The sequence below is a fragment of the Pituophis catenifer genome, unplaced genomic scaffold (assembly GCF_029215685.1).
Source record: "Pituophis catenifer annectens isolate HBS135680 unplaced genomic scaffold, rPitCat1.0.hap2 SCAF_2, whole genome shotgun sequence".
NCBI lineage: Eukaryota > Metazoa > Chordata > Lepidosauria > Squamata > Colubridae > Pituophis > Pituophis catenifer.
The window spans coordinates 76,991,540-77,063,628 of NW_027256882.1; the positions used below are offsets into that span (position 1 = coordinate 76,991,540).

Here is a 72,089-nt window from a genome sequence, read left to right on the forward strand (position 1 = left end):
TATTAAGGCTGATGTGTCTCCCAATTCAATCTAAGCATATCATCCTGACCTTGTAGCGCATTAAATGGTTACATAGCCTCACCTCAAAGGCAACCCTGATAGAGAATTAACAATAGGGATACAAATGTGGAAACAAATGATAAATGACTTTTGGGTGTAGCTTTGGCTGGCTATCTTTGTTCAGGAGAAGATTATTGCTGCTAAATAAAGAGATGGAAAGTCAGTCTTGGAGAAGCCTCTGGTGACCATGCATATATGCAAGAAATGTCCCTGTCCTTGCAACATATCTCCTTTTTCATTTAAAAAAAAACCCTTACAAAATAAGCAAGTGAAGTTTGCTGCTAATACTGCTGATAGTACACTTTATTTCTTTCAAAGTTCTTGGAGAACTATCTTCTCATTATTAACTAGATTTTAAAATACTTGAACCTGCAAATGTTACACTGCAGTAAATAAGTACACTAAAGCCACAAAGGACTTCTAATAAATCCCAATGAGTTTAATAGTAAAACAAGTTTCTATGAGTAGCAGTGGGACTTAATATTACTTAGCTTTGGTAACACTCAGAGGGCTTTACCCAATTTGGTTATTGGTGGTTGCTGCTGGAGACTGTTTCCCACCCCACCCCCCATTATTTCCATTTATGAGTTCTAGATTATGATTTCAGACACACCCAACTCAGTATTCAATATTTTATTTATTTATTTATTGGTTTGATTTATATGCCGCCCTTTTCTGGAGACTCAGGGCTGCTTATAATGGGTTAAGCAATAGCCTTCATACTTTTGTATATACTTGCTTAGTAGGGCTTTCGGGCCCCCCAAGCAGTGCTCTTTTTTATACGAAGTCAGCTTATTGCCCCCACAATCCAGGTCCTCATTTTACCTACCTCTAAAGGATGGAAGGCTGAGTCAATCTTGAGCCTGCTGAGATTCGAACTTGCAGTAATTGCAGGCAGCTGGTGCTACTTAATAGCACTTTAATCTGTTGTGCCACCAAGGCGCTTTTAATATTAAGTCTTTGGGCAAGATCGACAGGCCATGTATCTAGTAAAAGTCCCCTTGAAATGAGCTTGTATTGTGAAGGGCTGAAGTTCAGTAGCGTAGCAAAGGCTGTGCAAAAGTGTCTGAACAATCCTTTTTTAATGGGTTTTTATGGTTTATGGTTTTTATGACACCTGAAGGCAAGACGAGAATAATGGATGGAAACTGGAGGAGAGATTCAACCTGGAAATAAGGAGGAATTTTCTGACAGAGCAATCAACCAATGGAACAGAAGTTACCTTCAGAAGTTGTGGGAGTTTCATCACTGGAAGCTTTCAAGAAAAGATTGGACTGCCATCTGTCAGAAATGGTGTAGGATCTGCTTGGGCAGGGCGGGGGGGGGTTGGACTAGATGACCTACGAGGTCCCTTCCAACTCTGTTAATTTGTATCTATATACTTGGAAAAAGTCCTCTCTGAAACTTTGCATGCCTTTTTTTAGTTATTCCAGGCAACACAGGCTTAGAGGCAACAAGCTGGTTGGTTTCTCAAGGCAGCTTCCAGCATAAAAGGATCAGAGGAGCACCTATGCTCATTTTTACTTATGAGACAAGCGTATTTGATTGGTTGATTGAATGATTATGGGCTGCCAAGTTGGCGTTAGTTCTTAACAATCACATAGATTTCCTTCGTCTGGCCTTCAATTTTAGGTTTTGCAATGATGCTCTCGTCCCTACTGTAACTGAATCCATTTATTCTGCTGTTAGTTCTCGTCGTCTTCTATTTCCTTCCACTTTTCCCATCCTGAGATTTTTTTCCCCCAGAGCTAAGTCTCTGCATAATGAGGAACAGATCTGGTTTCTTCCCAACTGTTCCTTGAGTAATTTCTGAAGTGTTGATACCATTTTAGGACTTTGACATCCAGAAGTGACTGCAGTATTAGTCTTGATGAAAGTGAAACTACCAGGCTTGTGCACTGTGAAAACAGACAGCTGAATTACATGGGTCAGGAGTCCCTTCCCAGCAGGGTACAGTTTATGTTCTTATATTAAAATATACAATTTCCCAGGTTTGGAAACAACACTTCAGACAATTTTAAAGTATTATTTTAATAGGTTTGCAACATCATGTTCATTGCAATTTTTTTCACCCACTCCTATATTTACCCACTTTGTCCTTGCATTATGAATATTTCTCTTATTCCAAATATTACTTTGGGGTGAGTGAAACTACAGTTTTAGTCTGGTCTCCTATTTGGGGGAAATACAAAATCAATCAGCACAAACCAAAGAAATAACCAGGTTTTTGTTAATTAATATTAACTGATAAAAGAACAACGTTGCACAGCATTCATTTTCCAACTGTTCAATCTGAATAAAGGGGTCTCATCAAATTTGCTTTTAATGCACCTTTATCAAAGGTCATCTCACCGATTCATCTTTAATTCCACTAGATGGCGTATTTACAAAAACAAAACGAAGAAATCACTTCTCCGAATCATCTGAACAAACTTTAGAGCGCATCTTATACTCTGAACATTTTTTTTGTTTATTTTAATTCCACGTGTGATGTTAAACAAAAAGTTTGATCGCTGATTTGAAGGCAAATAATTCCCTCCCTCCTCCGCACACTACCAAAATGTGATATCTTAGGTCTTAGCTTTATTCGAGATATAGACTGAAATAAACGTGGCAACAGGCAGGCAAGGACAGAATAAGTAAGTACTTGGCGAGCACTTTATACACTAGCGATTTACAGAGACTTAAAGCGTCAGTCAGTCACCGGCAAAGTTTCTGCAGCCAGGATGAACTCTCTATGTAGGATTCTAAATAGGAAAAGAGCCCCATTTTCCCGTCCCGCAGCCTTGATCGGCGGAGAAGACGGGAGCGGAGGACCTGCCGCTTATACACGCGTGTTTTGGGACGCGGACTTCTGCAGTTGTAACAGCTCGTCTTCGAAAGAAGAATGGAATTATAAGCCTTCGCCAAGTGCTGCTTTTGTCCTAACTCTTGTCGAAACCCGCCGAAACTTTCATTCTGGTTCACCTGATTAGTTCACCCGAGGCGTAGTTCTCGTGGACCGAGGCTATTTCTGTTCTGTTGCCCCCCCCTTTCAAAACCATTTACTTCACCGCACACACACACACCCCGTTGTTCCCATGTGGCAAATCCTCCCTTCTGCTTGTGTGATATAGAAATCGGCCTCCGAATGGAATCATCCCCGGAGCAGCGTCCCGCGGTTAGCATCATACAAAAGCCCGGCGCAACGACGCCGGTGGCCGCGCGGTCTCCCTGGAGCGCAGGGCGGGAAAGCGGAGCAAAAGGGGGAGGCGGCTCCGGCGCTTAAGACCAGAGGGCAGGTAGTTTAAAAAAAAAAAAAAGGCCAAGAGGGAAGGCCCCCAAAGTTCATCGGAATCAGGGACTGGCGGCCTCAGGGGGGCGCCAAGCTTAAAGGTGCGTCCGGAGGCATCTCAGGTCTTGCTCCCTTCCCCAAGCGTTTCTCCCGACTGGGAAAGGGAGACGCCGGAGGGGATTTCGATAAACTCCGGCAGCAGCGATACGATCCGCACCTGCGTGACACCCGGCCCAACGGCAGCTCTTTGGGCTGGGCCACAAAGAACCCTGCGGCGGGGTACCGGACTGGCTGCAGTTGTGAGCGCCTATAGGGAGAGGGATGGCGGGTAGGGGCAGAAATCTCTCCAAGGACAGTCGGTGGAAAAGCCGGCCGAGAGTTACACAGACCAAAACAGGGAGGCAGTGAAAGTTTTTTTCTTTGGGAGCTGCTGTCCGAGAGGTCTGGCAGCAGCGGCAGATAGGACTCAAAGGGTCCCCAGAGTCAGGCTTTCGGCAGCAGCGCTGAACAAAACTGACTTCAAACTTCCTAGCTTGCATTTCGCGGCGCTGCCGGTGATGCCACCTCCCCCCCCTCCTCCTCCCCGCCCTTTAGTTAGTTAGGTGATGCTATGCATATTGCGGGGTGTTCATGGGGTGAAGCCGAAGCAAAGCAAGATATAGGCGCTGCCAAGTCAGGCACAGGCTTCAGCCATCCAAGAGGAACCCCTGCAAACTTGCTTCCAGGTGCTTCGCGCGCAGAAGGCGGTGGGTTTTTTCCCCCTCTGCAGGGCGCGCGCGGGCTCCTAGGCAGGTAGAAGCCGCGCGTCCACCGCCAGGGAGAGGCGCGCTCCTCTCCTCTCCTCTCCCCCCCACCTCTCCCCAAAGGCGTGAGAAAATCGGTCAGCTTTTGGGACAGTTCAGAAACAGGAGAGAGAGGGATGGAGGGAGTAGGGAAAGACGCCAACCTGAACCGGCAGAAGAGAGTGGAACTGGATAAAGGGAAGCTCGCCATCAGAATCAGAAGCCAAGCAAAACTGGGTCTCGCTTAGAGGCTGGTCAATGACTGGCTCCCGTTGCGGGGCGAGGAAGCGAGAATCGATCAGAAACCGATTCGGCGTTTAGGAATTAGAGACTGCAGAAACTCAAGCGAGAGAGAGAGAAGGAAGCCACTTTCAAACAACTCCGGGATCGTTTATTATGATGGCTTTGGGGGCAAAGCGGGAGGAGAAGGCGAACAGGTGATCGGTGCGCGATTCTTTCTCCCGCTTCCACCCTTCGCCCCCACCCCAAACCATTTAACTTCTTTCCCTTCCCACCCCCACCCCACCCGGGCTGGACTACTCCCTCCTTTGGAGAACACGCCCCAGTATGCTGAAGGAGAGAGAAAAGCTTTCGAGACACCAACTCTGAACCTGCGGGGAAATTCGCTCGAGTTGCTGCTGCTGCTGCCGCCGCCGCCGCGAAAGGGAGAGGAGACGGGAGAGTCCTTTGCATCCTTCCCCGCGCGCGCGCGAGAGAGCTTTCCAGGGCTGCGTGTGACAGGCATACAAATCCGGAATCGAGAGGGAGCGAAGAGAGACCCAGTGGAGGGCGATGGTGATTGCCTCTTGGGATTTACAAACACACACCGCTCGCTCCGGGTGGCTCCGAGCGCAGGAGGGCTGGACTGTTTTGTCTGAGCTACTTTGACCTGGCGTTGCACTGTCTGAGACACCGAGAAACCCACCAGGGCGCAGAGAGCGTGCAGGGGGGCAGGCATTATTATCACTACCATTGTTATTTTAAATACACTTTAAAAAACAAAAAAGACAGAACTTTCGCATGTTGATCTGAAAGCCAACGACGATCGAGGAATATGAACAGGAAAACCAGGCGCTGGATATTCCACATCTTTATGAGCCTAGGGATTGTCTATATCAAAATAGGGTAAGTCTCTCATTTTCTCTCTTCTTCCCTCCCTCTCTCTTTCTCTCTCTCCCCCCTCTCTCTCCCTCTCTCTTTCTCTCTCCCTCTGTCTTTCTCTCTCCCTCCCTCCCTCTATCTCTCCCCCCACCTCATTTTTTAAAGGCAAACACGCTGCGGTGGCTCAACCTGTCCAGACCTGTGCTAGCATTTAACTCGGGGGAAGTCTGAAAGGATTCTCTCTCCGTCTCTCTCGCTCGCTCCAGGGTGAGGCGACTATTTTTGCTACTCTCGTCCCCAGCGGAATTCTAAATGTGCGTCAGTTCTGGGGAAAGGCGAAAGTCCTCGCCTGGCCAGGCGAGAGGCATGACCAGAATGGCAATGAGCGCCAGGCAGGGAAAACAGCGGTTTAGGGCAGGATCCGCGGACCTTGGTCCTTTTTACCCTTTCTCGGTGTCATCGCCTGGCCAATGAGGGGCCTGGACCGAGGCCTGCTTTTGGTACCCAGAAAAGGAACTGGGCAGCGGTGTGCGCCTGGCCACGGACTCCACGTTGTCCCACGTGCCACGACTAAGTTTCAGAACTGAACCCGCATCCCAGAGCCGAACCATTTCTGTGCGGAAGTCGCTCAGCTGAAACCTGCGCAGGTTCATTCAGCCCTTCCCTGGGGAGCTGACTTGTGCGGGATCTCGGGCCCCACTTTGATTCTTTTTCCCACCGCCGGCGGCAGCGGGCTGAGCACCTCAGCGCGCTTCCAACTGCCTGCACAAAAGTAACCTGGTTACCTGTAACCAGCTCCCAGGCATTTCAGAGGCTCTCGTTTCTAACTTCGCCGCGCCCAGGTTACTTGCGTTCTTCCCGTTCAAAGAACCCGCCTACGAAGTGCCGTGAAAAGAAAGCACCCCGCCCGAAGGAGTTCACGGCCAGGGTTAGGGTAGAGCTTCCCCGTCCTTTGGTAACGTCGGAACAAATCCTGTTGGGAGAGGAGAACCCGAGAAGGGGCGCCTACTCGCCCCGCTGGCCAAGCTTGGGATCATCCCTAGCGCCGACTTCGTGAGGTGGGACTGCCAGGTGCGTGGGAGGAGGCCTACAGCTCTCGGGGGATGGGGGTGGGTGTATTTTCGAGGCAAGGGAGAAGGCTGTGGAATTCCTACGCGCCGATGTTTGGAAGGGGGTTAGAAGTAGGATCCTGAGCACCTCCCACCCCCCACCCCCCCAGTCTATGCTTAGACGGGTTGCTAGTTGTCTTAAATTGAAAGAGAGGCCAGGAGGAGGATGGTCACGCATTGGCACCTCTCTCTTCCTCTCCCTTTCTCAATCCTGTAAGCCCCCTTCTTCCCACTAGTGTCTTTCAAATACTCTGGGCTACCATTTCCCCCAGTTCCCAGTCGCGCGATTCGTTGTATCTGGAGGGCCCCCGGTTGGGGAAGTCCGGAATAAGAGAGCAACCCCCCACACACACACCGCACGAGGAGATTGGGAGAGAGAAGGGAGGCGAGGCTCTCCTCGCTGTTAAATTGACCCAGCTCCTTTTTTCAGCGCCGTAGTCCGGAGGGACAGCGGACGCCGGCAGACGAAGCAGCCGAGCCGAGCAGCGCTGGGCTGGCGTTCTTGGCCGTGGGGGGCTCTTTGGTGGAGCAAAATGATGCTGCTGGCCCTGCTCGAGTATGTGCCCGATGGTTTTAGGGACACTTGTTACTGAGGATGCCGGAGAACAAAGGGGGGGGGGGGGAAAGGGCGGGCTGGCCGGTTCAGTGCCCCTTACCTATTTCTGCGAGGGAGGGTGGGAGTGGGGGTGGTTAGAAATCCCCCCCGCCCTTTCCCCCACCCTTGGGCTTGCTGAAAGCTCGCTCTCGTAGACAATCGGTGGAATAAGCGGCTGTCGAGCCTTGATGGGCAGATGAGCCGCTCGGAGGGCTTAAGCGGCATCCGGGCGGGCTTTGATGTTGAGAAACCTGCCACTTCCAGTTCGTACCGAGGGGCGCCTCAAAGAAGAGCCTTTTAGAGAATCGATTGATCCCGACTCGGATGAGATGATTCATTATCGCTCTTCTCCCTCTCCCTCTCCCTCTCCTTTTCTTCTTAGGGGTCTTTCTTCGGTCGTGGCTTTGGGAGCCAGTATCATCTGTAACAAAATCCCGGGATTGGCTCCAAGACAGAGGGCGATCTGTCAGAGCAGACCCGATGCCATCATCGTGATCGGGGAAGGCTCCCAAATGGGAATCAACGAGTGTCAATTTCAGTTTCGCAATGGTCGGTGGAACTGCTCTGCCTTGGGCGAGAGGACCGTCTTTGGAAAAGAGCTGAAAGTGGGTATGTTACCTCCTCCTTATAAGCTGTTCCAGGGGTGAGCCTGAAATCCACTCAGAGAAGAGTCGTTAGCTAGGGAAATAATGGAGCGGGTCCAACTGTTCAGGGAAATTACTTTCAGTGGTAGTTCTAAAACCTTGCTTAAAGCTTCCTTTTCTTTGCAAACATATATACAAGGCGTGGCCTTTAGAAAAGTTCCCAATGTGACTTCACTCCCAAGCTTACCTTTTAAAAAAGAGTTTTTTCCCCAACTTTAAAACTTAAAAAAAGTTTTAAAAGTCCATCCTACAGCAATTCCTCATTGGAATCAAGATACTGTAAGTTGTGTCCAAACTGTAAGGCTACAGCTGAAACTCTCAATGTGTGGCCCTCCAGATGCTGCTGAACTGCTGCTGATACTAAGTCTAGTATCTATCACTTTAACCATTTTGATTGGGGATGTCAGGAGTGATAATAGAGCAACATCTGGAGAACTGACTATAGGTTCCCCACTCTTAAGATAAGGGAATAGATCTCCCTGACCCCTGGTATCTCCAAATAAATATGATTAGGATTGAAATGATGCTATTAATCAGGTTGGCTCAGGTTTGCACTTTTTTTGTCAGTGTTGTGATCATGATGCACTTAGATAGAAAGTCATTAAAGTATCACAGACAAAATTCAAGCAGTGCATGCTTTACAATTACATCACCAACCAGTTTCTAATAATACTGAAAGATACAGAAGTTCTCTGTGTGAAAATGCCATGTAAACTTGGCACATTAAACATAACAGAACTTTTCATAGTCTTTGTGTGAGACATATAAACATCCTTCCAGCTAATGGACATTTCAAATTTGCATTCCAGGATCATAAAATGCAGGAAGGGAGTGGGAGTAGGGAATGGTGTAAATATCATGTGTGAAAATAATCTGAAACTCTTGGTCAGCCAAAGTAGATAGTTTTTTTTTTAAAAAAAAAAACACTAATTTGTGATAGTCAGAATCAGATTTTAATGAAATGGTAGATGACAGTATTGATCTTTAATTAAGTTGTCTATTATATAGTGGTTTAATTGTTGATACATATTTAAGAACAGTCCTATACATCTGAAAATGTCACTTTACTTTTTCTCTTTTCTAAAAGATTGCTTATTTATTCTTGTTGCTTGACTTGGAAGTCTTTGAAGTTGGTATCTGCCACTTGTGTCCAAGAAACTTTTCATTCAAAGAGGCTGATTCCTGAACCATGTCAGCAGCCTGGGTCCATCAGTAGGAATTAACTAGAGCTAGGGGTGTTCCATGCTGAATAAGGAATGGTTATGTTTGCAAATGTCAAATGTTTGTTTGATATCCAATTCAGCAAAATTCTGAAAGTTTCGCAATAGATTATATTTGAATAAACAGGAAGGTCCCAAATATAGGTGAAAATTGAAATTTGAGGACCTGTATGTGATTTGTCATCAATAAATACCAATAGTTATACTGTATAGTCTTCTATATGAAATAGTCAAGCTCTTTCAAAAACGAAGTGCACTTTTTTGTATATACATGTGAACTAGTTTGGGACACATGACAAATTTTCTTAAACGGATGTTCTTTGAATATATTTGATTATTAAGCTGCAATTCCCATGATTTCCATCTAGGTGGATCAAATATAGTGGCCATGCATAATGGGAAGGTATTTGAAAGGTGCCATATTAGGGAAGGGGCTATATGGTGCTCCTAACTAGGATTTATTTGGGTTTATTTTTTTTATTATTATACAACTGAAAGTTTAACTTTAGAAAATCAATGGATATATTTCAATACTAATGTGGCTATCTTTGTAGAAGTGCTGCTATCTGTATTGACTTGCAGCCAGTCAGTCTTGAATTCCACCGAAATGCATCTACAGGTAGTCCTTGACTTATGACCACAATAAGTCAGATTTTTTTGTTGCTAACTAAGGTGTTTGTTAAGTGAGTTGCACCCAATTTTATGACCTTCAGCGAATCACTATAGTTTTAAAGTGAATCACACATTAAGGCCATCAAGTTTTCCTTATTGACTTTGCTTGTTGGAAGCTGGCTGGGAAGGTCACAGATATGATCACATGACCCTGGAATGCTGCAGCCTTCATAAATACATGAACTTTTTTTGGGGATACCTTCGTGACTTCAAATAGTCACTAAATGAATGGTTATAAATTGAGGATTATGTGCACGTCATTAACTTATTTACTGAAAAGTGGTAATCTACTGAGTTATAGTCCTATATACAGTGCAGACCCACAAGAAATAATTCTATAATTTTATGCTTCTGAGTAGATAGCATGGATGTTACTTGTGCTAGTGCCACTTTTCAAGGAAGAATGTAGGTTTAAAAATCATAGCTGAAAAACATTGCAGATTTTCCTTAGTACTTCCAATGCAATTAATGACAACTATTGCTAATGATTATTTTTTGTGTAACAAAGCTCCCTGCTGAGTACATCTGAGGTAAGGAATTCCTTGAGAGCATCTGCATTCTTTTCTCTTTAGAGGTGAGGTGTATTTGTTTGCTGTTCATGATTTCAGCCACTTTCTTGCTCATGAATAATCAGGTGGATGCATTGACTTTCTTTATTTGATAATTTAGCCTCCTCCCATCAATTTAGCATATGAGAAACATAATTATACAATGACTTCATTTTAAATGTGATGAAGCTGCAATTCAACCATTCCATGGTTTGTAACACCAAAAGATTCCTTACATGTTCTTTTCAACTGACAACAAGACATGCTAAGGGCATGGTTCCAAACATGTAATCGTATGATGCTTTTAATCCTTATTCACAGCTGTTATTTCTAACAGAGATGACATGCTTACATCTATGTTCTCAGATTTAAGTATTCTTGGAAAGAAGCCAGTCAAAGTTCAAAGAGGATTTGGGAGAAAGAGCATTGACAGAGTCCTATAGTAGCCTAAGGGGCAGAATATAAAGGCAACACTAAGAGGAAGGTGTGTCTAAAATGCAAGTTGCTTTGATTTGCTGGAAGAACTGATCCAGACCCATTTAGTCTTAATTCACCAATACTTAGATGTGCATTGAAGTCAGTACAGTACTGTGAACGGTGTATGTTTCTTATATACTGAAACAAACTATTGTACTAAGGACAGCCTAAAAAAAAATGCTTTGGCAAGTTTATCTTAAATAGATGTATGAATGCTCCAAATTGCAACAGAAGTTTAAGATCTTCCTGAGTTCTGAAGTCATGCTTTATCTTTCAGGTAGATAGTTCTAGGTTCACCAAATGTAGCATTCCTGTTTTTTGTAGAGAAAACTTCAGAATAATTACACTCATTAAAATATTTTTAAAATATCTTCATGTATCTGTCTTGTGATTTAGAAGCTCAGATTGACTGCCTTCTTATACATATATGTTACAATTTTATTTTTTATGGTTAACATATATATTTGGGTCCTAGAAAATACTGCTAGAGTGAAAGGTGAAAGGCTTGGAGTTTGTTAAGAACTAGAAGCTATTGGGGATAGTGTGAAAATTATTTGTTAGGAACTAAAAGCTATTGGGGATAGTGTGAATATTATCTCCTACTTGACCAACTCTCTGCTATAAGTCAAGGGAGTTCCATGTCGCCCTTTGAAGAACTTGGAAATACAGAATAATGCAAATACTTTCCAAGTTATCAAGGTATAGCATAACCATGTGGATGCTATAACATCTCTGAAGATTTGGAGAAACATAATCTAATTCTGAAGCAACACCACCTCAAGACAAATAAACAGGCGTGTATTCTTTGTAGGAACAAATCTTCCATTCCTGTCAGATCGATTCCCAAGTTTTTATCCCTTTTACATCTTTCTTAAACATTCATACAGCTGAAAATTAGCCTAAGATCACTGTGATTCTGAGGATAAAATTTACCATCAGATTCTCTGCTGCCTTGTCGTGAGTTTGTCACAGGATTTTTTGGATGTACACCATAACCTTATTCCTAGCATAATGGTTTCTTCTCTTTAATTGCCAGATCTGTTCAGTTTTCACTAAATTTGAATTACCTTCTGCTTAGGGAGCATAAAATGGCTATTGGGGATCCATCTGGGACCCTAACCCTTAGGCTAGAATAGTATAATCTCTAATTAGCAGTTAATTAAAGATTTAAAAAAAACTTTTGTTGACAGCAAATTTTAAAAGAGCTTCCAATGATATCATTGGAAAGTGCCTAAAACATGAAGGGTTGTTGAAGGATGGATTGTTCATTCCTAATGCGGCAAATCTGCTCACCTGCACTATATTGTATTATTGAATATATATACACTATATTGTATTATCCAGTTTTGGTCACCACACTATAAAAAAAGATGTTGAGACTCTAGAAAAAGTGCAGAGGAGAGCAACCAGGATGATTAGGGGACTGGAGACTAAAACATATGAAGAACGGTTACATGAACTGGGCATGGCTAGTCTAGTGAAGAGAAGGACCAGGGGAGACATGATAGCTGTCTTCCAATACTTGAGGGGCTGCCACAGAAAGAAAGGGGTTAAGCTGTTTTACAAAGCACCTGAAGGCCAGACAAGGAATAATGGATGGAAACTGACCAAGGAGAGATTCAACCAAGAAATGAGGAGGAACTTTCTGACAGTGAGAACAATCAACTAACAGAACCACTTGCCTTCGGAAGTTGTGAGAGCTTCATTACTTGAGACTTTCAAGAAAAGATTGGACTGCCATTTGTCAGAAATGGTGTAGGATCTCCTGCTTGAGCTGTAGTTTGGACTAGATGACCTATAAGGTCCCTTCCAACTCTGTTAATCTGTTATCTGAGTAAAAAGAGCTACAGGTAGTCCATGATGAACAACCACAATTGAGATTGGAATCTCAGTTGCTAAGCAAGGTGGCTGTTACATATTAATTAGGCTGTGCCTAATTTTTTGCTATGGTTTTAAAGCAAATCACTGCAGCTAAGTGAATCAAATGGTCATGGAAATAAATCCAGCTTTCCACATTGCTTATAGGAAATCAGCTGGGGAGGTTGTAAATGGTTATCACATGACCCTGGGATGCTGTAACTGTCATAAATACATGCCAGTTGCTAAATGCCTGGATTTTGATCATGTGACCATGTGGAATGGATACTATGACAGTCATAAATGCAATACTGGGTGTAAGTCACTTTTTTCGGTGCCATTGTAACTTTGAATGCTCAGTAAATAAATAATAGTAAGTTGAGGACTACCTGTACAGTATTTGAATGTTGGCCCATGTGTGTGATTTAAATAATCACAGTAGAGAATCTTCAAATACATTTTCTGAATATTTCAAAGACAATGCTTTACATCTTGCTACATAATCCTTTTTCCTTGCCCTCAACTCAAAAATATGTTCTCCAAGTGGATTTACTTAAAAAAAAACCCAAAGGATACAAAACAGGAATTGGTACTCTTTCAAGCTTGGTCCATACTTTTGGATGGGTTTTCTGAGTTTCTGAACATTAAAAACATTCTCCTTGTCTCTGATGCGTGCAGATGAAACCCATTTTGGTTAGAAACAGGAGTATATGAGGCAGCTGGATCTTGCTTCAAGGAAGCTTCTTATGATGTGGAAGGGACCAAGTTGAGCGAGAAGTGTCACTTGAAAGTTTTTTCTAGTGTTTCCAGTGGTTGACATGTGCAGAAGCCTCTGTCAGCCACCAGAACCAGAGATGAGGCCTCACAGCGACACGAAAGGAATCAACATGGCTGCTAGTTTATAAGTATGTATCAGTATGTCTTGTCTGGCCAAACAGCTTCAAAGGGGCTCTTCATGCTTTGAAATGAAGCCTCCTTAAGAGCTTTACAAAACCCTAATACACAGACTGGAAAAAGTAGAACAATGGTAGGAACATTATGAGTTATGTAAATCCATCTCAATAATCCAAGGTTTTTATGTTCAATTTGTGAGTCAGGGTCAGAGGACAAGAGTGTACCTTGTAGAATTACCCAATGCTGTTAGTCAATCCTCTATTGGGCTGAGACTGGCGGATGGGGTAGAGCAAAGGGCTGAAGGTAATTGTAGGAGCAGTGCAATTACTGAGTAAAGAACTTTGTGATATACCTACAGTATTCTATGTGATACTGTATACCTATAATGCTACAAGGTATGCTTCTCCTGACCTCTTCCCCTGACCCTTCCTAAATAAGGGTCTCACTTTCTCAAGTTAGGCAATTTGGCATGCAACTGCTTAAAAGTTTGACTGAGCGGCTAGGGCACTCAAATCTAATAAGATATATAAATGTGGCCTTTGTAAACTCTTTTCCAAATGTGCCATTTATTTTTCAATGAATAAGTCTGGAATCTAGAGAGTACAGTTGAATGGGAATGACGGGCAGTTCAAAACAAATTAAGTTCCTAACCAATCAATATAGATTATGTTCTTGTTCCTTGATTTACCTTTTGACTGATCAGAAGTACCTCATGACTAATGTCAGACATTCTTGTGTAACTTGATCAGCATCTTAGAGAACAACCATTAACTGAAGATCTAATTAACTGACTTTATGACCAGATATTTTATTATTAAATGTACAATTCAGTATGTAATCTGCTATTCCATGAAGACATCTGGATTCAAGAGAATTTTTGAAGTTTAAAATTTAAATATTGTAGAAAATATTTTGTGTTAGCTGATGAAGAAAGTAGCTAATCAAAATTATGGAAATAAAGTGAGTTTTAAACTATAGCCAAATATATCCATTTTTCCTCCATCCATATGCAAAAGCTCATCTCCATAGAGTCTAGTATGATCTCTCAGAAGGCTCCTAAAGTTTTCAAAATGCTTGAAGGGTTGCAGATCAGTTGCAGAGACCCGTTTTGTTTGTTGGACAAATCTCAGGTTTAATTTCTATCCTAACTCATTGTGGTTGGAAAGGACTCCAGTCTTTAATTCTATGCACAGCAGACATAGACACTACTGATCTTAATAGACAAATGCTTTTTGATTCAGCGAAGGTACCTTTCAAGATTCTAGTCCTTTCTTTCTACAGTTACATACTTAACTGGATGTATATATAGTGCATTGTGGCTTTGCCCATCACTGAAAAATAGCTGATGTTTGTTGTTGTTAGTTGCGAACAGGGGTGGGTTCTAATTTTTTTTACTACCAGTTCTGTGGGCGTGGCTTATTTTGTGGGTGTGGCTTGGAGGTCATGTGACTAGGTGGGCATGGCTAGCTGGTCAGAGTCATTTCTGGAAGGTCCTCGCACTTACGATCAAGTCCTCGCACTTACGACCCAAGTCATTTGTTTGCTTTTAATCAGCTGTAGGACGGCCCTTTGAAGCCCCACCCCAAGAGTTTAAACAGTTTTTTTTCCCTCTAGTCATCAGCTGAGACTCAGGAGGCAGCAATAGATTGGGAGTGGGACCAAATAAAAGGTAAGAATAACGGGGGTGGGGGGGTGGGAGAGGTGGGAGGGCAGGGGGGGAGAACCGGTTCTGTGGGTCATATCGTCACCACTACCGGCTCGGCCGAACTGGACCGAACCAGAAGGAACCCACCATTGGTTGCGAAGTCATGTCCGACCCATCGCGACCCCATGGACAACGTTCCTCCAGGCCTTCCTGTCCTCTACCATCTTCTGGAGTCCATTTAAGCTCATGCCTACTGCTTCAGTGACTCCATCCAGCCACCTTGTTCTTTGTTGTCCCTTTCTTCTTTTGTCCTCAATCTTTCCCAGCATTAGGCTCTTCTCCAGTGAGTCCTTCCTTCTCATTAGGTGGCTAAGGTATTTGAGTTTCATCTTTAGGATCTGGCTTTCTAAAGAGCAGTCAGGGTTGATCTCCTCTAGGACTGACCGGTTTGATCGCCTTGCAGTCCAAGGGACTCACAAGAGTCTTCTCCGGCACCATAGTTCAAAGAACCTGATATTAGACTAATCCAAAAGCCTGTTTAATAAATTAAAAGAACCAGGCAAATCTAGCTAGCTTTACGCTTGAGGATTGATCATTATGTTACAAATAAAAAGATCCAAAGGGGGAAAAAAAGTCTGTGGAATTTTGATTCTACTCCTCATTGGGGATGATTGAGTTAGATTTATAAATGACTCCATGGTTTTCAGGGAACCCCAAACAATGGTCACTGGCTTCCCAATGGAAAGTGCAGCGGGAAGATTGAAACCCTGCCTCCTTTTACATGCATGTAGTGTGTTTGACACATGTTAAAAAGGGGTGAAGCTTCAATTGTCTGCTTGTGTTCTCCATTTTGAAGCCAGCGACCATTACTTTGGATGCCTCTGATGCCTTTAAAAACTCTTTTAAAGATAAAGGGAGATATTTCTTTAATGAAAGAAATGTAAGATAAAAATCTATTTCAATTAATTATAAATTACAGTGCTGAAATTCTAAATTAATTTATTTTATAATGAAATGCTTTCAGCAGAATATTATATGATAACCTATTAGCATTTGATGGATATGTTAACCAGTGTTATTAGAATAATTGACCTAGGATGAGGGTCATATACCTACAGTAACTTATTAAGTTACTTTAATTACCATTGTCATTTACGATACTGTTCACTATTTGGGGTCGATTTACAAAGTTGGATTGTAATTCCTGATTGATATGAAAATCACTACCTTATAGCTAGATGCAGTTAACACTGATTCACTGAGTGTCATGAATGAGTAAAATGGGTTATACTGTGGCCCAGTACTGATAATAACATACAGAATAAAATTTATCTTGCCCCATTGCACCAGATGAGAGTATTTATTTATGGAGTGTATGGCATACAATGTCAGGGAAATCTACAAATGCTAGATACAATGCAGTCCTGAATTGCCTAAATTGCTAGTTCATTCTGTTCAGCACTTGCATGCCTATCCTTGGTGCACCTCAGGAGGCAAACTAGCTTATACCAGCTGACTATAGGTACTCATGTTGGTGGCTGTTCCAGGCTCCTCCACCAATCTCATCTCACCTTGTTTTGTGTTACCTTATGTCCAGCCACATCCAGCACTGTCTTCTGCTCTCTGCACATATGAATGCAGTTATGTTTTCCCCACTGAAGTGGTACCCATTTATGTACTTGCAATATTGCATGCTTTCGGACTGCTGGGTGGGCAGGAGCCAGGGAGCAAACAGCTGTTCTGCCCCAGCTACAGACCCCAAAGAATGCAGCACACACAAAGTTTGTACAAACCTTAGTTTACTAAATTAAATCAGTCTTTTTCAAATAAAGGCTGTTAATTAACTTTCTTAACAGCCTACAAGAATTCAAAGAATAAATAATCGTAATCTTACTATGGTTGGCAGAAAGCCCAGAAGCAATTTGCAGGAAGCTGATAAGAGAACTAAGATCAAGACGAAGAAGAGTGAACGAAGTTGTTCGCTGCAAATTGCCTCAGTCGTCGTCCTTCCTTAAATAGGCTAAGGAAGTGGCCAATTAGCCCCAAGCCTTACTCTTGAGGAGACCTCCTCCTGAGGAGCCACTCCTGTCTTTTGGCAGCTCTGCGCGCCCATGCATCGAAAAGGCTCCTCCTTTTCTTCCTCTTCACTTATAGGAGCTTCTGGAGGTTCTCTGAAGGCCCTGGCTGAATCCCCGCCTCTGGCACCACATCTTCTCCAGCCTGCTCATTGTCTGACTCGAGTGCCAGCTGCACAGGCTGCTGGCGCAGCACCACACCAGCCTCCTCGCTGTCCGAATCAGCTACTAGCCGCACAGGTCACTGACGGGCCACAACAGCAGCGGGAGCTCACTCCATTTCAGAGAGCCAGACTCAAACTGCTGGAATGCAGACCATTTCTGGCCAGCAGTTCCAGCGTCATTAAACCACTGTGCCACCACATCCCCAGATGCAGAAGTAGCCTGCTGTATTACACTCTAACCACTGCACCACCGCGGCTCTTACATTCAAGATGATTAAATAATTCCAATAGTAGAGAATATATGGTTGAGTTACAGGCAGTCCTCAACTTACGACCACAATTGCGATTGGAACTTCTATTGCTAAACAAGGTATTTTAAAAAGTGAGTTGCGCCCAATTTTACAACCTTTTTTTTTTGCTGCAGTTGTTAGCAAAGTCAGAAATGATGATCATGTGACCCCGGTACATTGGAATAATCATAAATATATGCCAGCTGCCAAACCCAGTTGTAAGTCACTATTCTCATCTCTGTTTGTAACTTCGAAAGGTCACTAAACAAATGATTGCAATTCAAGGACTATCATATTGGATTATTGTGTTCACTTAATGATTTTAGTGCAGGCAGTTCAGTGCACTGCTGATGTTATATAGGCTGATAATGAAACATCTGCAGGAAACCAATGAAGCTCAGAGAATATGAAGAACCCGACAGGGAAATATTTGTAGAAAAAAATATTATTTTAGCAAGATTGCTTGCAAATCCTAAACAGATTAAGGAAAATTGCAAAGAAATACACATTTTAGTGGAATGTCTTTGTTTTTGAAAAAACGTCAACTTCAGTGAAAAACGATAGATTTACAAAAACAAGAAAAGAGGGGAAAAAAACAAACTTTACACATTTGCAAAACTGAAAACTAAAGCATTTAATACACATGTTACCCGACTGCTTTTCCTTTCTGACTTGTAACACCTGCACGGAGAATAATGAAGTAATGACTGTCAGGAAATAAATATAAGTTTACTTTGATTTCAACAAGAACAAGATAGGCATGTAAAATAATTTATATATATGACATGGGGGAAAAGGCATAAGATGGTGTTGGGGTTTTTGTTTTGTTTTTTCGCATCCCAAAAAGAAAAAAAAAAAAACAGCCACCAAAAAAACAGAAGCCAAGTTGGAAATTTGGCATGGAGTATCTAAAAATTAACATGATACTTTTTGCCAGAGTCAATCTTCTAGGCAGTGACTGTCATAGGCAGATAAAAACATTGCCCCAAGGTCACTTTTACAGGAATTTTCATTTCATACCTGCCTTCAAATGTATCTTGTGAGTACATGTTTTAGAGAAACAAAGGATTGCATTACCGCGTGTTAGAAGAGTTAGGTTCTCTAATGCTGATTAAAGTTCTGCTAAGAGTTTTCTCCAAAAGAAAACACAATTGCACAAAATGTATTCTGATGCTCTAATGGCACCGATAAGTTGAATAGTATCCTTGAGAAGCCACATATCAAGTCAGGATGATTTTGTAATTAAATAGTGACTTTTTTGTGAAAATACCTACGAGAAGACGTTAAAATGAAGTCAGTGAGCAGTAATATAGCACATTTGCACTACAATTTTTGCCCGTATTGTTCTTCTTCCTGCCGGTTATTTCAAAATGATGATGTTGGGTGAGTATTATGAGATTAATCCAACACTTTCTATGCAAAGTGCAGGTACTCCTCGATTTACGACCACAATTGAGCCCAAAATTACTGTTGCTAAGTGATGCTTTTGCTAAGTGAATTTTGTGCCATTTTATAACCTTTGTTGACACAGTCGTTAAGTGAATTGCTGTAGTTAAGTTAGTAACACTGTTGTTAAGTGAATCTGATTTTCCCCATTGAATTTGCTTGTCAGAAAGTTCCAAAAGGTGATCACATGATCCTAGAACTCTACATCCATTATAAATAGGAACCAGTTGCCAAGCATCCGAATTTTGATCACATGACTGCGAGGATGCTGCAACCGTCAGCTGAAAAATGGTTGCAAGTTCCTTTTTTCAGTGCTGTTGCACCTTGGAACAGTCATTAAATCAGTGGTTCTCAACCTTCCTAATGCCACGACCCTTTAATACAGTTCCTCAGGTTGTGGTGACCCCCAACCATAAAATACTCCGGGGTGTATGTGATGGGGTTAGCGCAATGATGTGTTTTCCGATGGTATTAAGCGACCCCTGTGAAAGGGTCGTTCGACCCCCAAAGGGGTCGCGACCCACAGGTTGAGAACCGCTGCACTAAATGAACTATTGTAAGTCGAGGGCTACTGTTCCTGTACTCAGCAGCTCTACTGAGTTCAATTGGGCCAATTCCCTTTTAAGTATGAATGAAATGAATGGATTTACTGTAAGCATATAGAACATTGTGCTAGGTTCTGCCAGACATTTATTTTACCCTCTTCTTCTTTTTGCCTCATGATGAAATGGGCAAAAATCTCATTCATGCATTCCAGTGTATAAAGCTGCATTGCTAACATATTTAAAAGGCAGTGGTCTTTCCCTTGGAGCTATTTTTCAACTTGATACCTTGAGCCTCAGAACAGCCCCCCCCACCCCCCCCGCAGTCCAGGGAGATCCAGGAAACGTGGGAGGCGTTCTGCACCTTGCAAGATTTGACTGTTTATCAAGAGAAATGGGCATTTGATATTACTTTTGAGGCCACCATTTTTCATTGCGCAGGTTTTGTTTAATGGTCGTATCTATGCCCGGTAATGGAATTGAAGGAGGTAGATTTAGATAGTTGGGGAAAAGATGGGTTCTCATCTTCAATTTGCTGTTTATGAATTACGACTTCTATAGAGATGTGAAATAATGTAGTTCATGGCACATAATTGGCAAGCTCTGCTGTACTTTCCATCTTTATATTTTCACAATCGTTGTATAATTCAGCACATGTCTCTTCAGATAACTCCCTCCCTGACCCTTGACCTTAAATAGCAGAAAATGTAACATATGTTTTACGGTGAGACAAATACAAATTTGTCTTTTTTTATTTTTCAGAATACCTAATTTATGACACAGCTAGTTTGATAGTATGAAGTATTTTCAAGTCTCCAAGTCTCTGTGCATATTTACCAAAGTACTATGATGGCTGCATTACTATTTATCCTTCTCCTCCTCCTCCTCCTCCTCCTCCTCCTCCTCCTCCTCCTCCTCCTCCTCCTCCTCCCATGTACACCAAGAGCTTCTGCACTTGGTCAAATAAATATTCAATTGTGCTACATTGCATCCTTCTCATTTTGTTTTCTTAAATAGTTTAAACTTCTATTACTTTCTGCAACTAGTTGAACATAGATTTATTAAAATGGTGATTCATTGAAAAAATGAAGACGTCCCTACCCCTATAGCTTCTATATTTTATCTCTTCTTAACTGATTTTAAACAGTCATGATCATCCTCATCAAAATTTTGCATATGTTCAGGTTCTATGGTACCACAAGTTATACTCCTATTTTGGATGCTTGCCTCACATCTCCAAATCCTCTAGAGTCCTTTATATTATCTCAGTAAGCTGATTTAGCAAAAAAGTAAAATTGGGTATGGACTATCAAATTGAATCTCAAGACAAACAGACAAGAAGAGCATTAGGCAAACAAACTGAGATTAGCTAAAGTTCCTGTTAAAGGTAAGGTAGCATTTCTCAGAAAATTGAAATCCTGGATTTTATTTGAAAACAGAAGACATACATTTTATTTAATGATAAAAACTGTTTAGGAGTGCATGGGTCAACTGTTAAATAATATCCCATTCAACAAATTAACTAGAGTTCCAAAAAGATAGTTTGAAAAATTATCCAGTGGTTTGAAAAAATAATCCAGAACTGTCAGAAATCTTTCTAGTAATCTCCATAAACCAGCCATTTTAATGTCCCTTGTTCCTGAAGAAGATAAAAGTTGCAGCAGTTCTAAATCACTATTTATCCATCTCAAAGTGTCTGTTGGGTCTTTCCAAATATAGTTTCAGTATTTGTGCTTTGACATATTTTAACATACATGTATGCGTGTCCATCATGATGATCTACAATTCCACTGAAATGTATATCCCATCAAATGAAGGAGTCTTTCTATTCTACATTTTGAATATGATATGAACTTGCCACATATTTCTATTGGTTCTGTGGCCTCTAGAATTAGTGAAATCTTTAATCAATCTGATTTAAGTTTCCAGTGAATGTTAAATTACATTCTTTGATTGATGTAGGCTTTTTATGCTCCCTGAAAAGTCTTCAGGTTTTGCAGGTAACCCTATAAACCTATGGAGACATTTTACTGTATCTCATCTCATACCTCAACAGGCGCAACCTCTTCTTTAAATGTTAATAATTTATTAGAGCATATTATTGTAAGTTAGCTTTTTGTGCTAAATTAAATACCTATGGAGATTCTCAGTCATCCATGCCATGGTTGTCCAAAGCTACTTTTTCAAAAAGCAACTGGACTTTTGTTTTTCCTTGAAGATGTTTCGCTTCTCATCCAAGAAGCTTCTTTAGTTCTTCTTCTTTGTGCTAAATTAGCTTCTTCTTCTTTTTTTTTAATTTGATTTATATGCCGCCCTTCTCCAGAGACTCAGGGCGGCTTACAATGCGTTAAACAATAGCCTTCATACTTTTGTATATTTTTACAAAGTCAGCTTATTGCCCCCACAACTGGGTCCTCAATTTACCTACCTTAGAAAGGATGGAAGGCTGAGTCAACCTTGAGCCTGGCAAGATTCGAACTTACTAATTGCAGACAGCTGGAGTTAAATTACAATGCATTAGTCTGCTGAGCTATCCAGGCTTCTTGTCTTCTTCCCTGCCTGCTTCCCCCTTTTCTCCACTTCTTTGATTGTGTTGATTCACAATCAAAACATATATTCCAAGGAAGATATATATGGAATTTGGATTTGTTGGATTACAGGTAGTCCTTAAATTATGACTATAATGCAGCCTGCTCATTATGGTGGTAAGTTGTGATGGGTCATGTGAGCAACCTGATTTTACAATCTTCTTTGCAGTGGTCGTTAAGCAAATGACACAGTTGTAAAGTGAATGTCATGGTTGTTGAATAAATGCTAATAGTTGTTATATGCACCCAGGATTTGCTATGGGCTGGTTTTGCCGAAAACTGGAAGTAAATCTGGTTTTCAGCAAAGCCATCATAAAACATGGTCATGTGACCACGGGACACTGTAAAATGCCATAAATGTAGCCTGGTTTCTGAGGACTTGAAGTGTAGTCACATGACTGCAGGGAAGGTGGGGCTACCAGACCTTCAAATCCAGATATCCCCCAGATAGGCCCTTTGTTGCTTATGGACTGATGGTAAGTCAAGGATTAACTGTTTCGTCTTTCAATACTAACAGTTTCATATTTAACATTTTTAAAAGCTTGATGCAGAGTTCAATGCTGAAGGGATTTGTATCCAAAGAGACGCTGATTATAGAAATTTAACAAATTGGTAGCTAGTTGCATTGCTCCCATTTCTGCTATTTCCCGAAAGCATCTTTTAGATTGCAGCTTTGGAACTCCTGCTGTGTGAATTATGTTGTTTCTCTTTAACATAAGCACAATGTTTAAATATTTTATCTGTGAACTGCTTTGCAGAGCGTTCAGAAAAAACGGAATATAAACTTTTTAATAACAGGTGAAACAGCTAGGGTGAAGAAAAGGAAGTTAACAGAAGAAATTCCTTAAAAGTGGTATTTGTTTGATTTGCAGTAGAATGCAGCAAATGCAGCAAATCATTCCACTGCAATCATTCTGAACATTACTTTGATTGATTATGTGCCATCACATTATCCCTTTTTTAACTATTCTTTAAAATAAATTAATCACACAAGTTTGAATAAATATGATAACTATAATTGACTGCAATTATATCCATGCTGTTTGAGACTAACTAACCAGCAGAGCAATTCTTCTGAATAAAAATGCCTAGAGGTATATATTTGAAAATAATATTGCATTGCAATATTATTTAAATATTGTTTCAAATAATGTTACAAAGATTTTGCATGATGCATAATTCTTCTCAGTGGTGAAACCCTCTTTTTTTTGGTATAATTTTAGTGGATTATACCCTCACAAATCACTTCACCCATCTGGAGAAAATAGGAAACATAATTACAAATGTAAATATCACAAATAAACCAAAGGCCCATGTGGGTTGGTTACATAAAGCTCTTGAGATGTTTTGAACTGCAGCTCTGACAATCCATAGCAATTGTCCTTGCTGGCTGAGAATTTTCAAACTAGAGACCCAGTGTGGAGGTCTCAGACCCAGTGTGGCTACCTTGAATAACTCACAAGCAGAGTCTAAAAGCAAGAATTGTCTCCTATTTTGTCCCTTAGCAATCATATTAGTGACCTGTAATCACAACTTCATGTGACAAGAAATTTCTACCTTTCCTCTTTGCAATATACATTATATAATATAATTGTAATTCTGTATGTAACACAAAGAATTGGATTTTTTTTTAAATAGTCCTGGATCTACTGCTACCCAATATGTTTGGGATGTTTCCTAGAAGCAACTAATATTAAAAATTGGAAAAACATTTTCCAGCTATTCCACCTTTGGAATAGATATTTTTCTTGAGAGAAAAAAAGACAGACTGGTGGGAAAGCACAGGGGGATACCAAAGGAAGATGTTATTAAGCTATCTAGACTCCCCATAAAATGTTGAGAAGGAGACAGGCAATGGCATGATAAAAACCTTGGCCAGGAGCATCTCTAGTCATCAGCAAGACTTGTAATTATTCTTGGAGCTGTTTCTTGAACAAGATTCTCCCCCCCCTCTAAAAACAGTATTATTTGATTTATGCTTCATACTGTCTAAAATAGCTTAGGGTGGGAATTTCTTATACATAATTTCCTTTGGCATATTTATCATTCTGAGTTCAATTGTTAACTGGATATAGCTTTTTAAGGGTGGTGGTTTTTGTTTATTTTTGCTAAGTCATTGGTATGGGCAATGTTTTCTTCAACACAATTTCTTACACTGGTGCCTCTTCCTTCCTATTCTCTCTTTTACCTGCAATGATGGATCTTTCTTATTTTCAGAGTTTAAAAAACTTTCTAAAAACAATAACCATACACTGTTGGATACAACAGCAACTTAAAATTAGAAACCCGGGTTTTAAGAAAGCTAGCCTATTTTCTACTTACTTTACATTTTAAGGAAGAAATGCTTTGATGTTATAGCTCATGTGTCATCAGTAAAAACCACAAGAGTTTTCAAATTTAATGAAGCATGGGTATGATTTCTAATCAATATCTTACCAAGCTTTTTATAACTCTGGGATAGCAAATTGCTTTGAATCCTTACCCAATATGTCCTTGTTTCTGTCCTTTAAAACTGGAGAGTTTTCATGAGCAAATCTAAATTTAAACAGAGGATAAGAAAGAAGATTCAAGAGCAGGAGAACTGTTTAACCTACTAAGGGGTAGGCAACTTACACTTTCTATATGTTTTAACAGTAACAAAGTTGGAAGGGACCTTGGAGGTCATGTAGTCCAACCCCCTGCTCACACAGAAGACCTGTACTAGGGATTTGAACCGCCAAACTGCCGACCTTTCTGATTGACAAGCTCAATGTCTTAGCCACTGAGCCACCTAGTCAGATAATGTTTGGACTAGAGTTTAATAAGCCCTTGTCATTGACTATGTTGTCCATGGCTGAAAGGTGTTGACATTGAAAGCTTTTAGAAAGGACCAGGCTGTCTTAGACTTAAACACTGCTCTACAGTGCTTTACAGTCCTCTCTAAGCAGTTTACAGAGTCAGCCTCTTGCCCCCAACAATCTGGGTCCTCATTTTACCAACCTCGGAAGGATGGAAGGCTGAGTCAACTTTCAGCCAGTGAGGATCGAACCCCTGGCAGTCAGCAGAATTAGCTTGCAATACTGCATTCTAACTACTGCGCCACCACAACATTGGTTTAAAGGCAATCTAATTACACATTCGTAAGTATTGTATGAATTTTAGAATGTTGTAAATAGTAGAGCACTGAGCCCATGAGAGTCAATTCCAAAAAGCTGTTTTAGAGCATACCAGAATGCAAACATTGCCCCAGTCAGTAATTCTTTAAAGCTGCTACATCCCCTCCTAGAGCTGAGACGCAACTTCAGAAAACTGCCTCGAGAGTAGCTTTCTATGAAGGGCAATTGCATGGTCTCAGGAAAAAGTGCAGTAAAGAATTTCAGGCATACAGTATGTTATATATGCTCTGAAGTACCTTTTTCCTAGCTGAATCTGAAAGAACATATAGGCTCCATTAGAGACCATATGTCAAAGAACGAATTTGAAATGAACAGTTGGACAAAACTGTTGGACAAAAGAGCCTTGGTAGTACAGTGGTCTAAGGCACCCTGTTATTAAGCTGGTTATTAAGACCAGCTGCCTGCAATTACTGCAGGTTCGAATCTCGCCAAGGCTCAAGGTTGACTCAGCCTTCCATCCTTTCTAAGGTAGGTAAATTGAGGACCCAGTTGTGGGGGCAATAAGCTGACTTTGTATAAATATACAAAAGGATGAAGGCTATTGCTTAGCACACTGTAAGCTGCCCTGAGTCTCCGGAGAAGGGCGGCATATAAATCAAATTAAAAAAAAACAACCCCCCCCCAGCATCCTATTATACTCCACTGTGGAATTCATGAATCTGAAATAGACATAGATTATGTCTATTTCATACAGTATGTGATAGTCATTGATATGCAAACAAATAAGGGCATGCAGCTTTCTTTTCTCATATCATTTTACACTAATTCTGTTAGAGAATACTTTGTTCTTCTTTTTTGGCCAGGCCTCGGTATCTTATGCCAGCGGTCCCCAATCTTTGAGGCTTGGTGGCCTGGCTGGGGAGGGGACAGGGGAATTGGGCTGCATGAGCGGTGGGTTGGTGGGCCGTTGTGTGTGTGCACATAGCCCTGTGTGAGTGGTAGGCCGGCGCACATGCACAGCTCGACTTGTGCAAGTGGTGGGCTGATGCGCACATGCATGAATGCTTGCCAGCCTGCTGCTTGTGCAAGTCAAGTGGTGCATGCATGTGCGCACTCCGTCCAGTTACTCGCACTGCTCAATTCCAAATAGGCCACGGCCTGGGGGTTGGGGACCCCTGTCTTATATTGTAATGTTATGACTAGAGACCAACCTTGAAAGTAATTTAAAATAAGGTAACCAGTACTAAGACAAACTAAGTCTAAATACAAAAATGTCCCAAGAAAAGGAAAAAACAAGCCTTTTCAATTTAGCAAATTGATTTGATTTCTTGATTCAGATTAGTGTTGAAAACTGCCTTGAACTGGATTCTCAAATCTATTCACTCAGTCAGTTTACTAAAAGCTGTCCCTACGCATGGACAGAAGTATCTGAATCATCCAGATCAATTGGGAACTTTGTGATTAGATCTGAGTTCCTCATCCGAGAAGATTTGACTTGACTTGTCTTCAAAGAGAATCTCTGAAAGGAGTTTTTTTTCCTCAGCCCTCATACTGTGCAATTAGAGAGATAAGAATCTTAAAGCAAGATACATTCATTGATACACTAGATGAAACAACTCTAGAGCAACTGGGGCATAGATCATAGGTCATAATTTCAAAGGACTGAATGGTAACATTGAAATTGGTCACGTGTTAATGGAAAGCCCTCGCAAATAAAGCTCTATTCATGTATTACAGAGATTTGCGAAAATAGCAACAAAACCACCACTCCTGTGCTGACACACATAATAGTTCATTACTATTCTTTAATTAACTCACAGCCCTCTCAACCTTAGGTCTCACTTCCTGCTATATTTGATAGGAGGTAGCCAGAAATACTTACTCACAATGGTGAGCAGCTTTCTCTTTCTTACTGCAGATATAAAACAAGGCTTTTCGGATTAAAAATTTTGGTAACCAAATTGGACTATATGAGGCAACAGAAGAACTGAAGTCATGACCTGAGACGGAAAACAAACAAACAAAAAAGAATATTTGGAAAGGTCAGATGAGGTTAATAGAGTAGTCATATCATCAGTGGATAATTGGGTAGAAGAATTAATTCTTAACCCATCCTATACGCTCAGAGGTAAATTTTATTGTGTTCAGTCAAGTACTTTCTAAGATAATTGAATGCACCATGGAATCAAATGTACTTTTTAAAATAGCAGAAAACATTATTAAAATCCATCTGAAATTAGCCCTTATCCGTTGGAATGGACCTCAGCCAGACATCAAGAAATATAAAAAGATTTTGGGGGAAATAAATTTGAACTTATTCTTTCCCTTGAAATTTGTCTACTGATCTGTCTGTCCATCTGTCCGCCTATTTATGCTGGCTACAATTTGTCCTATATATTTATTTGAGGATTGAACCAAAACTATAGTTATATTTGCATCACATGATATCTTTAAAAAGATTGTGAGTGATAACAACATACTCAATTTTGCACAAGTACTGGGAAAGTTGCCAAACTATAAATTCTTCAATACAATAGAACAGCAAAATGCAAGCCACGAAAAAGAAAGAAAGGAAGGAAGGAAGGAAGGAAGGAAGGAAGGAAGGAAGGAAGGAAGGAAGGAAAACCAAAGAAATCTGGGTTAATTCATATAGCATAGACACATTTTATGACATCAATGCTAAGGGAAAACTGTTTTCTGAATTTAGGAATTTGTTTTTAGCATCCGCACTGCACAATGCCCTCAGCTCTTCCACACAAACACCTTGGTAACTCAAGTATTTTTTTCAAATAATTTTATAATTAAGACAGGAGGGGAGCCATTTTCTGATCAACTGCAAATCTTTAAGAATTTAGTAACAGACTTTCCTTCTGCCTACCCTATCCTTGGCAATCTATCTATATTGTCATGATACAGGGAATTTGGTTGTGATGTGAAAAACCAGTCAGAATTACAATGGTTGTTAAAGAGGGATGGATAAGATTTCAGCACTGGCTGAAATTCTTTTGAAAGGAGATGCAAATTAGGGACTAGGAAAGAGGCACTGAAATTGGGCAGATATGGGGAACATGAAACAAGAAGGGTTGGAAAAGGAACATATCTTACATCAAGAGTTTAGACATATTCAGTACAGTTGTGTCTGATTCTTGAAGACTGCCATTTTCTTGGCAAAGTTTTTCAATAGTGGTTTGCCATTGTCTCCTTCCTAGGGGCGAAAGAAAGTTTGGTGGCCTGAGGTCACCAAGCTGGCAACTTTGAGATTAGAAGTCACAGCCTCCTGGTTTCTAGCCTAATGTCTTAACCATTACACCAAGCATTCTCTCCCTCCCTCCCTTCCTCCCTCTATCTCTCTACACACACACACACACACACACACACACACACACACACACACACACATGAAATAATGTTAAAAAATAAATGAAAAAGTGTATAAATATCGCATAGGGAAGAAAACTGGCACATATGGCCTTTCAGAGATGAAGTTCAGGACATTGGTGGGAAGATTCCTGATTTTTATTAAGTGCCATCAAGTTGTGTTGACCATAACAACCATAAAGATAGACCTTCTTCAAATTGTACACAGACAGGCAAGAAAAATTAAGGATTCCTAGTTTTATTTTTAAAGGATCAATCTCCTTCTGAGCATTATGTTTTCCCAAATAGCACAATATTGATATTTATCTTTGTTGTTATGAATGAGTTAACATAAAACCTCATGTAAATGGTAAGATGTTCACCTTCTCCTAAATCATGTGCAAAGTCTGTGAAACATCCTCCTGAGATGAAATATGCCAATAAAAAAAGCATACATACAGCTTGTTCTCTTAGTCTAATCTAAATCATACTTAAATTATGCTTATGTCAGAGATACTCCTTGGATAGTTTTATGTTTCTTAGGAATTTAAGAAGTCTAAAAGCACAACATTCTTCTATCTACACATGCAATAAAAATAAAAAGGAATATGATAAACCCACAAAGGTTTCTCTTAACAGATTTTATTGATGTCAAGCTTGAATCTATTACAGTTTATCTGTGGCAAATAATAAGGAAACAAATATTCTCAGCAACCAAACCTTTTAGAGGCCAGAATTAATACATAGATCACCCATGGAGAACAATTCTGCTGAGAATAAAGAACATGAGATTGCCTTTTCCAATATGATCCCTTCCAGAGGTATAGGGATTGAAAGACCCAGACGATTTCAGCAATAGAGTGGTCAATGCCTGGAATGCTCTACCTGACTCCGTTGTTATGGAGCTTCAACCTTAAAGTGACTACTGTGGACTTCACATCATTCCTAAGAAGTCTGTAAAGGGGACATGCATAAGCGCACCAGTGTGCCTACCATCCCTGTCCTACTGTCCCCATTTATTTGTACTCATTTCATGTGCTCATGTCCATGTTTATACTTATACCTGTTATCTCATACATGTTTGACAAACTAACTAACTAACCAGTGGTGGGATTCAGCCAGTTCGCACCACTTCGGGAGAACCAGTTGTTAACTTTCTGAACAGTTTGTTGAACTGGTTGTTGGAAGAAATCATTAGGGCAGAGAACCGGTTGTTAAATTATTTGAATCCCACCACTGTAACTAACTAAATAAAATAAAATAAATTCCCAGCCCCTATGGAAGACCAAATTAACTCCATGGGATTTAGTTTCTCTCTCTCTCCTTAATTGGGCAAGGACAGGCAATCGCCTCTGATAACTGGCCTTTTTGCAGCCTGTTGTCTAAAAACACAGAGGAATAAGTCACCCATTCATAGAATTTGCAGAAGACTCCTCAGATTCTAAAACTCATGTGGAATTTAATGCAGTCTAAAAAGCAACTACATGCCATGTGTTTCATCAATGAAGGGCACCAGCTACCTTATTTTTTGGAGTATAAGACGCACCTTTCCCCCCAAAAAAATAGGGTGAAAATTTGGGTGCATCCTATACACCGAATGTAGCCCTGCCCAGCCTGAAAAAACCCTCTGAAACTTCCATTTGAGAGGCTGGAAAAAAAAAACCCTCTGAAATCTCCATTTGAAAGGATGAAAAAAAAAGCCTCTGAAACTTCCATTTGAGAGGCTGAAAGGCTGAAAAAAAAGCAAGGTGCAGAGCTTACAATCAATGAACCTGTTGCTAAAGTTCACTTCTGGGAACAGCTGATTGGGGGTATTCTGGCAGGCCGATCCACCCACCAATCAGCTTTTTTCTTATTTTCCTCTCCCAAAACTAAGGTCCCAGTGCGTCCCAGCACTGACAGGTGCGTCTTATATTCTGGTGCGTCTTATAGTCTGAAAAATATGGTAATTATAGTTAGCAATGCTGTAAATTATTTTATGACATATGATAGATACTAGAGCTTGTGTAGTTCAACAACTATTCAGAAAAAGTCCTTTGACTATAAGTACAGGTAGTCCTTGACTTACAGCAGTTCCTTTAGTGACCGTTCAAAGTTACAACAGCACTGAAAAAAGTGACTTATGACCGTTTTTCAAAGTTACCACTTTTGTAGCATTCCCATGATCATGTGATCAAAATTCAGATGCTAGGCAACCGGCTCATACATACGACAGTTGTAGCTTCTCAGGGTCATGTGATTACTTTTTGCAAAGTAATTGACAAGCAAAATCAATGGGGAAGCCAGATTCACTTAACAACCAGGTTACTAACTTATCAGCTGCAGTGATTCACTTAACAACCGTGGCAAGAAATATCATAAAATGGGGCAAAACTCACTCAATAAATTCTCACTTAATAACATACATTTTGGTCTCAATTGTGGTCATAAATTGAGGGAGTATCTGTACAATATGTATGCCATGTACTTTGAAGATGTCATTTTCCAATCGCTGTGTTTGTATCAGTTACTGCAAGTAACTGGTAAGTGTAATAAAGTTTGTGCTCCTGCATTTCTATTCCTATTATTATGCTGAGTCTAAACCTCCCTGTACATTATTAAGTCACATGGTGCAACATTTCTCTGATCTAAAGTGTTCCAGCTGAGTATTTAAAAACCTCATTGAACTACGGGTTGCAATCTGAAAAAAAAGCAACCTTGTTTTGTATTATGAAGTATTTACCAACTTGACATTTTTGGGAAATGCTAAAAATATGCTGTCTCTACTAAAGCATGATTCTTTGGGGTGTGTCTGAGCATCAACAAAAGAAGAGTGCTCGGATATGACAAGAAATGCTTATGGCTGCAAATTTAAAGCATGTCTAATAATACCCTTGCAGCCTTTTTGTTGCATAGACTTGCACACTGTGTTTTTATTGTTATCGCTGTTTTGCTCTTCTTCTTCCAAATACAGCCTATCTTTTTTCTGAGACATGTAATCCTTATTTCAGGTAGTAGAGAAGCAGCGTTCACCTATGCCATCATTGCTGCTGGAGTAGCCCATGCCATCACTGCTGCCTGCACTCAGGGGAATCTGAGCAATTGTGGTTGTGATAAGGAAAAGCAAGGACAGTACCACAAAGACGAAGGATGGAAATGGGGAGGCTGCTCTGCAGACATCCGATATGGAATAGGATTCTCCAAAGTGTTTGTGGATGCAAGGGAGATTAAGCAAAATGCAAGGACTCTCATGAATTTGCACAACAATGAGGCTGGGCGGAAGGTAGGAACCTTTGCTAAACTCCTAATGTGGCCGAGCAAATTATTTTGTATTATGTATGTGCATGTGCTATGAAGGTAATGTCGCTTCCCATTTAACAAGGACGTGAATTTGCATATCAATGGAACTGACTTTCAGGAAATTATTTGCACCAGGGTTGATGTATCACAATAATAAAGCAGAAAGCAACAAGAAGAAAAACGTATTCATAATGAAATAATATTTTGGCATTAATCATGTATGTAGCTCAGTGATCAGATCTTTTTCTTTACTCATGGTTTACTTATTACTCATGAAGTAATGAGTGGGTCATATGTGTAAGACGGTAAGATAAAAAGTTAGTACCAACCTATTGCTTTTAAATAATAATTCTGTTTGGGACAACTCAATGCAGGGAATAAATCTCATGGTTAGAATATACTTTTCTCATTCTGTATAAATAACTGTAAAACTGGCAAGATGGGACTGAAAAAATGATTATTGTATATCAAAAATAGTTTCTGTTTACAAATTAAGAATCCCCAGAATAATTTCATAATTTGATGTTTGATCAGAATGGTTCTTCAGAAATCTTTCATTTCTGTCACATGACCTGTTAGCAATAGCAATAGCATTTAGACTTATATTCCCCTTCACAGTGCTTTACAGCCCTCTTTAACAGAGTCATCATATTGTCTTCATTTTACTGACCTTGGAAGGATGGAAGGCTGAGTCAACTTTGAGCCAGTGAGGACTGAACTCCTGGCAGCGGGCTGAGTTAGCCTGCAATTCTGCATTCTAACCACTGCGACATCATAGCTCCTATTTTTTGGAAGCATGGCAGCAATGTCTCCCCCTCCCCCCAAGATATAGCTATGGGAACATCCACCTGGTCTCTGTTACCACACACAAGGCTTAGGTTTTGTTAAACAGTGATTTTGATGATAACTATTTCTGCTTAACAGATTTTGAACATAGCACTTTGGGGACATCCTAGGAAACTGAAAGACCTTTATTTAGGTCTTTGTATCATCTTTACCATTTGATATTATTTCTGTGATGTTTTTCTTCCCTTATCTGGGAAAGATATCAAACTGAATGAAAATGGCCTGTGTACTTCTAAAGTGTAACATGGAATTAGGAGCTTCTTACACAACTTCAAAAATTAAAGCAAAGCACATAAACCAGGAAAAATACTGTTCACCTAATATGAATGCATTTCTTATACTATCAATAGCCACTGTTATGAGTGGGTATAATGGTTATTTTCATGGGCAGTAAGACTATCAATGACAATCAGTCATGATACCAATATATCACTTTTAGGAAATATGCTTCTCAATGTCAGTTGCTGAGAAAGTGAGGAATTACTGTAGATACAGTAGTGCTGTACAGAATAGAATAGAATAGAATAGAATAGAAGAATAGAATAGAATAGAATAGAATAGAATAGAATAGAATAGAATAGAATAGAATAGAATAGAATAGAATAGAATAGAACAGAACAGAACAGAACAGAATAGAATAGAATTTTTTATTGGCCAAGTGTGATTGGACACACAAGGAATTTGTCTTGGTGCATATGCTCTCAGTATCTACTTCCCACTGGCACCCCAGTAGGAAACTGGACATGTAGACAAGGCTTTTTTTTTTATCTACCTGCAATTTAAATGAAATGCAATTAGCAAAATTTATAATTTTTTGAATGCTATTTCCAACTGACCTTCCCATGTACATTTATTCTAAATGCATGTATATTGCATACCATGTAACATATGAGTTGCAATCTACTTTTGATCAAATAGAATGTAACCCATAAAATCTAATGTTATAAAATGCTTGGCCTTAAAATTCCATAGGACTTTTTCTTGTTATTTTTACTGCAACAGGCATAACAATATTTTCCCTTCAAAAACAATACAAAGGTTCCTCACAATAGAACAGAACTAATACTGTACTTAAATGTTAATGGGACAATGCTCCTATACAGTTATGTCTATGTAACAGCAGCCTAACCACAATGTGACTGAAATGACAAAATGTGCATTTTGACACCTCAGTACAAGCTCTGTCTTTCTATGCTTTTGTTATAACATAGTCAGCAAATATGTAAGGAATTTGTGTCACAATGTCACACTGCACATTTTGCCACCTTACTTCCCTTACAGACATCTTTTAGAGTGGCACAATTGTGTATGTGAGAACTGTTCATGCTGGGGAGCATATGTGTTTGAAACTGAATTCAAAGCATTGCGTAATCCTAATGTGTATAGTGAATCTTCACATGTTAAACATTTGTTGAATATCATGTGAACAGATGTAGCCTTTGCTGTATTAATGCAAATTTGAGTAGAGCATTGGAGTCCCAGATTGTTGGTAGAAAAATTCCAACGCCTTCTAATAATGGGATCAGATCATTGATAGAGAATACTCAAAGTTCTATTCACAGTATTGCATGGCCAATCCATTTTTATAGAATAGATTTTTTTATTGGCCAAGTGTGATTGGACACACAAGGAATTTGTCTTGGTGCATATGCTCTCAGTGTACATAAAAGAAAAGATATGTTCATAAAGAATCATAAGGTACAACACTTAATGGTAATCATAGGGTACAAATAAGCAATCAGGAAACAATATGAATATAAATTGTAAGGATACAAGCAACAAAATTACAGTCATACAGTCATAAGTGGAAGGAGATAGGTGGTGGGAACGATGAGAAGATTAATAGTAGTGCAGACTTAGTAAATAGTTTGACAGTGTTGAGGGAATTATTTGTTTAGCAGAGTGATGACATTCAAATATGTAGAGTGTAAAGCGAAAGTGGCTGGTAGATACTTTGCATTTAATACTAATAATGTGAGCATGACAACTTTCACTTTGTAGAAGGCATTATTAGGGAAAATTGCATGTGTACTGTCTTTGGCCCTATAATATTTCCTCCACAAATTTAAAGGCTGTTTAGTGGGCAGATACTTATATATTTGCCCAATGTGGAGCGATTGAATTGATTTTGGCGTTGTTAGCAATTTCTTGTTTCTATAATCCAGCACAAGACTGGTTAACATTATTAAGGAAATCCAGACAAGCTCATTTATGAAGATACTAATAACTTTGATGCTTATTTCTGCAATTTAAACGAAGGTTCACATAATATAAACATTGCTGAAATGGCATTTTTAAATGTAGAATTTACTTCATGGATAATAAAATATTTAGTATAAAAATCAGATCAAATTGCTATACCATTTGAGTCTTTTCAGAGTATTTGATTTGGAATATGATTTCATGCCAAATGACCATTTAGAGAGATCAAAAATAGTTACAGCATAGTAGCAGGTAAAAATATGGTGTAGTGAACACAACTAATCACAATAAAGCTCTCCTTAAATAGATTGGCTACAGAGCTTATCCAATCAGGATGCAGAATGACTCAGCAATATTCTTAAAACAACATAATACATTTACACAATACAAACATACAATGTTGGATTATATATTGCCTGGCCAACTAGTTAGGCAACGACCATTTCCTAACACTTTTGTTGTTGTTAAGGCATACCATAGTTATCACTGAGATTTGGAGAATTATTAGAATGCTCTACAATCAAATTCCATTAGTGCAGTTTTAATATAATTACATTAATCATTATTTGGTGGTGATTGTTAATTAGTGATTTCTGGTTCAGTACAATGCATAGTTTACTCATTTGAGGATGCTAGGATATCTTAACTCATTTGAGGATAATGATATCTTAACCAGCTCTTTCCTAATCCATTAGGAAAGAGCTGGTTAAGATAGTAAGGAGAAGAAAGTATTTGATGAGCAGAGAAAGCCCAAGCAATTTTATATGAAGGTCATCATATGATACAATTCATTAGACTGTCTTCTTTTTCATGTTGTGTTTTAATTAGTGCTGTTTGGAAAATTCTCTCTCTCTCTCTCTCTCTCTCTCTCTCCCCCCCGCCACCTTATTTCAATTGGATAGATAATCTAGTTTGAATATTTGATGAAATATCATCAGTTGATGTTAGGTTCATCTGATTATTTGATTACAAGCATAATAGTGGAAGGGAATATGTGAGGAATACTCTGTATTTCATGGTCAATGGTTTCTCAGGAAATATCCTTTCAGAGTTCTTTTCTTGTTACATTCCAGTAAGAGCAATATTAATAACTACAACATTTAATCAATGTCAATTATGCCATCTATTCCTTTATTGTGTATAGTAAAATAATCTAAGAAGAACTTTATCAGATCAGTTCAAAAAAGTTGTTGTGTTTAATCCTAGTTTAGTGCCCACTAGTTGTCATTATAAAACTTCAAGAGGGATACGAAGGCATACAGTATCTTGTTCTTTGCCAATTATTCAGAGCTATTCACTGATTTTTGTAGTATAATGAAGAACTATGGTTGATCATGATCTATCAATATTCAGCTTCATTGAAGGATGTTATACATTAGCCTCTTGGCTTCAACAATCTGAACCTCAACAGAATTAACTACTCACCTAAAAGCCAGAAATCAATTAAATTAAACATGAATCCAGCCAGGTAATGTTGATCCTGTACAAAAAAAGTATTATGGATAGGGCCCTTTTAAAGATCTATGATCATTATCACAATTAACTTTCTTTCCTGTATAACGATCCTGCATCTGGTATATAATGTGGTGTGTAATCTAAACACAACTCATTGTCAGTATTGATAAACAGAGAATCTGAGCAGGTGATACTGGAATTTTAAAAATACAATGTAATTTGTTAAACACACCTACCTTGCAATAAGTCCTATCTTTTTGTAGAAAAGAATAATATTTTTTTAAATATTAAAAAAATTAAACCATCTGTAGACATATTCCCGGCTAAAGTAACATGAGCTGCTATTGATTAGCTTGGCCATGGTAGCTTTGATACGGTCATCAGGTTTGGGTTTTATTGATGTTCCCATCCTCTGTATTCTCTTGGTTGCCAATATGGGTTAAACTGTGAATCTTAAATTTGAGCCATAGGACACACCCATAACTTTTCATCAAGTATAGTTTTGTGCAATTCAGTAAATATTTCCCATGTCCTTGCTGTCTTGTACATTTACTATATAATATGCTTAAATTGTTAAAACTGAAGTATTCACCAACATAACAGTTATCATTTTGAATATTTTTCTAGGTCTCAGAAGGAGATTTTTGAATAGTTCTGCATGTTGCCTCATTTTGGCCCCTGGCACCTTAGTTACTGTGGCAATAAAGCAGCAAGTTGTGAGCTAAATCAGTTCCAGTGCAGATCTCTGCCACAAGGTGGCTGCCTGAAAATCACTTTGTGGTTAAGAAAAGCCTTGGCTTTTATCAAAGTCAACTTCCTTTTTAATCAAGGTCTTGTGAGAATATAGCAGAAGAAGTGTATTATTTAATGGATGCACTAGACAAAACAGAAGAGTATTTTCAAGCAGGAATTTTACAGAATAAGAGCGCATGTAAGAAAGAACAACGCTTTTTCAAGGAAAAACATTTGATTACAACTCTAAAGAAAGTATACTCTTTCTCTCGCTTGTTTTCTCTCTTGTGACCTTGAAATTCAATGAATGGAATTTTGCATCAGCATTACATCATATTACACATAACGCCACATTATGAGTCATTGTGATAAATTACGACCCAGGCTGCATTAGAAGACTCCTGTAACCAAGGGCTTATCAAGGTGGCTTTTTATTTGATGTGCCTCTTCATTGCAGGACTTAGGTGAGCTGATTTAGTAATCCTATCATGTCGTGTGCTGGGAGCACTTTATATTTCCTTCAGCACTTGAATTGAAATCTGAGGCATCAAACAGTTGAAAGCGAATACAACAAAGAACAATGCAATGTGCAGTTATCAAAGATGAGGTCATAACTTACAATGGTACTACACGCAGAAGTACCAATTTATTCTAAAGGAGATAAAAAAGTTAAGAGCAATTGAACTACCCACATTTTTAAAAGTGTAATGTGGCAATGAACAATTCTGGATACTGGTAACTGAATTATAATGAGGTGGTTTCTCCATGTAGCTCAGGAGCATTCTTACTATTAGTGGCTTTCTAGGACTGAATTTGAATTCTTTACAGCCATGCCTAAAGGCCTGAGGGATTGAACCAGATACTCCTTCTGTGCACATGTTCTGCCCCAAAGCCACAGTTCTTCCCCTTGTATGTATATACATACAATCTGAGGGTGTTTTGTAAAATAGGTTATGTGAATCTAGACTCTAAAGAAATGGACCCAGGCTTTTATCATCTTTGACCACATAAACTTTAGTAGCAGAAGAATGAATTAATGAGGAAAGAAAAAGAAACCAGAAAATAAATTTAAAAGTTCAATACATGATCAAACTTTCAAGGAATCTCCTCACAGGCTGTTCAAATGATCAATGACTTATGCATTTACATGTTGCACTCCTAAATCTGAATAATGTTATTGGTTTCACAAATACCTAGCCTAGCTTTTTAAAAAATACCAATAAGCTTTTTCTTTCCTGTCATTGCAATATTGCAATACAACCAGGGTTCTCTGTGTGTGAACAACATCAAAATGGCAGATGCAACTGGACAATGGAATGCTCTGATCTTTTAATGGATGTATCATGCGTGTTAAACTGCATTTTAATATAATTGTCCTCCTCCATGGACACCCTGAATAGTATTGGTGATGTGAGTTTTTAATTGTCTTCTTACCCTTCTCTTTAGAGTCTTGCTTCTGATTTCTAACACAAATTGCTTGAGAGGGCTATAAGCTGCCATTTTAACCATGGAAAAAAGTAATTGTAAACAAGGAGTGGTTGAACAAAAGACATATGCTAACAAAGCATGGTCTCCATGCTAGCATAGGTTCATGGAGATAGTATCACAAAAGGAAACTTCCCTCCCCCACTCGTGATGTGCCAGTCTTAGTCTGGCCTTTAAGTCAGGTATCTTTGAAGAGAGAAAATCTGCTGTACTAGTATGGAAACCAAAAATATGTGCTGTAGCAGTCAGCTATCTCAAGTCATGCCAGCAGAAAAAGCTTTAAATGCCCTCATATGTTTGGAACGTTTGAAAATTGCCATAGACTCCAGGAAGTCTAGAAGAACATCCTCCTATTGAATAATTAAAAAAATGATGGAGGTTGCTCAGATACCTCTGGAATCAAGTGATATTATGGTATCAGCCACAAAGCCATCTAGGCCTTGAAGCTCAGGTGTTAATCATGCCATTTAAAAGCCATTTTCTGACTTTGCTGTTGTTTAACATTGCTGATCTTTGCTTTAAAGCCTTCAAGTGTTTGGCCATTATCCAACAGAGCGAGGTGTTTGTGTGTGGGAGAACTGCTTGTGCAGCTAGATGTTGATTTGAAATCTTCCATGCCGCCTTTTGTATTACTGAAGACACAAGCCTAAGGTTGAAGATGCTCTTGGGTGTAGTGTAGCTATTACTCTACTATGCATATACCTTTCGGACCTTTGGGATCTTAAAAGATGCTACACAAAGAAGGAATTCTAATGCTATGTTTTTTTTTTTTTATTGAAAAAGTTTTTCAAATACAAGTTTTTCCCCCTTTTCCTCCCTTCTTCCCTAACCCCCCCTCACCACCCATCCCCCCCTGTGACTTCTTCTTCACAACAATAAACTAATTCATAATTAATTACATAATATTTTACCATGACCTTACTCACTCCTCAAAATACTGACCCTTAGCATAGTATTCTTATAACTCCGCTTTTCTCCGCTTTTCACAATCTACCCTTTTTCTCCTCCCCCAAACTTATAAAATATTATTATTATTACAACAACATAACCTTTACTTTTATATATATTAATTTAACATTTCAAAGCAGCCTTCTCCAAATTTAACATTTATTCAGTTCTATCCAATTCTTCCTAATGCTATGTTTTTATTAAACAATCTAAAACTTACATGTATCCTTGCTTCCAATCAGTTTTATTTAAAAGCTAATCCCATTGATTACAGTAGAATTTGTTTCTAAGTGTGTATTGAGAAGGGATCTTTATGATGCAGAGATGGCAATCCAGGGTCCATAAGATAACTGTGGATCTATGATGCTCTTATAACGTATCTTCAGCTCCTATCATCGTGCTAATGACGCTTGATGGACTTGTTTGCTGCCAGAATTGGAACCAGGGTATATATATCAAGAGCTGGAACAGTTTTTCTTGGTTGTTTTAAATTCATTTTGAGAAATTTGAGGATAAAGAGTTATATAATCTTTTAATTTTTTTTTCATTTTCTTATATCACAACCTCTCCCATTATTGTGTCCTGCAGCTGGAAAGAGTATGAATTATAATACTTGTACATATTACAAAGGGCAGAAAAGTTTGCCATTTGTTTTTTCTGACTTTTAGCAATAGCAATAGCACTTAGACTTATATAGTGCTTCATAGTGCTTTTACAGTCCCCTCTAAGTGGTTTACAGAGTCAGCGTATTGCCCCCAAAACCTGGGTCCTCATTTATTTTTATTTTTTTTAATTTATTATTAAATTTATATACCGCCCTACTCCCGAAGGACTCAGGGCGGTGAACAGCCAAGAGATAAAATACATATAATACAAACGTTAAAAAACCATTTAAAAATACATTAAATACTTTGGCCCACAAACAAATTTAAAACACCCCAATTTATAAAACAAATTTAAAACAATTTAAAAGGGAGGTTAGGCCAGACCAGCCTGCTGGAATAAGAATGTTTTGAGGGCACAGCGGAAAGTGTGCAAATCCGGGATCCTCCGTATCTCCGGGGGGAGCTCGTTCCAGATGGCAGGTGCCCCCACAGAGAAGGATCTCCCCCTGGGGGCTGCCAGTCGACATTGTTTGGCCGACATTTTACCGACCTTGGAAGGATGGAAGCCTGAGTCAAGCTTAAACTGGTCAGGATTGAACTTCCTGGCAGTTGGCAGAATTAGCCTGCAATACTGCATGCTAACCACTGTGCCACCATTCACCGACTTTTACTACATCCTATTCTCTAATTAACTTCCATTAGAATTTTATTTCACTAGCTTGTCTATTTTGATCAAAAAAATGAATTTGAAACATTTGACTCTTCTTGACTCTTTTTTTCCTTTTGATAATAATGGTGAAATGACAGACAACAATTCTTCATGTCAAGTTTTATTCTTTTTTAGTCGTCAAAAGGATTAGCAATGAGGATTCAAAGGCAGCAAGACAGATTAGCATTGGTGGTGTTCAAAGATAAGGTTGGGAAAACATAGTTTTAATTGTAGAAAACAAGTTAAAGGCTAGTTTGAAGTTTGAAGATTAGTTAATAAAAGTGCTACATTTGAAAGCTTCCTAGAAAAGTTGCTATATAAGAATTGTATAGAGTTCTATATATTCATAGATACAAACATACATACTTAGAACCTGAATATTTATTTTGGAATGATATGAGACCAAATTCCTACTTAAAATATTTAACTTCCAGTTTCTACTTTATAGTTAAAAAAATAAAATATAATTTTATTTGTTCTATTTGATTTGGTTTGTCAAATTGATACTGATAAACAACTTAGAGGAATAGCGAACATTCTCACAATAAATTGTCAATTTATTCCCAGTGACATTTGTCTTCATCATCTCTTTGGAAAAGAGACTGTAGATGGAGCAGAGTCTAGTTTTTGGGATCCTTGTTGCTCTCTGAGGTTGGTTCCTTTCTTGCAGGACATTTCATTGCCCAACTACATGACATCATCAATTCTAGATGGAAGTTTGGTTTTCTCTCTGTTTATAGACAAGTGGCTTGCCCTGTCACTGTTGGTGTCAGTGTTTTTTTTTTTATTCTCTCAATTCAGCTATTTACTGTTTGTTTGTCTGAGTAGGTAATTCCTTGATTGGACTATTGTGGGTCCTTGAATCATAGAATCATAGCGTTAGCAGGGATCTTGGAAGTCTTCTAGTCCAACCCCTTGCTCAAGGCAGGAGTCCTTATATCATCCAGAACAAATGGTTGTCCAGTCTTTTCTTGAAAGCGTCCTACAGTAGAGCAGGGGTGAAATCCAGCAGGTTCTGGAGAATCAGTAGCGGAAATTTTGAGTAGTTCGGAGAACCGGCAAATACCACCTCTGGCTGGCTCCAGAGTGGGGATTTTGCAATATCCTTCCCCCAGGAGTGGGGAGGGAATGGTGATTTTGCAGTATCCTTCCCCTGCCACACCCTCTAAGCCATACCACGCCCACCATGCCACGCCCACAGAACCAGTAGTAAAAAAATTTGGATTTCATCACTGCAATGGAGTAACCAGAACTTTAGGAGGCAAGCTATTCCATTGATTAATTGTTCTCACTGTCAGCAAATTCTTCCTTATTTTGTGATTGGATCTCTCCCTCTGATGAGCTTTTGCTCATTGCATCTTGACCTACCCTCAGGTGGTATGGAAAATAAATTGATGCCTTCTTCCCTATGACAGCCCTTTAACTATTTTAAGATTCCTATCTTGTCTCCCCTAAGCTTTCCTTTTGTTAGGATAAACATACCTAGTTCTCTTAGCCATTCATTATACAATTTATATTCCAAATTTGTTACCATCTTTGTTGTTCTTCTTTGCACCTTGTTGGAAATCTGGGCAGCAGTAACCCAGAAAGCCTCTTAGAGTAGCTTGGAGCATGTAAGAAAGATATGACAGAGAAAGAAAAAAAATGGAAAAAGAAAGATGTTAATCTGAGTGTTTATCTGGTTAATCTAGATATTTATCTGGTATTTATCTGGGTATATGTTGCTGGACAGGATGTATTCTGTATTGTTTCCTTCTTAGCTTTTTTATTGTTTCTTTTGAATGGTGTGTAATTGTGTGTAAAGCAATAACACTAGACGAACAATTTAGCAGAAAACAATTCCCTAATCAAGGAACTACCAAGGAGAAAAACATCCCTTCACCAACACTGGCAAGGATAAACTAGTAAATATAAAGTATATAAACACTTAAACGGAGTGAACTTCACACTCACTAGTACTGTTTATGTTACCTAGTCAGATAAAAAAACATCTGCAAGCAAGCAACTAAGCCCAGAGTGTATTAAGAACTCCACTTTCTCAATTGTTATATTCTTTAATACAGTTTTGCCTCCAAATCTACACTAAATTGACTTGTTAGTGCTGGAGAAGACAAATAGGCAAACCCACTAATGGTCCAGATGCCTCATTTAATGCTCTCTTCCTTTCAGTAGGGATGGTGAATTCCTAGAATTTAAGGCAGGACTTCTGGATCAGCATAGAAAAGATAGAACTTGTGATGGGACTATTTTGAAGTGGTAACATATCCCAGGGATTTCTTTGCCTATACTACAAAAAAATCTAAGCAGGAGAAAAAAGTTAGAATACTGTTCACCAATACCTGCTTCTTCACCTGAGTAAACCACAACAGCCTACTTTAAAGATGCAAATGTCAAGCGACTAGGATTAAAACAGAGTGAAATAGCAGGGTAGACAGTGTATTGATCTCCTTCTCAGGTTCTTTTCCTCTCTTCTTCTCGAAGAGAAGACATGAAGCTGGGCAAATATTGGACTACAAGATATTAACACAAATCAGAAATTAAATGGATAAGAATTTGGTATTTGACATCCAGATGTTCATTCTGGTTGAATATTTGCACATTGGCATCTTATGGAACTCATATCCCCAAATAAGCTAACATCATACATTAATTTCTGCAGGACTTGGTACCTCCCACACCACTATAGTGTGGGGGTGAGCAAAAAGATTCATTATTGCTTTCTCCCACTCTGCAACAGATCAGTTTGGTGATGCTTAGTGTAAAAAGCCATACACATATTCTTCTGTAATTCTGCAGCTTTCTTACAAGTGGCATCTTTGTTTCTTGTCTTTTGCTTTCTGGTGCTTTGGAAAATAAGTTGACCTCTTTGTGGCAGTCCCTCAAATATGGGAGTACTGCTATCATGTCATTCCTAGTCCTTCTTTTCTCTAGACTAGCCATACTCAGTTCCTGTTCATATGTTTTAATTTCCAGGCTTTTAATCATCCTAGATGGAACCTTGTCATACTCAACTGCTTCCTTCCTTCCAGGTAGATGTAGTACCATTAAGAACATTGCACATGGTTTGTTAGCCAATTACAAATCCATCTGGTGGTGATGCTGTTTATAAGGAGAATTTAAACTTCACTCCAGTCATTTTCTGAATGAGGTCATTTCCCAGATGTTTTGTATTTGATCAACACCCTAAAAACATGTTGATCTGAAATAAAGTATTTTTCTGATATTTAGTTCAATCAATTAGTACAAGATTTTCTTCCAGTCTTCTCTAGTTCTTCCAGTCCAATCTTTTAAATACCCAATTAATGCAGCTTTTTCAGCAAAAATGAGTGTCCAGCCAGTAATAAATGTAGTTATTGGCCTTTTTCTAATCCAGCAAGTCAATTTTGTCAGTTCTGTTAATTTTGTCAGCTTTACCATCCATTCCTCCATTATAGATATTTCACAGTCTTTCCATTTTTATGCATATAATAATCTTGCAGCAGTCATTATATGTAAAAAAACCATATTCCATAACTCTTCTAGTTATCTATCCATTACTGTAGTCCCAACAAGAAGAGTTCTGGTTTCAATTGAATATTCAAAATATTTTAAAAATTCTTTGTATCTCTATATGAACCCAAAATTTTCTGACATTTTTGCAAGTTCACTAGGCAAAATAAAATGATCTTCTATGTTTTTTACATTTTCAATATAAATTTGAAGTACCTTTATCCATTCTAGATAATTTTTCTGGAGTTGTATAATAAAGGTCCATCATTTTACAAATATTCTCTTTTATATTATAATGTAAAATTCAGTCCGTTCAGTCAGACATTTTCCCATTTTATCATATTCTTTTACTTCATCTGTATGAAATTTCAACAAAAATGTATACATTTTAGCAATTATATGTTCTTTGTACGTAATTCAATTTCAAATTCTGTCTTGTGCTGTTATCTACCTTAAATCTTTCTCTTAACTGTGCCTACAAAAGCCACGAAAACGAAAGTCATTTGATCTCCTAATTGCATCTCATATTCTCCATGCTCTTGTTTAACAATTCTCAATAGATTAACTACCTCTCTTTGCTTGCTGTTTCTTTTCTATAAAATGCTTCTTGTGCTGAGACCCACGCAGGCTTTTTCAAATACAATCTGGGTTTGTATCTATTTCATATTCTCAATATGGTATTTCTAGTATAGCAATTTTTAAAAACTATTTAAACTTAACTTTATTATACCATAGAAAATCATGCCATCCAAACCTCAGGCTGTGCTCATCTAGTTCTTCAATTCTTTTATTTGTCAGCAGCACCCACACCTACATCCAAATCAAATAGCAAGCTGCAAAATACAATTTTAAGTCAGGCAGTTCCAATCCTCCTCATTCCTTTGCATCTTGGAGGATTTTATATTTGCCCTTTTGTATCTTCCCTTGCCATACAAAACTTAAATAAATCTTTTTGCCATTCAGTGATGTCTCAGTGCCAAAATAGCTATATTGTTCAAAGCAAAACTATGATTCTCCATAATACACTCATTTTTATCACAGATATTCTCCACACCAATGACGCTTGTAATTTCTCTCATCCTTCTTAATATCCTTCCTAATTTCATTCCACAACTTAACATAATTGTTCTGAAACAACACATAATTTATATTTGTCAGCAATACCCAAGTATTTCATTTTTTCCTCAATCCTAAAACCATTAACTTTTTTGCTTTTTCGTCTTCATGTTTTTTGTTAACATCTTCGTTTTCTCATTATTAATTTTAAATCCAGCTAATGCACCACAATTCTTTAATCTTTCCATTAATCGTTCTCTTTCTTTAAATTTTTTTCCATAATTATCAGCAAACCATCAGCAAAAATTCATAATTTATATTTCCCTTTTAATCCTCATTCAATGTCTTTCTAACAACATTTGACTACCTTTCAGGGACTCTGAATCATACTGGTCTGATAACAACACATAATTATAAAAAACTTGTGCATGTGCAAATACAGAATAGCCTGGATAGCTCAGCAGACTAATGCATTGTTATTTAACTCCAGCTGTCTGCAATTAGTAAGTTCGAATCTTGCCAGGCTCAAGGTTGACTCAGCCTTCCATCCTTCCTAAGGTAGGTAAATTGAGGACCCAGTTTGTGGGGGAAATAAGCTGACTTTGTAAAAATATACAAAAGTATGAAGGCTATTGCTTAACGCATTGTAAGCCGCCCTGAGTCTCAGGAGAAGGGCGGCATATAAATCAAATTAAAAAAAACAAAAAACAGAGTTGTAAGGAACCTTGGAGGTTTTCTACTCCCACCCTCTGCCCATGCAGGAGATCCTACACCCATTCCAGACAAATGACTGTCCAGTCTCTTTTTAAAGCTCCAGTGATGGAACACTCTCAACATCTGAAAGTAAGCCATTCCACTGGTTAATTGTTCTCACTGTCAGGAAACTTTTTCTTAGTTCTAGGCTATATCTCTCCTCTATAAGTTTCCATCTGTTATTTCTTGTCTTGCCCTCAGGTGCTTTGGAGAATAGGTTGATTCCCTCTTCTCTGTAATAGTGCCTCAATATTGGAAGAGTACTATCATGTTACCCCTAGACCTTTTCTTAGTTAGACTAGACATATCCAGTTCCTGCAACTATTCTTCATACTTTTTAGCTTCCAGCTAGGGGTGAAATGCTCCCGGTTTGGACCGGATCGCCCGATCCGGTAGTGATGGCGAGGGTGGTTCGGAGAACCAGTAGCAAAAATCCCTGTGCCCCGCCCCCAACATGCCCAGCTGAGCCGCACGATCATCAGAGGCTTTTTTTTTTTTAACTTTTAAAAGCATTTTATCTACAACTTCTTCCATGGAAAAAATGCTTTTAAAAGTAAAAAAAAAAAAGTCTCTGATGATCACGCGGCTCAGCTGGGATCGTCAGAGAGACTTTCAAAGCATTTTTTTCTGCAACCTCTTCCGGGGAAGAGGAGGTTAAAAAAAATGCTTTGAAAAGGCTCTGCTGATCAGGCAACACAGCTGGGATCGTCAGAGCCTTTTCAAAGCATTTTTTAAAACCACCTCTTCCCCGGAAACGGTTGCAGAAAAAAATGCTTTGAAAGTCTCTCTGACGATCCCAGCTGAGTTGCCTGATCATCAGAGAGTCTTTTCAAAGCATTTTTTAAAACAATCAGGTAACTCAGCTGGGATCATCAGAGAGACTTTTAAAGCATTTTTTCCTGCAACCTCTTCAGCGGAAGAGGTGGTTAAAAAAATGCTTTGAAAAGGCTCTGAGGATCCCAGCTGTGTTCCTGATCGGCAGAGGCTTTTCTAAGCATTTTTTTGCATTTGCAGAAAAAATGCTTTGAAAAGTTAAAATAAAAAAAAAAAAAGTTGGCCACGCCCACCCAGTCACATTACCCCCCCTCCCCCACTAACCCATCCCCACAGAACCGGTAGTAACAAATTTTACATTTCATCCCTGCTTCCAGCCCTCCTAATCATCTTTGTTACTCTTCTCTGCACTCTTTCTACAGTCTCAACATCTTTTTTGTATTGTGGTGATCAGAACTGGACACCGTATTTCAAGTGCGATCTTACTAAGGCAGTATATAGTGGCACTAATACTTCACACAACCTTGATACTATTCTTCAGTTGATGCAGCCTAGGACTGCGTTGGCCCTTTTTGGGGGGGCAGCTGGAGCACACTGCTGACTCCTGAGGAGGAGGCCTGAAATTTGGAGACTTTACATCTGGAGGCTTTGTCTGATTTCACATGCCAGTCCAATCTGACTTACAACTTTTTAAGTGTAATCACAATTGTTTGTCATTACACCTAAAAATCTTACAGAGATAGCAGTATTAAGATGGCTAAAAATCTGACAGAGGTCAGCACGTATTACGATGGTGATTTTGGCATTGGGTCAGGATGCAGTTTTGTATTCCAGGAGATGGAGTTAAAATATTATAGAAAAGATTAACAAAGTTAGGAAGCTGCCATTTCAGATACCTCAAACAATACATTTCTTACTAAGAACATGATTGCCCCTGCCCGGATGTTAGGCAGAATGGATGGGACTTGCTCCAGTTCCAAGTAAAAAGGGGAAGCTTTGATCTGGCTTTGAATGAACAGAATTGGGGCCACTGGAATACTCATTGTCTGAGCAGTGTGGAGAGGCAAATACTTCTACAGAATGTGCAGAGGGAAGAAAAGCAGATAGGAGAAGGAATAAAGCTGGGTAGAATATTTTAAGAACCACTTCTGAAGTTCAGAAGAAGTTCTCTAGGGAATATTAGTTGATTTAGGAATGAGCTTCAAATCAAAATACTTGTATACACAGTGAGAACTAGGAATTCACTTTTCTGAACCCATCAGAATCTTACACTATTAAGTAGTTCCCATATAGCAAATATTATATAATTATGGCCAAGTTTCAATGAAGTTAAAAGCACTTATTTTCCTTTTAGAAAAATCACGATTTAAACACTGAAATCTCTTAATCTACCTTAAATTAGGGAGGTCTCTTGACAGCAGGGCACATCTACAATAACTTCAATTTTCATAAAAATTGTTCACTAAGAAACAGAGACTAATTTATCGTGTTTAAACACATTTCAGAATCAACAGTTACAGGAACTTTCTGGTTTAATTACATGGAGCTTAGCTCCAAAACCACTGCTACTGCTTTTCAGAAACTGGGCAAAAGATTCCACTCAGAAGCATTTAAAATATCTGAACACTTAATTCCATTCTATAAAAAAGTTAAAAGGTTATGGTAACATGTGGAGTTTTAAAGGTATGCAATGGCTTTCATGAAGCTTTGAGCCAAGTATCTTTTTGAAATGCTTCAAGGAAGATGCTTCTTTTCACTTTACCTATGATACTGAGGCAACATACACATAGAGGTAGTCCTTGATTTATGGCCTTTCATATAGTGACCACTTGAAAGCACATTGGCACTATAAAAATTGACTTACAATCAGTGGTAGGATTCAAATAATTTAACAACCGGTTCTCTGCCCTAATGATTTCTTCCAACAACCAGTTCACCAAACTCTCAGAAAGTTAACAACCAGTTCTCCCGAAGCGGTGCAAACTGGCTGAATCCCACCACTGCTTACAATCAGTCCTCACATTTACAACCATTGTAGCATCACCCCGCTGAGATGATCAAAATTCAAGGACTTGGCAATTGGCACATGTTTACAACAATTGCAATGTCCTGGAGTCATGTGATCTCCATCTTCCCAACCAGCTTCTAACAAGCAAAGTCAATGGGGGAAGCCAGATTCTCTTAATGACTGTATGGTTCACTTACTGACGGCAGTAATTTGGTTAACAACTGTGGCAAAATAGGTCGTAAAACCAGGCGCAACTTACTTAACAACTGCCTTGCTTAGCAAGAAAAATTCTGGTTCCAATTGTAGTTGAAAGTCAACGTCTACCTGTAATCAGTAAACAAAGGGACACGGTGGCTCAGTGGCTGAGCTTGTCGATCAGAAGGTTGGCAGTACAGCAGTTCAAATCCCTAGAGCTGCGTGATGGAGTGAGCTCCCGTTACTTGTTCCAGCTTCTGCCAACCTAGCAGTTCAAAAGCACGTAAAAAATGCAAGTAGAAAAATAGGGACCACTTTTGGTGGAAAGGTAACAGCACTCCATGCACCTTTGGCGTTTAGTCATGCCAGCCACATGACCACAGAGACTTCTTCGGACAGCGCTGGCTCTTCAGTTTAGAAACGGAGATGAACACCACCCCTAGAGCCAGAAAATGACTAGCATGCATGTGTGGGGGAACCTTTACCTTTACCTTAATCAGTATAGCTCAACTCTGCCACAATGTTTTGGGAACACAGAGTACCATAATATACTGAGACTGAGAGGCTAGTTGAAGTAGAGCACCTCACAAAAGTAGTAAAAGCACTCTAAGTTCCATATTCATTAGAGACACTGGAAAAGGGGCAACTCACATTAGATTTGGATCTTGGATCAAATCAGGTAGTCTCTGATTTTTCCCAAGTTAAACTTCACTATTTCACAAGACAAGAAATTTGTGCCTGACCCAAATCTTATTGTCAGTGCATATCCCTATCAGCGATATACATTTACAGTATCTTTGTCTAAAATGTGTCTATCAAAACTCTCCAAAAAAAGGGAAAGGAACGTTTTCTTCAAAGTTGAAGTTGGGAGCTCGTGAAATTGGGAGGAAATATCAGAATGAATTAGACAGGACTTGTTCCAGCTGGCATCAATATACAATCCGGAGAACAACAAGCTCAACATATGTCACGAGACTTTTTAGCTATTGATCCTCTGCAGCAGCTTACTCAGCTCTTTCAAATGGAGCTGTTGATTCCCTCTGTAGTCATGTCTCTGTCTATCCACGGGCTGAATTGGAACTTGGACACTGTAAAAGTGTAGTCTACTTTCATCAAAGCTGCAAGCTTAATCACAGTACAGAACTATGAGATTTTAAAATGAATGCAGATTAGGTTATTGCCCTTGTCACCTTTTGAGTATGTACAAATGGAAAGGCGAAGGATGTAGCAAAGCCTGAAGCATAATTTATAACACTAGAATGTGATCAGAATAATATGCACTATGGTGTACATAAAGAAAATCATAATACTTAGAACAGCAGCATTAAATGGTTGCTCTCCCAATCTAAAATCCTTTTTATATTTCAAGGTATGTTTGGTGCTTCTGAGCATGCAACTTATTCAATGGAGGATAAACTGGAAATTTTATTTAAGTATCATTTAAATTGCCTATAGATACTAAGCTAGACTCTATGTGCAGGGTTTTCTAGTGATAGACCCTACTTTAGCTTTCCTACAATGCTCTGTTTTCAGGCTGTACATATTTAAAAAATGATTTGGAATGGCCTTAGTATTTTGAGTTTCTCTCTACTATTCTTGAAGGGAGCCAGGTTTTTTTTTTTTTTTTTACTTCCTAATGATAGGGCTGCATGAATGTGTAATACAGATACGTTTTTGTTTCTTGCCAAAACCTTGGAAACTGATTTATTTTGTTATAAATGATACATAAAATGATTGTGATAGGTAAGAAATTGGGCCAGATATGACACCATAGCAAATCAATCAGTAAATCAACATTAAAAGAATAGTGATGTTTAGCACAATATAAGTAATATTTTATTTTGGAACTTCATGCAGATTTAGAAAATGGAAAATAAAGGATGAAAATAAATGTAGAAACTGAAGATAAAATGGGTATAAAATGAGATTGATCAGGCAACAGTTAAAGATATATATTCCGACTTTGTTTCTATGGAACTTTCACTGTGTTCTGTTCAGTATGATGGAAGACAACAACTGGACATACTGTATAAGTATTGATTATTCTTAGGAAAGAGAAAAACTGACTAATTTGGGATTAGAATATTGTAAAAAAACCTCTGAAACATTCTATTCCAGGGGTGTCAATGAAACTTGATTTCATTGAGGGCCAATGAAATCAGGGTTGTAGTTGACCTCGGAGGGCCAGGGTGGGCGTGGCTAGCTCGATGTCACTCTAGTTGGGGGCGCCTGTGGTGGCCTGAGCGCTCTGCCAGCAAAAACAGGCTCCCGAGCTCTATTTTCAGCTGTGACGGTCTCCTGCAACCCTCTGCCAGCCAAAACGGAGCTTGGGAGGACTGCAGGCAGCCCTCCTGAACTCTGTTTTCACTGGCAGAGGCACCACTGACCAGTCCTTTGCTGTTTTCAGGGTGGCTCCATGGGCCAGATCTAAGTACCCCACAGGCCGGATCTGGCCCCCGGGTATTGAGTTTGACACCCCTGTTCTATTCCATCTCTGGAACATACTGAAACTCTTCTAGTCTATGTGTTTCAAAGTGCTTTGGTGGTTTCCAGGAAAATATCTTCTGGATTAGAAGCAGTTTGAGATGTCTTGAAGATAGGGACAAAGTAAGCCTGGAATACCTCAACTCACTTCCTCTTTAGGGGATTTACTTCAAAAATTGCTGAACCATTCTCAAAATCCCTTGATCTATAAGAGTTTGGGATGGTTTGGAGGAGGGCTGTGAATGGAATATTCTGAAGTTCTCCAGAACATTTGATTTCTAAATTGTGGAGCTTTTCACCACTCTATTTGCTTTTTAATAGTTTTTTTTTTTTTTTTGCAAAAATAAAGAATATTCCTTGGCATTTAGCCATTTGAACTGCATTGAGAGTCAGTGTTTTGAAATGGGTCACTTGGACTAGGAAGACTCAGATTCAAGTCCCCTAATATCTGACTTTGGACCAATCAGTTTCACTCAGCCCAAATTATCTCATAGTTGTTTTATATACATAAAACATTGTAGAAAGAGACTTTATGTCTATAAAAAGGAAACATGGCATATATTTAAATTTCTTCCCAAATTTCTAATATTTTTTTGTAAGAAAAGATATTGTTTGGTTGCTTCAAAATTTCCAGATTTTTTATATGTTTACCTGTACTTCACTTTTGACAATAGTGAGAGTTATGAAGATTTCAGCTAGCATAAAGTTTTCCTACTGCAAAATGGAATGTATATCTATCTGTAAGATCATTCACTATGGTTATGTTTGTCCAATATATTTTCATACTCAATTTATTTCCCATTTATTAGACTTGCTGAAAATAATATATTTTTAATGAATAAGCAGGCTAATTTTATATTTTAATATATGGAACAAATTCTATTAAAAAAAAAACATCAGAGTTGCAATACTTTTTTTGAACAGAACAATTTTCAAGGAGTTAAAATACAATTGAGCTAAATTTGCCATACCTGACAACCTGAGAACACAAATCATAACATGACTGCTAGTATAGTGTGCCTGTTCTGACTTTTTAAAACATGTTCATTTTCATCATTAAAAGCATCATGAAGATGGTGTAAAAACAAATCTGTAGATAATTATACTGGATTGTGAGTTCTTCAATAATTTAATTCTGCCTCCAAATCTTCCTTCCTCCTTTGTTTCAAACACCATGTCTTATTTTCTTTTCACTCCAGATCCTTGAAGATAACATGAAGTTGGAGTGCAAGTGCCATGGAGTATCAGGATCATGCACTACTAAAACATGCTGGACAACTCTTCCTAAATTCAGGGAGCTGGGCTATATCCTTAAGGAGAAATACAATGAAGCTGTTCAGGTTGAACCTGTGCGGGCAAGTCGTAATAAGCGTCCTACTTTTCTGAAGATAAAGAAACCGCTCTCCTATCGTAAACCGATGGATACAGACTTAGTCTACATAGAGAAATCACCCAACTACTGTGAAGAGGATCCTGTGACTGGCAGTGTGGGTACACAGGGCAGAATGTGCAACAAAACAGCCCAGCAGACCAATGGCTGTGACCTGATGTGTTGTGGACGAGGTTATAATACTCATCAATATTCCAGAGTCTGGCAGTGCAACTGCAAATTTCACTGGTGCTGTTACGTCAAATGTAACACATGCAGTGAACGAACAGAAGTCTACACCTGTAAATGAAAGCGTGGCTTTGGCAGGGGAACTTAAAGCCTTGGAGTACACACCTTTTTTTGCACATAAGCTCAGTGTATCTAAATAATACTGTAGCAAAGGCCCAAACGATTTCCAAAAGAAAATCCAGTAAAATAATCCCATTTCCCCTCCCCCCCTTTTAACAGTGTTTATGTGGATATTGGTCAAAGACTTTTGGGAATAGCCCAAACACTACACCCAGATTTTTTAAAAGGAATCCAGAAACAAACTATTTGCCTAACACAAAACTTTAGCTAACATAAACTATACAAAAATAAAATAAATTGGAGAAATATTCAATCTGGGCCATCCAAACATTATGGACTGCCTTAAAATTGTGGGAAAAATTGAATTTCCTTGGAGGAGGCATTCATGAGGCCAGATGAAAGTGAACAAAAGACCATGCAACGTGCCTAAAGTGTGATCTGAGAAAAAAAGTCATATTTTAAGAGGGGCTTTGTCCACAATCGGGCGACAATGCACCTGTGTGAATTTCCATTGAAAGAGTGTGAATTATGCAGTTGTAGGGATTTCTATATTTGTGAAAAACTTCTGTTGGCTGTTCCTTGTTGGTTGTTCCTTGTATTCCCATTCTTCAGCCTGTGCTAATGCAAGTAGACCAATGGGTGCTTCCCATATAAACACTGGTTTAGCTGCTTTTCTGCTCTGCTGCTGATTTTAGCACAGTGTGTTGGGAAATCTCGGCATAATAATTATAGCAATATTTAATCACTTTTGCAGATAAAACTAATATTAATTTATTTAATTAAAAACTCTCTACCACCATTTTTTTTTGGAAGCATTCTGCAATTAAAGTAGATAGCCTGCTTTTTTGTGGAATCATTTTTGTAGATTCAGTAGAGGGGAAAACCCTTGAGGTGTATATATTATTGTTTACTTAGGTATTTCTACTAGTTGCAAATGCAGGATAGTTTCTGCAGGTATTAAGTACAAAAGCAGGCATCTTTTATAATTTTGGGCTGTATGCTGCTAGTTGTCTGGAATCTCAAATTGCTATTCATTCCTCTATATATCACAGTACACAATTTTTCCAATTTTTTTTTTAAAAAGGATCATTTCAAAAATCCAGTTGGAAATAACACATGACCTATAAATGCAAAACGCCAGACAAGTTTCCACCTTTGGAAAATGAACCATGGGATAAAAGAATATATTTTGTAAGAGACTATTTTTATATGAATATTTTATTTATACTATATCTGCTTGTAAAATTCTGTAACCTGTAATTTTTCTCAAAACAGGCACACCATTTGTAATTCATAGGCTATTTAACAATTAAGGCCAGTTACTTCATTGACATAAAAAGTAACAAGCTGGTGTATATACAAAATACAAAATGAATTTTCTCTCCGGATGTATGTACAAAGTGGCTGGAGTTCCTGTAGTTCAATTTGCAGAATATGCAGAACAAGAACAGAGTATGTAGCATCAGTTTTGTCACAAAGCTTGAATTGATGGTTGGAATTAACTGGATGCTCCTTTATCCCATTCAAAAAGAGAGAGAGAGAGAAATCTGAATTAGCTTCCCAGATGCGTCAGTCATTAAACTGTGGCATTATGACTAGCAAATGTGCTGTGTGTGCTGTCAGTTAAACCTCTATATTGTGCTACTGTCAAATTTGATTTTATCAGGGTAAGACTGTGGGCGATGACTATAAAAACTAGCATGACACACATCATCTGATTCTCATAGATAAGGCAAAAAGCTTACGGGTTTTGTCCAACTGGTTTTTGGCATTTCCCTTGCTCTTCCCTTCCCCTGCCTCCCAAATATTCTCAAGTCACATTTAGAAAAGCTTTCAATTACCCATCCATTTCTCCCACCCACTTGCTTCTTTTGTACTGCTTGGTTTTTACACTTTGGCATTTCCTTTCTTATCCCTAAGATTTTCTAGTGCAATTATGCTCAATTAAATAGTTTACTTTTGTGGCATCATTGTGATCATTCTGCCAGGATCCATTAGCATTTGATCCCCAAGTTTATAATTTATTAGTATTTCTGTCTCTCTGGCAAACTGATACCAAAATAAAAGAAATGGGACCAACTTCCATGTTATCACCACACAGGAGACAAACTAGATGTTTTGGTTTTTTTCTTTTGGGTATTTAACAGCAGGATGCACAAGAAACATATCAAAGGAAATTTAAAAAAAAAAGAGAGAGAAAGAGAGAGAGAGAGAGAGAAAGAGAGAGAGGGAGAGAGAGAAGAGAATCTGTTTCATATATTTTGCAGAGTGATTTACATAGTGATATAAAGTCTTCTGCTAATGTAGTTTTGTGCAATCACAGAGGAAAAAACAAGAACATTGAGGAGCACCCTTCTGATTTTAGGGACCCAAAGAATAGAGTGCCTGAGTTGACATCTTTGTTGTACCTGGATGGAGTGTTCATTTCCCTTTCTCAAAAGAAAATTCCTTAATTTCTTAAACCTTGTAAAATGCCATTCTGCTAAACTCTAAACTTTTCCTGAACATTGCTTTCCAAAAACGGCCCAGGTAAGGTTCTTTATATCCCATTTTGACATATTGAAAAGACAAGATTTTGGAACTGAGGTAAAATTTTAATAGGAATTGCATACAGTTAATTGTATCCAACCTTTCTGCATTTAAAACAAGGCAAATAATACCTAAACCCATTATTCCAGTTACACAGGTAAGTTTAATTAAAATAAACTTCTAAATAATGGTCCAGGACTGAAATGTCTGCTTACCAAGTTGGGAGGTCAGTCTGTTCCATGAACTGTTAACAAATTATGAATCTAGTAGTTTATTTAGAGGCACTGATTAAAATAATGAACTTCAAAGTTAAGTGAAAATCAGCACAAAGCAAGTCATTTATGGGCCAATGTGAAAAAGGCCATTTTAGACATAGTTTTCTTGATATTTTAAAATCTGCTGAACCACAGAAATTGCATTTTATATGATATTATGTAATATCAAGGCAATAATATACTATGTAAATCAGGGCAGAAATCAGGGCAGAAATCATACAATTTAATTTTATTGCATGTAAGCTTGCTGGTCAAGTTAAACTTTGCTTGGTCAAGTTAAACTGCTCAAAGGAGCAGGGCCATTGACATTTAAAACTCTGTGGAACGTAAAATTTGCCAAATGCAGCTACTCTTATTAAGATGTTAGAGAGCAAAGATAAGAATCCCTCAGAGGCAGAAGGCCTAATCTTTTCAGAATATTATGATTATCACTGAGAAAAAAATAAAGCATAGAACCATCATAAAGAAAGGAGAAATGGAATTTCTCTCTTCTCCTTCCTCCTCCTCCTCCTCCTCCCCCTCCTCTTCCTCCATCTTCATCTTCCTGTAGTCTGGCTACTACTTTGTCTCTTGCATATAATCAGCACTAAACATTTACTTAAATTCTTTGAAGTTATGGTAGACAAGATTTTGGGGCTAAAGTATTCCAGAATTTAAGCACCACAGCTGAAAAATACTTTTAGTGGTGAGATGGGAGCACTGAGAAATGTTTTCAGTAAAGATTCTAATAGTTGCAATTTAGAAGGAGGTGTATCCCTAGTGTTTCAAGCATACTTAAGTCTTTAAATGAAACTCCAAGACCTTAACTGGAATTTGGCAACTGACCATTGCAGCCAGTGCACTGTTTTAAAATGATGAGTTATTCTCCACTAGCTTGATCCATTTTAAGATGCCACATTTTTGAATTAACTGTAATTTACAAAAGTGTACCTCAGACATACACAAAACACTACAAATGTAAATGGGTCATTAGCAAGATGCCTATTATTGTAGCCAAACATTCCCACCGAGAAAAAGGCTAAAATTAAAATCTAAGTGTGATTACTAAAGTCAGTTGAACACTCAAATCTGAACTGCTATGCTGGTCTATGAGCATAATAAATATTTTGATTTGAGTCTCCGAATTTTGACCTTTAAGAGGAAGTGAAACCCCATCCAAAAAGGCCACTTACTATTTAATCTTACAGGAGAGCAATGTATTTGCAATTGTATTTCTGATCTGAATTTAATCTCAACAAGCTCTAGTTTAATTTTTCCACAGTTTCATTAAAATCTGATAAAATACACTGATGGTGCCCTGTTCCATATCTGTAGTGGATGTATATTCCACCCACTGACTCTATATAGATTTAATGTTAAAATGACAGAATGAAAAAGTCTTAAAAAGTACCACAGAAATGTTCCACACCATCATTTTTGGGTATATTTGAACAGCCATCCCAATAGGAGTCGAGTACCTGGAGTACTATGACCCAATTGCCAATTCACACTTCACACTACTCCACAAGGATGTTAGGGATGGTTTTAATGACAACCACCATCACCATCTCTTCCACCCCCACATTTCCCCTGAGATGGTCACAGAGGCCCCATCATGCTTTAATGTTCCAAACTGAGCTGTAATGATATATAGAATTATCTAGTTTTCTTTAAATGGAATGGCAGTGCCACTGTTTCCAGAAATATCAGTGTAAGCCATTTTATAAACATAAGAATAATGTCACATCTTATTTCAGTTCATTGATAAAACCAACACAATATAGAAGAAGCTCAACACAGAAACTATTTTATTTCTGTAATTTTCTTACTGCTATTGCAAACTTCACTATACCTGGAAAAACAGCTTCAGCATAAAACGAACTACTGATGCTTGAGTAGGTTCTGCACAGCTTATTCTATGTCCTACAAGGGAAGTAGCAGTTTAAAATAAACATAATTAACAACAGTAATGCAAAAAATTATTGTTGTGAACCATAGAGTGTCCCTTCTTGTGTGATGTGTGGCAGAAAGGAAGAAAGGAAGGAAGGAAGGAAGGAAGGAAGGAAGGAAGGAAGGAAGGAAGGAAGGAAGGAAGGATGGATGATGGAAAAAAAGATATCAGAATACTTACTCAACACAATACCTAAATACCATTACCTGAAACAAAAAGAATAATAAACCCTATTTTTAATAAGTTAAAATTATTTATCCTAATGTTTATTAGCAGTATCCATATAATCTTTAATTAGAATGTCTATGCTCAAAATTATAAATTCATATCAAAACAAATAGGTAAGCTATTTTAATTTCAAGAGCTCATACTTGATTTAATGTGACATTGTGATTTTGCAAGAAAGGGCATCTAAAGAATGTGTGGACTCTCAAATGCAGCAATGAATATTCATGTAACAGTATTCTAAATTGGTTGCTCCTAGAAGCAAGCTAATTAGAAAAATATATAAACACATGAAGTTTAGGCAGATTCAACCCAGTGCTCTTCTTACAGGTTACAGTTTTGCCAACAAGCATTGATATGCAGCACATGCCAATAGGTAGCTCACAGTATTTAACACACTACTTGGGTTGTATCAAATGTCACGACCCACTTAGCTCAGAGCCAGTCTGAAGGATTTGATCTCTTTCTGTCTCCCAATCTCCTATTCTCAATTTTTGACACACAGAAATCCCCAATTGGTTACTAAGGGAGTAATCTGGAAGTTGTTTGTATTAAATGAAAATAGTATCAAAGCAAAAAGAATCAGAACATCCTAGAACAAACGTTAACGCTATGCAGAAAATTAGTGCCAGTGTAACTAAGGCATGGTTTGTTTACCTCAAAGAGAGTTGGGGGTGGGGAGGGGAGGGGTCTTGTGTGCTCTAGAAAAGTTGCCAAAGCCCTGCAGACAGCCAATTTTCTCACTCTTATCATTCCAGTGACACTACTTTTATTCTTAAAAAGTTTAGGCCTGGTGCTGAAACCTTTCATTTGGAGAAAAAAACCAGGAGTTTCTGTACACTGTGTGCTCCTGTAAGAAACATCAAAAAGAAACTTTTTTTTTAAAAAAAGTAAATCAGCCTGGATCTGATAAGAAATCCATATCATGGTTTTAGTTAATCACTGCATGTTAAGGTAGCAGTTCATAGCTTTATTTTTTTTTCTAGAAGAGATCCTGATACATTAGCCTCTTTTTTACTTTTTAGAGGATTCAACTCAGTAAGGGTTTTACTTTTGGGAAAAATATTGTCAGGGAAATCTATCTATCTATCTATCTATCTATCTATCTATCTATCTATCTATCTATCTATCATCTATCATCTATCATCTATCATCTATCATCTATCATCTATCCTCTCTCTCTCTCTCCTTCTTTGAAGGATTTGATTTGATTTGATTTATTAGATTTCTATACCGCCCTTCTCCCGAAGGACTCACGGCGGTGTACAGCCATATTAAAACACATATAAATATACAAAATTTAAAACAATTTAAAATTGACTATATAAAAATTTGGCTCATAAATTAAAACACACATTCTAAAATTCATATTAGGCCAGGCCGGATTGTTGGAACAGGAGGGTCTTCAAGGTGCTGCGAAAGGTACACAGGTCGGGGATGAGATGAATCTCAAGAGGCAGCTCATTCCAGAGGGCTTGTGCCCCCACAAGGCTCTCCCCCTGGGTGTCACCAGTCGGCATTGTCTGGCCGACGGCACCCTAAGGAGCCCCTCTCTGTGGGAGCGTATTGGCCGGTGGGAGATTGTTGATGGCAGTAGGCGGTCTCATATATACCCTGGTCCTAAGCCATGGAGCGCTTTAAACACCTTGAATTGCACTCAGAAGACCACTGGGAGCCAGTGCAGCTCGCGCAGGAGGGGTGTTACGTGGGTGCGCCGAGTCGTCCCCATAACCACCCGTGCGGCCGCATTCTGGACCAGTTGGAGCCTCCGAGCGCTCTTCAAGGGGAGCCCCAAGGAGATAATATGTATAATACATATAGAAATATTATTTATATTTATATTTTGTATTTCTAAACCTCCCATCTCCTTCAAAGAGAGATTCTAGGCAGTGGACAGCAGAATTCAGCACAAATTACAGTTTGGAAAAGAAAATGAGTGCTAATATATATACATATTGATGAATGAAAAACAAGAGAAAGGAAAAGAAGAACAGCCCAGGCTGAGAATTAGATCAGTACCTCATTCTTAGGCACTAGAACAATTGGCTTAAAACCTCATACAATTAATTTATTAAAGAGATTATTTTTCCATCAATGCGCCTATAGCTGAGAAATACTTCCTACACCTCTCCTCCAGAAACCCATCCCTTCTTTTTAAATGATGCCCGTTTATGTCCTATGGACAGAGGCAAAGATTCCCTCAGGCAGAGCTTGGCTCTTTCTGGCTACATAGATGGAGCAGTGTAGTTTTTGTAGTGAGAGTGCAGCGGGGACTTGCCACTGCCCATGTCGGCAATGGTTTTCAGCTTGCCAGTCAAGCCTACAGCCTGGAAACTCCTGGTGATCTTGCATCCAAGGTCTTAGCAGGTCCCAATTGCTTTAGATTTCTGAGATCAGCACAAATGGTGAAATGCTATTCTACAGATCACCTTTTACTGAGACTAAAGTGAGAGTTGAAGCCGGTCAGACTTCCTTCTCCCTAAGGTGTCTAGCATTATGATGGATCTAAAATCCCTCCTGTGTTGATGGAATGGATTTTTATCAATGAATGCAAAAGGATTTTCTTTTTCTATTCCCTCCCTTTCTGTTCTGGACTAACTCCCAAATCTTTTGGGTGAAAGATATGAGAAAATGCTGCTGTCCTTTTGATGGCAAGCTGACACAATGTTATACAACCCATAAATTAGGAATCTGGCTGGCTGGCCCACTCAGTGGATCCAACCTGAAGGAAGAAGAGACCAAGCTTTTTGGAATCCTCCAAGCTTGGCACTTTCTTGGCTTTCCTGCCTATACCCCACAACAAAAGCTAGGAAAAGGGGAAGAAGGATTCTGTGGGAAGAGCTAATTCCAAGCATCCTTAGGACTCTGAAGTATAAAATCCCTGGGAGTTTGATGAGACCCTGTTTAAATCAGGGGAACTGGAACCGGGTTTAACTCATTGGCCTGAACTTGTTCCCCATCAGGTGTCTTTTTTTCCCTTTTAATGGTAACAAAACTACATGAATGATTATACAATTAAACAAACTCTACATATATCAGTATCATATGAAGAACCTACATATATATAACATAACTATTACATACACAAGATCTGTATAATAACAATTTCTTATAAATATGGTATCACAGCTTACATTTATCATTAAAACTAGATCTTGTAGAAACAGATTGCTCTATCTTATTGTGCCCATTAACTGTAAGTAATACATAATAATTTATTTCCTATTTTCTTAAACTTGTATTTTGGAAGAGAAAATGTTCATTCTTAGCAACGTTGTCTAATTAATTAAAACTCCTTTGTATCCAATCTTAGACTTAAACCTAATTTATTGATTGACTAAACAAAGAGTTGGGTTATGCACATGTAGAATTCTTACTAGTTCCAATCATGTTGGCTAAAGACCAGAGTGATGGAAGCCCCATTCAGAAAGCTCCAGATTCCCCATTGCTGGGTTAGATGTTTCAGACCTTCTGCATCACATTGTATTTTCCTGGGCAAAATTGTTAAATATTCATTATGTGTGCATTTTTGACAAATACAAATCAGGATTTGAAATCCATTTCTTGTCACCATAATGATATGGTTGCAAAAATACATAAAGTTACAGTTTAATATTCTCCAATAATTGCCCTGCTGAAGTCTAGGTTTAAGTAAATAAGAACTAGTAAACAGTCCTTATCCAAGGTATCTTAGATTAAGTTTATATTTCAATTGTCATTGCAAATCATTATCTGGAAATAAGTGTTTATACCCAAGGAAAGAAGTGAGTAGAAACATGGTTCTATGTAGGCAATCTTTAACCTCATTTGGAACCATGGAAAATGGGAGTTCTAAATTGAATGGAAAACCTCAATCAGGGCAAGTTCTCTGTTGGGAATAGGTGGAAGGAAATTAAAATTGTACAGAAATAAAGGTGCTAGAGAGGGGTCCTGATTTTCCCCCTTCATTTGTTATAGAAAATGTTGTCTGAGCAGCACTCAAGATCAATCAAAGTGATCATATTTATTTTTTTATTTATTGACTTATGTGGCTGCCTATTTTATACAATGACTTTAGGCAGCTCACAACAACCCATAAAAACATTATTAAAAACAATGTTGACACCCCTAGGTGCCAGCCAGTGGTGAAATCCAGCAGATTCTAACAGGTTCTGGAGAACCGGTAGCGGAAATTTTGAGTAGTTCGGAGACATGGCAAATACCACCTCTGGCTGGCCCCAGAGTGGGGTGGGAGTGGCGATTTTGCAATATCCTTCCCCTGCCATGCCCACCAAGCCACACCAAGCCACACCCACAGAACCGGTAGTAAAAAAAATTGGATTTCACCACTGATGCCAGCCAAACATCCCTGATGGCAGAATCCCCACCCTTGTTCAATGCTTATTCTTGATATTGTACCTTACATTCATCAGCCCTTATAACATTTATACCATTTTGTCAGTTGTATGATTTTTTTAAAAAAGCCAAGCCAATCTTTATTCAAACTCACAAATCCTACACTTTTATTTCCTTCAGTGATAAGGCAGGGTTAATTTTTGTGATGAATGACACATTCATTTATTAAAACAAGTTACAAATAAATTTAGAAAGTCATATGTATACTTTTTTTAGTCAAATAGGAATTAAATGCATGACTTAATTTATCAGTTAAGACAATGAATACAGGAGGAGAAATGCAATTAACTTTTCAAATTTCTGCCCAATTTGTTTCATTTTAGTATCAAGGATTTGTATTACTTAAATAAAAAGAAATGATTTCTTGGGTGATGTCTCCAAAGTACCATTTATGTTCTGCACTGGCATGTTTTTGCTTTCTTCTTGGAATACTAATCTCTCTCTCTCCCTCCCTCTTTTCATTCTTTAGTTGCTACCATATGGAGGACTCTTAGCAGTATCAATCAAAAAGTATTGTGTGATTATTCTGTCTTATTCATCTTAATGTATTTGACAGAAGGGAAAACATGGAATAATTATGAAAGGACAGCCAAATCATCCGGCCTTCTATAAAATTCCATGAATGAGGCAAATGGCTGTGTGATGAATGCTTTGTGTAGGAGCAACAATTAAACCATTTGGGAAATGGTCCATGCAAATAATGTTACACAGCACTATTAAATACATTCTGCTACTGCATTGCCACAGTATGCAAATGGTAAAATGGGGCGATTCAACCCGGGTGAATAGCTCTGGTGAGATTCTCAGAAGAAGAGAAAGGCCAAATAGAAGGAGCCCCCTTTTTTTTCCCTCCATTTTTGTTCAAAGTTAGAAAGACAATTTATTTAACTCTCTCACTGCTTTTGTATAAAGTATGGGCATTGGATAGATTATTCTAATGCCTGCCCATGTCTAATTGCATGTTTAATGAACTGAATTCAGATTTAAGGCTGGAGAAGGAAATGTGTTAGAATAGATATTGTGTTTATTTAGGCCAGACCCTTTTGCGAGAAAGTGCAAAATCAATCACAGACTAAAGGGAGCTGGCAAAGAGTCAGTCTCTTAGTGGGCTCTTGCTCTTCCCTTGGGAAAGACACAGGCAGCGACTGACACATTCTTAGCATTAGTAGCATAACACCAATTTATTTCATAACGAGAGGACTAAAGGTGATCCGCGGACCCTAATTGATGGCGGTGGCGGCATTAACATTGTCATTTTGATGACTTGTTTTGGGCAGGAGGAGTGGCAGTATCTGGGTGATGGATCGTTCTCTCTTTAGCCGACCACAATGACATCTGCTTTATTCACAGATCAGCCACCAGTTGCTACAACAACGCCAGGGTGCATTTGAAAATGTTGTTGAGCTGCTGAGAGAATCTTGGCTTCCCATTAGCAAAATGTTAACTATGCATAACCAAAGAGCATTGGCTTGTGTTGTGTGAAAAAAACAGAGTCAATGCTGGGCAAGAAGTAAGAATGTCCAAAAAGAATTTACATTCAAAAAGTAAAAGGAAGAAAGGGGGTGGTAACCCATGATATCACCATGATTCAAAAATCCCCCCTCCTCCCGTATTCATTAGTAAGGTCAGAAGAGAAGAGAAAAGATATAAAGAGATTAAAACAGAAAGAACAAACAAATGTTCCAAAGAAACAGCTTGTTATCTGTAGCACAAGGCCATGGATGCTGCCCTCCATTTTTACTGGAAGCTTGTTTTTGTACTCTTTCACTAATAAGCCTTCCCTCCCCCCCCCACAATCTCACAACAATTAACAATTTTCAGATCTGCACCTTGACAAAGACCATGCAGAGCAAATGATGTGGTGCCAGCAACTGAACAAGTCTTGTCTTTTGTGGATCGGAAGGACAGGCAAGTTCCACAGACTCTACAGCCTCCCAAACAATGATCAGTTACAATGAAGGACCAAATCTGAAAGTCTTGGTACAACATACGGCTGGCTCATATAATTTGGAGGGAGGGAGATGTCATGTCAAACATCATACTGGAGAATCTTTCTAAACTTCAAAGCACTATATTTGTCCAATATAGTAAAAGTGCTTTGAAACAGGAGGTGCTGACTAAGATCACACTTGTAGAATTAAAAAAGAAAATGCATATAAATGAAACATATGGCAAAGAACAATTTTAAGAAATATTCAGGACAGGAGCTTTTTTTTTTTTTTGCCTTGTAGCATTTCCACAAAAGCTGGGTATTTTGAAAGAATAAATTGGAGCTTGTCTTGTCTTCAGTGGGAGGTCTCATAATCAAAACATATAAGACATCAAAAGATGTGCAAACATTTTCCCCATAAACATGTAATCTTTCTGCTGATATGGGGACTTCCTGGGTTCAGGAGCTGCTTTCTTCCAAGGAGGAAGTATAACACCAATGAACAATTTTAAGAAATATTCAGGACAGGAGCTTTTTTTTTTTTTTGCCTTGTAGCATTTCCACAAAAGCTGGGTATTTTGAAAGAATAAATTGGAGCTTGTCTTGTCTTCAGTGGGAGGTCTCATAATCAAAACATATAAGACATCAAAAGATGTGCAAACATTTTCCCCATAAACATGTAATCTTTCTGCTGATATGGGGACTTCCTGGGTTCAGGAGCTGCTTTCTTCCAAGGAGCTGATCTTTTTCCAATTCTAGAATCAGAGCTTTGCAAAAAAGGAAAACTAAACAAAACAAAAACAGGAATGTATTTCTTTCCATCTCTCCCTGGGAAATCCAACAAAATTGTTAAAGAACCACCTCCTAGTTGTGAATCTGACTGATTTATTATTTATCATACTCTAGCTATTTTACTAAAACAATTAGCTAAATCAGTCGAATTGCATTGCTGCTCATATAAGAGTCTTTAACAAAAAGGACCAAAATAATGGTAAAAAAAAGTCTGTGAAGTTTTAAACCCTTGGAGAGTGACATCCCTTGAGATAATGAAATAAATCACTTCTGCTTTGTACAGAAAGAATATATCTAGAAGAAAAATATTGCATAACTATTTCCATCTGGGGTAATCACTCTAGTGGTTCCTTACCTCCCAGGTACAATACCAACCCCCTGCTGAGTTGAATCCTCTTGTAAGTCTCTTCCTCTAGCTTTGACTTAGCCTTAGTTCTTCTCTTACTTGCTCATCTTCTCCATTTATATCATTCTTTTGTTCTTACTCATTAAGCTTTCCCATCTTTTGGTCCAGTTTTTCCTCTCTCATTGCTCAGCCTATTCTTAAACTTTCTTCCATCTTGTCATCATTTTCACTTCTCTAATTTTCTTATTACTCATGTGTTCTTTGCATTTTTCTCACATCTTTTTGTCTACTGCCATCATCTTTTTTTTGTCCTAATAGCTACTTGAATATTTTCATATTTTACTTCGGACACTAGTACTCTTTATGATGATGATAACAACAATTTTTCTTTTTCTACAAAACCATATTCTAAGCCTCTGGCTATGTGATATATAATGAAAAACTTACATTATGGGATAAATTTAGATTTAAAATAGCTATTCCTTTAAATAACATTACTTTGAACCAAGTCAGTTATGATGAAACCATTTTAAGTCAGTTATGATGAAACCATTTTAAAAAGTTTTGTAGAATTAAAACCAAGCCTGATTTGTCTTATAGTGCTTATTCATGCTTCATATAACTAATTGATAAACTGGATTTTTAAAATCTGGATATTGTTGATAGTAATTTCAGATTGCATATTTATCAGTCATTTTGGAAGAAGCATTGGTAGCTTCTAAGCAAAAAAAAAAATCTATTTTTATAAGAAGTTGAATGAATGTTATTAATTCAATACACAGCCTTAAAATAATGCAGCATGTTGTCTCCCAGCATTCAACAGGTTTATATCAACCTTCACCTAGCATTAAATGCAAGTTGTCCACGAAGCCATGGAAAAGACAGAGAAAAAAGCAAGAATATAAGAAGAAACGGCAATCTAATTTATTCCACTTAAAATGGTTTCATCTTGGTTATTTATTTGTACTTAGTAGCTTTTGTCAAGTTCAAGCCAGACATCAATGATTTACTTGCTAGTGAAGCTTTAGTATCTAAGCATTGCTACAGCACTGGAATGAATGCTAAAAACCACCACTAGTTTGCAATAGATAGAAAGGCAAAAATGATAATTTGTTTAATCAAAAGCTGGAAAGACCTGGGTATGTGCAAGGTTTACTTAATTCCTTTAGAGGAAACTGATCTGGATTAATGGGATCTAATTCACATACATAGACAGCCTATCATATATCCTTGAGATTGTGGTACAGGAATACTGTAATTATTCCAGTCTTTAAAAATGAAAGAAAAAGATCTTCCTAATGAATGTCCAATCAATTTATATAGTATTGTTAAATACTATTAGTAAGACCTATACAAAATACCTATGTATGAAGTTGACAGCGTGAGTAGAGACAGTGTTCAAATGGAAGAGCAAGAAGCAGATAAAACATGAAGTTCTGTTAAGCAATATAATAGAGAAATTAACAGCACAATACAGTATCTGGATCATATGTTCATATTCAAGCAGATATTTGACCATCTTTTAATGGGAAAATTAAGAGAAAGATACAGTGTGACCCCAGTTGAATAGGGATTATTTACATTTATTTACAAAATATATGAGAATGTTAATCATAAAGGTGTAATAGAGTTGGTCAACTTTGTAGCTCTGGACCTATCAGAAGACAGGTAAGGTATGTGTTACTGCATCAAAACAGAATTTCATCTCCCTTCCTCAATTGCAATAGGTATATCACTGTGCTATTATACACAAGTGACATGGTGATTTTTTTTTTGGCAAACATTAATAGGGCTATAGCAGGGTCTATGCTCTTGAATATCTTTTTACAAGGAGCAACATTTACCATGAATTATGAAAAGATTAATATAAAATAATTAAGACTTGGATGATTAATGGAAATGAATTGCATAGACGGCATATTTCAATTCCTTGGGGATGATTTTTCATACCTCTGGAAATTGTAAACTTTCAATTCGAGGCAGTTTCCTCCTTCCCCTGAAGGTACAAAGAAGCATTGTGGCCATCTTACCCTCTTTTTCATGCAACGGGAACTTAGCATACAGCAGCTGCAAATTCTTTATGGCACAGAATTTGATTTAGAGAACAAAACAGTAGCAATAGCAGGGGTGAAATGTAAAATTTGTTATTACTGGTTCTGTGGGTGTGGCTTGGTGGTGGTGGGGGTAATGTGACTGGGTGGGCATGGCCAACTTTTTTTTTTTTTTTACTTTTCAAAGCATTTTTTCTAATGCTTTGAAAAGCCTCTGCCAATCAGGCAACTCAGCTGGGATTGTCAGAGAGGCTTTTTAAAAAATGTTTTGAAAAGCCTCTCTGACGATCAGGCAACTCAGCTGGGATCGTCAGAGACTTTTCAAAGCATTTTTTTTACCACCTCTTCGGCCAAGAGGTTGCAGAAAAAAATGCTTTGAAAAGCCTCTGACGATCCCAGTTGAGCCGCATGATCATCAGAGGCTTTTTGTTTTACTTTTAAAAGCATTTTTTCATCGGAAGAGGTTGTAGAAAAAATGCTTTTAAAAGTAAAAAAAAAAAAAGCCTCTGATGATCGTGCGGCTCAGCTGGGCATGGGGGTGGGGGCAGGGATTTTTGCTACCGGTTCTCTGAACAACCCGCCGCCATTGCTACCGGATCGGGCGATCCAGTCCAAACTGGGAGCATTTCACCCCTGAGCAATAGAGATCTTACCATCCAAGTTTATTTATTTATTTATTTATTTATTTATTTATTTATTTATTTATTTATTTATTTATTTATTTATTTATTTATTTATTTATTTATTTATTTATTTATTTATTTATTTATTTATTGGTTCGCCCTTTTCCGGAGACTCAGGGTGGCTTACAATGCGTTAAGCAATAGCCTTCATACTTTTGTATATACCTGCTTAGTAGGGCTTTCGCCCCCCCCCCCCACAAGCGATGATCTTTTTTATACAAAGTCAGCTTATTGCTGACTTCCGGCATCCCGATATAGTCAGCAGGTGCCATCACTGACTATTGGGGGTGAATCTTTGCTGCCCACAGAGAGGGCTCGCAATCTGGGTATCCTCCTTGATGCATGGCTGTCTTTAGAAGAGCATATGATGGCCGTGGCCAGGGGGGCCTTTTATCAGGTTCGCCTGATTCACCAGTTGCAGCCCTTTCTGGATCGGGACGCCTTGCGCACGGTCACTCACGCCCTTGTCACCTCCCGGCTGGACTATTGTAATGCTCTCTACATGGGGCTCCCCTTGAAGAGCACTCGGAGGCTCCAACTGGTCCAGAATGCGGCCGCGCGGGTGGTTATGGGCGCAACTCATGCCCATGTAACACCCCTCCTGCGCGAGCTGCACTGGCTCCCAGTGGTCTTCCAGGTGCGATTCAAGGTGTTGGTCACCACCTTTAAAGCACTCCATCGCATAGGACCCGGGTACCTTCGAGACCGACTTCTGCCACCAATAGCCTCCCACCGGCCAGTTCGCTCCCACAGAGAGGGTCTCCTCAGGGTGCCATCGGCCAAGTTATGTCAGCTGGCAACACTCAGGGGGAGGGCCTTCTCTGTGGGAGCCCCAGCCCTGTGGAATGCATTCCCCCCGGAAATACGTAAGATCTCCGACCTCTGTGTATTTCGCTGTGCACTGAAGATCCTGTTGTTCCGCCAGGCCGGGCTATCAACATAATAATTTTAAATTGGGGTATTTTAAATTTCTGGGGTTTTAAATTGAGCCGAATTTATTTAATAATTTTAAATTTTTAATTGATGTTTGTCTTGTGTTTTTAAATAGGCTGTACACCGCCCTGAGTCCTTCGGGAGAAGGGCGGTATAGAAATAAAATTATACTTATACTTATGTGGGGGCAATAAGCTGACTTTGTATAAATATACAAAAGTATGAAGGCTATTGCTTAACGCATTGTAAGCCGCCCTGAGTCTCCAGAGAAGGGCGACATATAAATCAATTTTTTTTAAAAAAGGGTTAACCCTTTAATCCTAGCTGATAACTTTCAGGCATCATAGGTGTAGGAGTAGAGACAAACATGGCTCACATGGGTTTCCCTTATAGATGCTTCTAGGTTGGAATTTGAAGCTACAACAGTGCTAAAACAGAGATAATTGATGCTGACCCACAGATACCTTCGTATAATTTCAAGATCTGTGCTAATTGGAAATAGGATGTTCAAGGTATTTGGAAAATGTTTTTATAGCAAAATGGTTGTAGTATTTGTACTATTATTTATCTAATAACAGTATAACATTTAACTTGGCATACTATAATTACCCATCCCCCCATAGTTTTCGAAGGCCTAGAGACAGTCTTCAACATACCTGCATAGGAAGGTTACTGTTTAAGGAGATGGCTTTTTCTAGACAGTAAAATATAGCCATCAGCCTAGAAGGCCAGTTAATTTACATCTGGGAAGTAATTCTCCTTCCAATGGCAATACCACAGGTGAAAACATAATGCTTTATGTTTTATTGATTTTATTTGCTTTTTTACTTGGAGATGTTCCTAAGGATACTTGGGAGGGGATATTCCTAAAAATCCTTGGGAAAAGTTTTAGAGCTCTCTAAATAAGGCCTGAATAGATATGGAGAAATGCTACCCTCCTTGGGATCTGGGTGGTCATAATATAACATCCATAAGTTAGCTAAACTATGACAGCTGTAGAATGTGAGTATGAAAAACTCTCATAGAAAATCATTTAGGAAAATAGTCCTGCCTTCAATTATAGTATTTTTTTAATTTGTCCATATTTTCTTTTGTCATCTAGCATAAAGTGTTTTAAACTCTGTTTTTCTGTTCAGTTTTCAAGGATTAGAAACGTTGAACTTGCTGCCATTTATAGTTGACTTGATACTGCAGATTTTTTAAATATATATATCTGTAGGTTGTTACCATATTAAACCAAGAAAGGTCCTGCAAAAAGAAAAAAAAAGAATCTAAAGTGAATGAACCTGAGAGTTGCTTTTAGGCATAATAAAGTGCCATTCATAGTGCAAATGTTTTTGCATATTCCCTTCTGAGGTCCTCATTCAGAACTGCCCACAAGAACCAAAGTTGAAATATCTTTGTGAATAGTTTGCTTTCGTGACTCATTGTTCTCAGCAGATGAGGGAGTCTGTTACCAAGGTTGCACTTCTCCAAACTCTATGAAAAATGTGGGCTTTATGAGCAACATTGCATAGGTTTGTGCTTATGTTTGCTTCTTTCACTAATGATCTAATATAAACTCTTCAGATTCTCACCACATTGAAATCCCTTTCACTTCCAAAGATCATACAATGGCTTTCATTAGTGTGTTCTACAGCTATTTTATGCTTAGAGTTGCAGTTCCATAGCTGACTTGTTCTTGCATGTTTCATTGATTTAACTTAATTTAATTAATTTAATTAATTTTTATATGCCGCCCTTCTCCGGAGACTCAGGGCGGCTTACAATGCGTTAAGCAATAGCCTTCATACTTTTGTATATTTTATACAAAGTCAGCTTATTGCCCCCACAAACCGGGTCCTCATTTTACCCACCTTAGAAAGGATGGAAGGCTGAGTCGACCTTGAGCCTGGTGAGGATTGAACTCGCAGTAATTGCAGGCAGCTGGATGTTAAATGCGGCCTTAGTAGGAAGCATTAGCCTCCTACGCTACTCAGGCTCCCATTGGAAGGTTTCTTCTGTGTGCATTAGCCAGGAAGCTATCAAGCAAGCAAGCAGCATTAGGTCTATAAAGCATTCCCTACAGAACTGTTTCCAGGATTTATTAATGGGACATAACAATGGTAGAGAAGGCGGAATAACTAATAGAGTCATTGCTGTATTATTTAATTATCAACCAAGGAACTGGTAAATCCACAGTAAATAACTGACCTGGTTATGTGATAGCAGACCTAAAAGCCTTTCCAGAAAGACTAGCCCCATACATAGGTCTCAAGTGTGTGTGTGTGTATGTGTATGTGTATGTGTATGTGTATGTGTATGTGTGTGTGTGTGTGTGTGTGTGAGAGAGAGAGAGAGAGAGAGAGAGAGGGAGGGAGGGAGGAAGGGAGGGAGGGAGGGAGGGAGAGAGAGAGATATTCCTTGTCTGGCCTTCAGGTGCTTTGAAAAATAGCTTAACTTCCTTCTTTCTGTGTCAGCCCCTCAAATATTGGAATACTGCTATTGTGTCTCCCCTGCTCCTTCTCTTCACTAGACTAGCCATGCCGAGTACTTGCAACCGTTCATCATATGTTTTAGCCTCCAGTCCCCTAATCATCTTGGTTGCTCTTTTCTGCATTTTTTCTAGAGTCTCAACATCTTTTTTATAGTGTGGTGACCAAAACTGGATGCAATATTCTAAGTGTGGTCTTACTAAGGCCTTATAGAGTGGTATTAGTACCTCACTTGATCTTGATTGTATCCCTCTGTTAATGCAATTTAGGATTGTATTGGCTTTTTTGGCTGCCGCTGCACACTGTTGGCTCATGTTTAATTGGTTGTCCAAGTAAGACTCCAAGATCCCTCTCACAGTTACTGCTATTAAGCCTGGTTTTACCCAGTCTATA

General features: G+C 38.7%; 1 protein-coding gene across 1 annotated transcript; it reads left to right on the forward strand.

Moving 5' to 3' along the window:
- Positions 1–5,170: 5,170 nt before the first annotated feature.
- WNT7A (Wnt family member 7A) lies at positions 5,171–53,134 on the forward strand. Its single transcript, XM_070933658.1, has 4 exons — positions 5,171–5,241; positions 7,304–7,530; positions 31,426–31,697; positions 52,655–53,134. Exons 1-4 carry the CDS (start codon positions 5,171–5,173, stop codon positions 53,132–53,134), a joined length of 1,050 nt encoding a protein of 349 aa, XP_070789759.1.
- Positions 53,135–72,089: the final 18,955 nt, after the last annotated feature.

Coding starts and splice junctions, on each gene's coding strand:
- WNT7A (XM_070933658.1), top strand. CDS start 5,171: ATGAACAGGAAAACCAGGCGCTGGATATTCCACATCTTTATGAGCCTA. Junction 5,242..7,303: donor ATTGTCTATATCAAAATAGG/GTAAGTCTCTCA, acceptor TTTTCTTCTTAG/GGGTCTTTCTTCGGTCGTGG. Junction 31,698..52,654: donor ACAATGAGGCTGGGCGGAAG/GTAGGAACCTTT, acceptor TTTTCACTCCAG/ATCCTTGAAGATAACATGAA.